At 32.2% G+C, this 72,089-nt stretch overlaps 2 protein-coding genes and 2 pseudogenes across 2 annotated transcripts; 1 reads left to right on the top strand and 3 right to left on the bottom strand.

Moving 5' to 3' along the window:
• Window positions 1-5,521: 5,521 nt before the first annotated feature.
• Window positions 5,522-20,602, bottom strand: LOC143084974 (receptor-type tyrosine-protein phosphatase S-like). Its single transcript, XM_076261081.1, has 17 exons — window positions 20,528-20,602; window positions 19,891-20,174; window positions 19,517-19,604; window positions 18,045-18,112; window positions 17,507-17,543; window positions 17,034-17,131; window positions 15,298-15,429; window positions 14,462-14,607; window positions 13,598-13,733; window positions 12,570-12,719; window positions 12,030-12,129; window positions 11,230-11,303; window positions 10,692-10,817; window positions 10,077-10,187; window positions 9,310-9,461; window positions 8,677-8,812; window positions 5,522-6,245 (listed from the first exon to the last, which is right to left on the bottom strand). Exons 6-17 carry the CDS (start codon window positions 17,094-17,096, stop codon window positions 6,165-6,167), a joined length of 1,407 nt encoding a protein of 468 aa, XP_076117196.1. The 5' UTR covers window positions 17,097-17,131; window positions 17,507-17,543; window positions 18,045-18,112; window positions 19,517-19,604; window positions 19,891-20,174; window positions 20,528-20,602; the 3' UTR covers window positions 5,522-6,164.
• A 979-nt stretch (window positions 20,603-21,581) lies between these two features.
• LOC143045433 (uncharacterized) lies at window positions 21,582-56,946 on the bottom strand. The gene is made up of 7 exons (XM_076218341.1): window positions 56,863-56,946; window positions 48,275-48,344; window positions 34,528-34,731; window positions 33,843-34,058; window positions 27,169-27,369; window positions 22,677-22,817; window positions 21,582-21,697 (listed from the first exon to the last, which is right to left on the bottom strand). Exons 1-7 carry the CDS (start codon window positions 56,866-56,868, stop codon window positions 21,582-21,584), a joined length of 954 nt encoding a protein of 317 aa, XP_076074456.1. The 5' UTR covers window positions 56,869-56,946.
• On the top strand, window positions 38,533-40,219 carry LOC143085002 (uncharacterized; annotated as a pseudogene).
• LOC143060214 (uncharacterized) lies at window positions 45,757-46,633 on the bottom strand (annotated as a pseudogene).
• Window positions 56,947-72,089: the final 15,143 nt, after the last annotated feature.

The following is a 72,089-nucleotide window of genomic DNA, read 5'->3' on the forward strand; positions in this document are numbered from 1 at the left end:
CAGTTCGGACAAAATAGAGATAGTACACTTTAATTTTTTTAATAACTTTTTCAAATCAACTTGGATTTTATTAAAACTATATAGCTACCTTGTTGATCTTACTAAATCACAGGTTGTTATGAAGTTTTAAAATATTTTTATCTCAAATTTAATGGCATGAAACTATACATGATTTAATTACATCAGTACACATGAGTTTTACAGGTAAAAAGAAAGCCCTTCTTTTCTTAAACTCGTGTATTACTTATCTAGTGAATTAAAAGCCCTGCGATTTAGATTTAACAGGATGTTGCAACTTTGAATAAATGTTATTTAGAATTTAAAACTCTCTGGTAGATGTGATCTTTTTAATAAGTTTGCCCCAAGCAGAAGGTATTGCTTTATAAATCACCACAAATCAGAAGAACTATTTTAATAATTTCTAAAGTTTCATCCCTTTTTGATATATTTATATAGTGTATATCAGAAGGAATAAAACATTAAAGGAATTATATTAATATTTTATATATACTTTTTCCCAAATTATGAGAAAAGATATATTTCTAATATCATAGCTTTTTGACCTAGGTTAATTAAATTCTTAAATTTGACAGAAATACACCAAACAAAATAACAACCTATGATTCAGTAAGATCAATATATTGCAAAGATATTTGTAGAGTTTGATGAAAATCTAAGTTGATTTGAAAAAGTTATGAAAAAAATTAAAGTGTACCATCTCTATTTTGTCAAAACTGCAAATCCTAGCTTTTTTTTACCTAGATTAAATTAATTCTTAAATTTGACAGCAATACAACAAACTTTATAACAACCTGGGATTCAGTAAGAAGAATACATCACCAAGATAGCTATATAGTTTCAATAAAATCCAAGTTGAATTTAAAAAGTTATAAAAAAAATTAAAGTGTACTATCTCTATTTTGTTCGTACTGCAAATTCTAGCTTTTTTTACCTAGATTAATTTAATTCTTAAATTTGACAGCAATACAACAACAAAAAAATGACCTGGGATTTAGTAAGCTTGATATATATGTAAGATAGCTGCATAGTTTGATGAAAATCCAAGTTGATTTGAAAAAGTTATTAAAAAAATTAAAGTGTACTATCTCTATTTTGTCCGAATTGCAAATCCTAGCCTTTTTTTTACCAAAATTACTTTAATTCTTAAATTTTACAGCAATACAACAAAAAACCAAATGAAATGGGATTCAGTAAGCTTGATATATATCTAAGATATCTGCATAGTTTGATGAAAATCCAAGTTGATTTGAAAAAGTTATAAAAAAAATTAAAGATGCCTATCTGAATTTTTATATAATAATTTTTTTTTTACATATTGTAAAATTAAATTCTTTCATTTCACAGCAATAAATCAAACTACCTAATAAGCTTGAATTTTGTAAGATCAATATTTAATTTAGTTAGATGGGCTGATTTACACCAGTCAAAACTAAATTTGAAGGTCAAGACTAGTCGAGACAGGTCGAGACTGGTTGAGACTGAGTCGAGACTAGTCGAGACAGGTCGAGACTAGTCAAGACAGGTCGAGACAGGTCGAGCCTTGGTCAAGACCATTTCAGACTACACAAAGATCATCAAGTACTGAATCAGACTAATTAAGTAAAGTCGAGACCTAGTCGAGTACACTTAAGTACAGTTAAGTACAGTCGAGACAATGTCGAGACTAGTCGAGTAAAATGTGTGCTCGATTTTACTGGTCGAGCACAAAAACTGGTCAATTCAGACTCTGAGGAGTTTGTAGTGTAGTGATTATGGTATGCTGGAGAAGACGACGTTTTGAAAGAATTAACATATTTATTCTATTTCTTAAATCATTATTTTCCTTTTTTTAAATTGTAAATAGTGATCCATTCAACTATATATTAAACACAAAATACTAAACGAATGCCTTCATAATTTTTTTTGAAACATAAATTGGATAGAGAAAAAATAAATTGCCTAGAGAAAAGTCATACTGGAATCCTTGATAAAGTTATCCCAAAAATAAAAGGCTAAAACAAATGTGTCGTTTTAAATTCTTAAAAAAAGAGTAAACACTAAACAGAACTTATATTGAAACTTGTCAAAAGAAAGGAACTCCTATCCTATTAATGACTGTATTCGTTTGACTATTAATTTTTCAGGTTAAAACCTCTAGATTTGAAGAAATATTTAGTGTTTAAAGGTACCTTTTAAAACTCTAAACTGCATAATGACTTAATTGCAGGATAAACGTGTGTGTTACGCTTCATAAGTTTAATTCACAAGCAAAAATGTAGAGTGAGGACCACTTTATTATGACTTTTGTAATATCAATAACAACGAATTACTTTTAAATACGTTGTGTAAATGTTTTGCTTGAATACTACAAATATGTACGATTTTGATATGGGTATCTTGATACAGCATTTAAATTTGACTCCTTCCAGTGGACATGTATAATTTAGATCGATTATATTGAACGAATATAAATGATCAATTTTATGCTACCAGACTCTATCGAATTAAGTTATTATAACAACCAGCAAACATAGCTATGTGGCGTGGTTAAGAATGGATAAGAGTCAAGGCGTTGTCATTTTATTTTCGACTTTTGTGAGTTTGGATGCCACTCTGGTATTTTTTCGCCATTCTTTTTAAAGATTTGATTCAAATATTTTAAAATTTTATTAACTTGGGAATGTAGAACCGATGATAAAACACGTTACAAAGTCATGCGTTTGCGAGAGACAAGGAGAGAATTAATGAAGAGGATATAAATACAAACACAGATCAGCGTTAACTACAAAAAAATATATAATAATCATATTTTGTTTTTATACAAAGTTTTATAGAATGCCACATGAGCAACAGATAGGTAGAAACTTAAGCCTCAATAGAAACAAAAGGTGTTCAAATTATTATTCCTCAGAAAAAGTGTTAATATAACTATTTTAATTATTTATTTTTGATTCAAGATACTTAGTCATGTTATTGGAGCCTTGTTACAAAAATATACTAATCTGAATATCATCTGGCATGGAACAAATTTAATCACTGTTGTTTATAATGTTTTAAAAAGACATCTATTTGAAAATTGTCCTACACAATAAGATTTAAAAGCTAAGCTCTCTTTTATCTAGGATAGGTTCAAATTTTTACGGAAGTGTGGAAGGTGGGGTTGTCTAATAACCATAGGAAATAACAAAACTTTGTAAAATAATGTATTTTTTTTTCAATATCTCCTCTGAACATTAACCTTAATTGATATTGTCCTTATCCCTTTCTGATATGTATTCGAGCATTGTGACGCATAATATAGAAGATGAAACTCTGAAATACTTTCAAAAACATCTGAGGTGGATATCTAAATTAAATTGTTTAGAAAACATGTAGTATCTGCAATTGTAATGTCATGAGATGGTGTATGCGTTGCTTGCCATTTGTTTTGTTCTCGGGAGTATCATTCGGGACATCTAACATCTGTGTTTATCGACCCTCATTCAGTGGCGATTAATTGTTTACAATTGAAAAATGTTTCATTTAAAACATCAAAAATACAGAGATGTGGCATGATTGCCAATGAGGCAATTTTCCAAAACATTCAGTTAAAAGTTAAAACACAAAAATACTGAACTCCGAGGAAAATTCAAAAAGGAAAGTCTAAAACCAAAAGGCAAAATCAAAAGTCCAAACACATCAAACGAATGGATAACAAGTGTCATATTCCTGACTTGGTACAGGCATTTTCTAATGTAGAAAATGGTGGATTGAACCTGGTTTTATAGCTAGCTAAACTTCTCACTTGTATGAAAGTGGTTTTTATGTATGAGAGCTAGTTCAAAACAAATTACAAAAAAACACATGAAGCTCAAGACTAAAATATCAATCAGTACAAACATCACATGTATTTAGTGTTAATACGTTATCAACAATTGGAGAAAAACATGATCGTGTGAGCAAACAAAAAAAAATCGAAACAAAAACTCTGCAGTTGAGATAAGACAAAATGAAACAGAGTCTTCTTAAAGTCGGCCCCACAGAAAAAATAAAAAGTGATTCCACCTTTTATATTACAACGTTGTACATCACGTTCTACAATTACACATTGTTCGTTTAAATCACAATGCTGCCTTCAACCGTGGCATGTGCATATAATAAATCTCAAAGTCAGAGTATATATCTCCCTGCTGGTGTACATACGTTTTATAATGTGACACAACCATATTTGTACTTTAAATGCTTTATGAAAATGAATAAAATATTTTTTCCAAACATGTAAAATGTATCATAAGCATGTAATTTCTGCTACGTGGGTGACTCAAGTGTATAAAACGAATAATAACAGTTTTTAGATGATGAAAACGCTAGTAATAAATAAATTTCCCAGTTCATACTATATAATCAAAGCAGATGTAGGTTAACTTTTAGTGTCAAGAGAGCAATCTGTTGATTAAATTATCTAAAGCACATGTTTATAGGGCATGCTTAGTCTTCAACAATATACAGATGCAAAAATATTTATTAGATATGACACATGCCAACCACTTAAAAAGTTATTGACTCGGGACAAACTAATTAAAGACATATCTATACCGTTTTTTCAAAAGTATTCAATATAGAAAAAACAGATTTCAAATACAAAATTTCAGTGGCTTTAAAATCTTATCGGTAAGATTAACTAGTAACATTGTATATGGTGTGCTAGTGACTTTATACGATATATCGGGTCAGTAAATCTAATTTGAGTGAGTGCAAAGCTCGCATCGCCACATATTATTTACCAACCAATATATATCGTATTAAGTCAATAGAACACTGTGTAACAAATTAATCTTACCGACTTTCTTAACATGTGGTATTTAGACTTATGGCCAAAAAAGTGATCAAGTCTTCAACATTTAGAACCTGCAACTTGTAAGCTTTCAATGTGTTTTATGACTTCATACTTATCGTTCATCATCAATGTATTGGTCTAATAAAATCTGTTGTATGTATAAAGGAATGTAATACCACTGCTAACTGTGTATCGGAATTATATATCTGCTTTGTGAATAAGACGTGATAATAGGTTCAAAGTAAAACCCAAATAGAGGAGGACACTAAGAAAAACAATCTATTTTAAGACTTCCGTTGTGATAAGTATACAGCAATCCTTTATTTGGTCTAAACAATTTGTCGTTTCCTTATTGAAATCCAATAATAGTAGGTCAAAATATCAGCGGTAATTTATTTACAACGCTAGTGTAATCACCAAATGACTTGCTTTTTACATACATTCAAATGCGAGGCAAATATAATTCAGAGCAAATGATTCAATCTGTGATTGTAGCATTTAAATACAGTTTGAACTTTTAGGTCGATAGAACAAATAACAAAACAGTGCACAAACTATATAAATAATAAATCAATCAATATAAAAGATAAGAAACAGAAAAACATAACAAAAGAGGTTGACATTTGAATATGGCATTTGTTTCTGTATAGACAAATGAAAGTAGAATTTTAATACTAAGTATTGAAGACTTAATCACTTGGATAGGCCGCTAGAAAAAAAAACATGTTCATTACTACAATTAAACGTAACAAATGTTTTAATCTAAGAGGAAAAACCAGAATTTTCCTTAATAAACGAAAACAATGTTCAATAAATTATCCAATTCCTTCTCAAGGTGTAATGCGTTTTGGGAGATCATGATTAACTTAGTAAAGTGTCGATATATTGCAGGTAACAGCAAGACAAAACAAGGAAATTTGTGCCCTTCTCTAATATCTCACAACATATATCACCTGCATTGTTGGTTCTTAACAATGAATTTATGTTATGTTCATATCTTATGGACACTCATTTTAAATTAAATGATTTTAATAAAATTTTAATAAAACTTCTTTACATTAACAACAACAAATTTTCTACATTGAGTTAAGTGATTGAAACAGAACGACAAATGATGGACGTTTTGATTCCTGTTTGTTGTTGTAATGTGAAATTATTGAGTATTTTGGATTTTTATAAATGAAAAATGAGTTGATCGTTTGAAACACTACGAATTGCATTTGTTGAAATTGTTGGTAGGGTTTTGCAATAAATGTTTTGAATATGAATGCTATTGTTAAAATTTTTACACAATACTGTGGTGACAATGACATGAAGTATTGACAACTATTTATACTGTTAGAATTGACTAAGTGTTAGCATACAGTGAATCGTTGGGATCTCCTTCCAGTAGCACTCTGACACACTTGTAACAAAATTCGTATTGATCCTAAAATTGACAAAGAAAAGTAAGGGTAAATATAGAACATTATACAAAATGGTGTGTATGTCTCATCTGCAAAATAAATAAATTTTCAAAAGAAGGAAGAATAGCACATTTGAAATATTAGATATTGGGGTTTTCTGGTTTCAAATAAATAAACTCATCATAGATAACAGGACTACATTTTGTATATACGCCAGACGCGCGTTTCGTCTACAAAAGACTCATCAGTGACGCTCGAATCCAAAAAAGTTAAAAAGGCCAAATGAATTACGAAGTTGAAGAGCATTGAGGATCCAAATTCCCAAAATTATTATGCCAAATCCAGCTAAGCTAATCTATGCCTGGAGTAGAAAACGCTTAGTATTTCAAAAAATTCGATATTTTGTAAACAGTTAATTAATAAATATAACCATATCAATGATAATTCATGTCAGCAAAAATGCACTGACTACTGGGATGGTGCTACCTTCGGGGAAATAAATCTCCACCAGCAGTGGCATCAACCCAGTGGTTGTCAAGGATTTAATAATTTAAAAGGAGTTATTATTTAATCCTTCAAAACGTTGAAAATAACAAACTTTACAGGTTGGTAACAACCGGGTTTTAAAGACTGAATAAATGTAGATATATATATATATACATGTGCTGCTATTTATAGGCACTTATATATATATCACCATCCTTCATGGCGATCCGATGGATCTGTTGTCACTGACTCAGACGTACTTATAAATATAATTATTTTCTGTGACTGTATATTGCATTCATTTGTAGGATCCTTTACTATAGATAATTTAGCTGATCTGTAACAATAACATCTTCATGCCTTATATAGCATGTACTGTAGTACGCCGCTAGATTAAAACTGACGAGGAAAGGTAACACACGGCCATCGAAAGCTCTTTTTTTGAGAGCCCAGGTGGTTGTGTGGTCTAGCGGGACGGCTGCAGTGCAGGCGATTTGGTGTCACGATATCACAGTAGCAAGGGTTCGAATCCCGGCGAGGGAAGAACCAAAAATTTGCGAAAGCAAATTTACAGATCTAACATTGTTGGGTTGATGTTTAGACGAGTTGTATATACATTATGTACACAGCCATGTATCACCATCCTTCATGGCGATCCGATGGATACATCTGTTGTAGAGTTGTCACTGACTCAGACGTACTTATAAACATAATTATTTTCTGTGACTGTATATTGCATTCATTTGTAGGATCCTTTACTATAGAAAATTTAGCTGATCTGTAACAATAACATCTTCATGCCTTATATATCATGTACTGTAGTACGCCGCTAGATTAAAACTGACGAGGAAAGGTAACACACGGCCATCGAAAGCTCTTTTTTGAGAGCCCAGGTGGTCGTGTGGTCTAGCGGGACGGCTGCAGTGCAGGCGATTTGGTGTCACGATATCACAGTAGCATGGGTTCGAATCCCGGCGAGGGAAGAACCAAAAATTTGCGAAAGCAAATTTACAGATCTAACATTGTTGGGTTGATGTTTAGACGAGTTATATATATATATACATGCATACATATTTTATGTGGCAATATGTTTAATTTAATGGAATGCAGTAACTGTTGTAGCATATATTTTATCTATTGGATGTAATCACTAATTATAACTGAGAATATAATCACTTAATGTTTATGCAATATTTCATTAAATGGAAGAATTACAATGTATTTCACAGAAAATCTTGCACAAGGAAAATATGTATACTAGTTCATTATATTTTAAAGAAAATTGCCATTTCCGTCAATCTTTGTTATAATCCAGAATGTCTTAAAACATCAATCATAGAGCACGGGGAATAATTCATATAAAGGAAGAGAACAAATAACAATACTAAAGACAAATAACAATACGAAGGACACATTTGAGTCAGTGGTTGATTGCTTATTTGGATAAATTTTTACTTTGATAAAGTAAGACTTACATATGGCACAATTTCGTAAATGTTATAAATTATAATGGGCAATTTTCATCTGAAGATGATGATTTTTTTTTTACAGTCATGAAATGTTATGTTGTACATGTTGTAGGAAGAGTCCATTAATTAATTGTATGTACTTGCTTAAACCATACGGTAAATTTGCAGTAATTTGGATTCTTGAAATCATTAATAAGTGATTTGATTCATTGTTGCTGGTTTTTTTTCATTGAAAGGGGGTAACTTGCATTCAGATTTACAACTATACGCAAATCTAACCTTCAGTATATATATATATATCTCCTTCGTAAATGTATGTTATTATTATGTCCAAGGTACAATAAAAAGCTATCAACAATTCTATGCAAAACTGTCTGATATCTCTTATTAGCATATTTTGTTGTCAAATGATGGGACAATGCCAATGTTTAATAATGTTATATCTAATGATTGAAAAATATAACATAGACTTAGTAATTTCCCGTCAAAACACACTTACAAATTCCACAAGGATTTCTGGTCTCCTCGTTTGCAGTTCTCTTACTACTTGGAAAATATCAATTTCCTCATCAATCTGCATTTTTTTCAAAATTAATTTCAATGCCACAAATAATCCGCTCTTACTACAACCATCACTGAAATATTGAGAATCGATTGCAAAATCAGTTATTATTTTGATTAATAAAAAAAGAAGTAACACGTTTTATCGTTTGGTGATAACCCTTTGTTATTACAAGAGTGACGATTAACACTATCAAATATTCCCATGCTTATATCCTGCTCTTCGGCAGCTGTCGACACTTGTAGAACAGGGACGCTTAGTACACGATGATTTACGTTAAGATTCGTGTTGAACTGTCGTTATCATGATTTCTACATATTATAGTAGTGCTGTATGTTTTATGCTTTACTGTTACCGTTTTTCCCTTGTGATAAACCCTTGGTATATGATGCCACTTTTTGATATTGACAATTTGACACGATAGTTTTTATTATTAGATTTTCAGACTAAAATGAATTAAAGAAATTTGAACGGTTTTCGAAAAGTAAGACTAGTACGTAGTCATGTGATAAAGTTCCATATCTAAATGTAAACCTTCTTTATTAATCTACACGTTTTTGATGGACATACCTACACACTACAGTGATAGGACCTTTGTGTGTTTCCCAGCAGGTTTGTACACGCTGCAGAAGATCTAAAATATATTCTGGTGAAGGTGGTGCATTACTGATTGTCCAATCCGTAGCAGTGAACACATTGATTGAGATTTGTTCTTTATTTTTCTGTAAAGGAATATAAAACTAAAAAATGTTTTGTAGATTTACTCCAAGAGGATTTTAAATTGAATTGGTTAAACATTTTTGGGAGAAATTTTAAACTAAAGCGATATTATTTAACTGATCTGAAAAATTGATTTGTTCAAAATTACTTAGTCTAGTTTAATTCAAGTTATGCATGTCTGAGACACGAACAGCATTATATTTAGAAATCGCGTGTTTGCACTCAATAACAAATTAAATAAAACACATTATATACATATTCAAGCGTGTGAATGTGAAGGAGGCGTGTTTATATTAATACGTTAATATAAGGATGAGTTCCTTGTTCATGAAATATGTCGCGAGTATTGAATTTGTTGCCGACGAATATAAATTATTTTTTTCTTTTCAACATCGGCTGAAGACCAAATATCGGTTTAGTATGTCGTAAGATATTCATATTCATTAAGTTTAACAATATTTTTTCTCGTTCTTTACGACAAATGAAACTCAAAAGGTATAAACATTGAGCTTGTGAGAAGTCAAGAAATGTGTTACGTTTGCCAAATTCTGTACAAATTCAAAATGGTGTAATTTACTGAATTGAGTAATTGTATAAACTTGTAGGATTGTATTTACTGTATGATGTAAAGTTAGCTGAAGCTCTTCTGGTGCATTTTCAGTTTCTTTTACAATACTGAAATCATCGAACTGAAGCATCTCTTTCTTGTCTAACCATAATGGAGAACCCTGGAAAGAAATAAAATGTAGCCGTAAATTCTAAAAAAAACAGGATACAAGCTTCTTTAGCACTGTGCAACAACTTTTTGTTTAGATATTCTGTGTCAGAGGAGCAATTCAATATCATTATAACGTTGTTGTTTTTATACAAATTACATGTATATCCCATTGAAACATATTTGCGACAATTTGTATTCACTTCCTATTCTTACTCTCGAAAGTTTCGGAAATCTTCGCTTTCAAAATGTATTTTCTAAATGTTTTTTTTCTTTATGAATATTTATAATTATATTATTAAAACCTCTCATAAGGAGAAGCAGGTCCAAAGTCAACACTTAAATATCGAAATAGTATGTCGATACCAGTTGTGATACCAGTGAATTGCTTAATTTCTTTTTCTTAGAAAGCAAGTCAACATTACAATGATGACATCAGCTAGACAAAGAGGTTTTTCGTAAGATCACTATTACTAGATACTCAATGATATCCGAAGTAACAAAACATTAATCTTACCTTATTTTCGGGATCTAACAAAACAATTATTCTGGAACTGTGATCATACATCATTATCCAAAAATCAATTACAGTTTCAACAAGTGGGCACTGTGTTACGAACATTTTACTATCAGCTGCATAGCCCTATAATAAAATAATTCAAATATATCATGTATATATCAAGATAAAAGGCTGAAATAAGATTTGAAGTCACAATAATTTTATTTGAATTTGTGATGATGAATAGTCTCTAACATTTATCAAGATTATGACCTATAGTAACTCATACTTTTACGGGAATCTATTTTAATTGTGTGTATTGTTTTTGCAAATACCTAACTAAATGGAATTTCATTTAAAGATACAATTGAATAGTCTTTGATCTCCTTATGTTTTTTGCAGATGATAATTTCTAAACCGCCAACCTATTAATCAAGTTTTATTTTAGTTTTCTGTACTTAATACTTCCGCGCGATGATCGGGTACTCGATTGGACGTTGAGATCCTCACTTATAATGTAGTAATGGAGAAGATTTTTTAAATAAATTAAACTCACTGGAATTATCACGGCGTTGATGTAGTCACTTCCGCTTTTACTATAAGACATTAAGTAAGGCCTGTAATTGTCATCTGCAACATATCATTAAAAAAAAAACTATACTATATTCTAGTGCATGTAATAACAACATTGCATCCAATAGCTATAGGATCCAACGACAATTAAAGAGTTAATTTTGTATATTTTGCAAAGTTTTTTTTTTTTTTTGATGTATTGCATAATACAAAAGTTTAATCTTAATCGTTGACACCATATATTTCAACGTAATTTTGTACATTCAGTTACATAAACCATGTAGTGGATATTTCCGTTCGTTGAATCCTATTTGAAAATTTGGTTTGTAGCTGCAAAATATTGTCATAGATATCTTTAATACATGTTTCTTTATTCTATTATTATCAATGATTGTGTATAACTGATCATTTCATTATAACTACTGGTTGTCTACATATGTTTAAAATAAAAATAAATGTCATTCTCGTTGCTTGTTTTGGTTTCTGTTTTTTAATCTATATATTACCAAAATATAATTTGTTGTATTCGTATACTTTAATTTAGTAGGGAAACTCATTAATATTTAGACGTTTTTATAGAAAGAAATTTACTTACTGCATGTACTGAGTCCTATAGTATGCAAACATAACTGCATTCTTCTAGATAAAATATTGTTGATAACATTGTTTTTATATGACTTTTACCTAAACAATATGTTCATCGTTATTAATATTGCTTTCAATTAACGATAACACACTCGTTTGGTAACAATCAGAAAATGTATTAGTACTAAAACTATTTACGTGCAAGAACAGCAGTCGAAGAATTCTTTGTTTTGTTTTCTTTAGAATTTGCAGCAGTAAAACTTTTCGCAGAATATGATGGTCTCAGCGTCTGCAATCTCTAAAATGTAAAAATGAGAAAATGAAATAATAAGAAGCATATATGCGATATATAGTCATATAACTCTCTTATCAAACAAAAGTATATACATGAATTTCATAACAATAGTAAGTTTTCATTCAAACAATAATGTATTGCATATTTTGTGTCTTCCAGTTTAACACAAGTACAGTCAAACTAGTCGCATCTTAGTATGTACAATTAAACTGCAAAGTAACATAAGAATAAACGATGTGTCAATACTTAAATATTATCCGACATCTTCTACAAATAGCCACACAATGCGTTAAAGATACGTTAATGTTACATGTAAGACAACTTTTGCATGTGTTATTTTTTATTTTTTATTTTTTTTTAATTTATAAAAAAATGTTTTGGGGACGCTTAAGATGTAAGCATGCTGGTTGTTTAGAATACGTCGTGATAACAATATATGTTACCTGAAACTCTTCACTGTAAATTGTTTGATTTTTTGGTAAAGTTTTATCATCTTGCTTTAGAAGTTGTCCACAGAAATCATTCTTTTGAATGGACGTATCTGGAACAGTAAATAACTCAAGCAGTGCTTCAAACACGATCTCATATTGTTCCTGCAAATTTAACATGACAATATTAAAGGATGAATCATATTAGAAATACGGAATTCAAATCTTGTCTACACGCTTAAGTTATCATTATCAACAATCTTTTTTTTACAATTTAAAAAGCTGACGCAAAAACATAAAAAAATATGGAGGGAATGACAACATGTTTAACTCCGCAACATGTTTTCATGTGACTGTCATGAGTCAAGAGCAATTATGTCATTGGTTGCCATTGGTTCATTATCGTCATATTTGTTTTTCGAATACCTTTTGTTATAAACTTAGTCGTTAGTTTTATTAACTAAGCGGTTGAGTTTTTCTCATTGATGAACATCGTACGGTTGCCTATCATTTCTTATATTTACATCATTTTCACTTTGGTAGATAGTTGTCTCATTGGCAATCATACCATATCTCCTCTTTTGTATAATTAACAAACTATTGAACTGTTAGTGATAAAACTTGCTTCTGTGATGAATCTTTTTTTACTCTTTCAAAGATTGCTTTATCAGCAGTACGTAGATGCAAACCTGCCTATTATCTAACCATGTTTATAGATATAAAAAAGGTCATGTTATACAAGTGTTTACTGCACTGAAATCGATAATATATTGTTGAACAAGATATCATCAGATATTTTACAATAATTAATGGTGGAATATTGTCAATTTACCTCTGAAGAGGGAATGTTTAACATACTTTATACAAACATAGTCAAACCAAGGTTTATTATCACAGACGTGCAAGTCCTTCATCTTGCAACAAACCACTAAGGGTCTAAGGAATAAAATGTGTACGTCGCACGAATCTATACCATTTTCAAATTGTGTTCTCAAATGCCATGACTTTTATTTAATATTTGTATTGTCAAAAATCATACATACATGTGTTTGAATCATATTCATGCGGTCTTTTCTCATCATTTGCACATATTCCATAATATCAATGAAACCAACATTCCTGCTGTTTTCATAAAGAGCATCCACAGCTATGAATGTGCCTGTCCTACCAACTCCAGCGCTAAAAAAACATGATACATATAAAAGCGGGACGAAAGATACCGAAGGGACAGTCAAACTCATAAATCAGAATTCTATCATACAACTGAAGAGAGGGATACATTTTAAGGCCCTAAAATTGCACAATGGAAACCTTCTAAAATTCTCTTTATTATTTGATAAATTAACAGATTAGTTTACTCTGAATGCTGGAGTGCAATATGTCACTTTTGAAGGCAATATTTATTAATTCGACATCAATTTATCGATAGTAGAATTCTGTTAAATGACTTACACGACAAATTACGATATCACATAAAACTTCGGAAGCCGCAAGCACTTCAAAGGAATAATGAGAAATTGACAAATATTAAGTTGAGCTTATCACGTTTGTCATAGATTTAGTTATAAGTCGGTCATTTGCGCCAATATCTAGTAAAATAGTAAGATTTGAACCCGACCTCCTACTTTAGTAGTGTCGTTAAATGGGATATATGATATGAAAACACTGATTGCAACGTCGTTTTTAAGGGAATAATCATACGCACTTTCTCCGTATGCGTACTTTACGAAATGGTTGTCTTTTAGTCGGAAAAAAATCCTGCAAACACATATACATGTATATCTGAATTAAGATATGAGATGTACTATAATTCATGACTATAATGACTGAAAAATATATCCACTCAAACGAAAATCAGATGTTGGGATAACTCTCATACTTTGGTATTATATCGTATATGTTTCTACCTGCAGTGGACAACCATTGGACCATTCGTATCACATGTAACGCTTTTCACTTTCCTGTAAAATGTGACCAGTTTAACGCTATCTGGAACACCATGATCTGGCCATTCAGTGAAATGAAATTGATGAACTTCCCTTTCTTGCTTGTTCTACAATTATAAGGAGTTAGAACATTAAATTTGAGCTTAGTATATTTTTTGTTCTTCAATACCGTGTATATATTTTTAAGCAGTAAACACTACATTATTGTTTATTAGCATATACAGAAATAGGAAAATACTCGTTTTTTGATACATGTATGGATACCTTCTCTTTCTGAATATTTCTAATTCAGGTGTGTTCTCTTCGTTTGTATTTCATAAACCGTAATGCATACAAATCCGGGAATCTGTTTATGTGAAAAGTAAAATCACAAAAATACTGAACTTAGAGGAAGATCAATTGGGAAAGTCCATAATCACATGGCAAAATCAAATAACAAAACGCATCAAAAAACGAATGGACAAAAACTGTCATATTCCTGACTTGGTACAGGCATTTTCAAATGTAGTAAATGGTGGATTAAACCTGGTTCTATAGCGCTAACCCTCTCACTTTAATGACAGTCTCATTCCGATATTTTTACATTGAGTTATTTGTGATATACGCTGAGTTTAAGGTGAGATTAAATTGAAAGTTTGCTTGTTTTCGAAACTCTTTTAAATCAGTAACATTTACTGACATAATGTTGCTGTCAAAGTGAAGCTACGTCTTGACCTCAAATGAATATCAATGTAAAACTTATTGCATGAACTTTACCAACGTTTTTATGTTAATTGAAATTATTGAATTAAAATTACCGTTTTATTGTAAACAACAAATATTCTGTACACAAAAACTGTATGATACTTCTCCTTGGTCATTGTAAGTCTAAAGTTGTCTACAATGGTTGCTTTATCGACAGATTCAGGCCAGTATTGCTCACATTTTTTCTGAAATACAAAAGTTCAAAAAGACATGTGACATGAAGATAATATTTACATATACAATTAAGATTTTTGACTAATGCTATGATATGCACTGTACACCGATGCATTAAAACTTAAATAAATCAGAGACTAGATACTTATGTTTTATTTTCACACACCTATTAACCCTTGCATTAGTCAGTTTTAAAAAGAATTGTTATTCAATTTGTAAGAAAAACATACTCAAACAAAGAAGACTCTGCACTGTACGATCGGTCGTCTTAATTTATATATTAAATTATTTCTTGATGATCTTCTTAATTAGGCAATTTCGTTTTTATCGGTGTAATGTCTTTATGAAACACAAGTTTACCACTGGTATAATTTTTGTTGTCAATAAAGAAGATACTTACAAACAAGAAATACCACAAGTAAAGCATCCTGTCATGCTGAACCCGATTTTTAAACGTGCTAATTCACAATGTAACAGTCCACATGAAACTTATCACTTTACTCGGACACATGATTCCGACTCCGAATTGACCAGTTTTGCATTCTACTCATTAATGGCATGTGCTTAGCGGAAAACAAACATAGCAATTCTCTTTTTATATGCCTCGGCCGGGGTTCAAACCCCCAACCAACTGCACTGGAGTTGAACACACTACTACGAGACAATAAAACTGGTAGGACATTTAGGATCTGTTCATACTAAATTCAGAATTTTCATTCAGTTGATATTTACATTTTATACGTTAACACATTCTGAATTATATAAAGTGCTACTGAACATTGATTTACTGCAAGCGCTATGTGTCAACAATACTTAATTTACCATAGTCTATTAGTCTTAGAACCGACTGAAAGACTGACAATGACATGTGCATCGATGTCTATGAATCTGTCTGTCCTGTCAATACAAGCACAAAAACCGACACGCCTCGCCTTGTATAATTGAATGTCATGAATATATCATACAGGTGGATGGAGGGATGATAAGAGCCATGGTCTTTATTCCCTGCGCCAAAATCACCGTGGTTAGTTGCTGCGTAATTATCGCATCAATACAATTAAACGAGGGCATGCATTCTCAGCGACGTCACAATAACTGCGGAGAAGTTATCAGCGACGTCACTATGTGAGGGGAGACGTTATTTCTATTGCTTGCATCAAGCGTAAAACTGTCTAAGGGAAGGAAAATCGATCAGTCATAGAACGATTATTTATACTAATTAGCCCCCACAAATTGGACATTTATGACTACTGAGGAAACCGTTTACATTGAGCTGCGTATGTGATTAATAATTACGTTAATAGATATAATCTGGACACTTTGGTACAAAAGGTCACATATGATGTTACTATGAATTAAGACAACAGAAGTATCCTAAAAAAATTAGGAAGGTAACAAACGTCCATGTTTACTAAGGGGTTGAAACCAACGCCATTATATACTGCGATCGGTTGCATCAGCATTAGATTAGGCTCCTACTTTGAATGTATATTTTTTTTCATTCAACTATCTGAGAACCTCAATACACATTGATGACTTTTAACTCAAAACATCTTATGCATGGGGCTTAAAATATAATGTGACTGAAATTAGTAATATTAATAGAAGAGCATACCCTTCTCCCCTCTTCTAGTTGCGTTACCATCACTATTTTGCAAACATTTTCCTGCCATATCATATGCCAGAAATCTCTGATGGTATTCGTTTTTGGACCTACGAACAAAACAAAAAGCGTTAAAGGAATTAAACAAAAGTAGAAAATGCATAGTATATCATTTGTTCAGTTTGAACCTGAATAATGCTACCGAACCCCTATCCGACATAAATATATAAGTCATAATGATAGAAGCTTCAATTTAAACTATATTCTATAGCATTTGCTACTAAGCAAAGAAAATATTTTATGAACCAACTAAAATTTGATAATGCCCTATTGGCTGTAAAAGGCACTTTTTTAATTTTAGTCAAAAACCGGCCAGTTTAACATGTTTTAAACAGACATTAAATATAAAAAAAATATTGACTTAAATTGAATGCAAATCTACCTTTTCTATTATAAAACTATTAATATAAACATGATAAACGAACCTTGTGTTGCTATGTATGCCTTTTCTTTGTTATAGCTCTGAAATCAAAAAGGCTGGATATTGTTAGAAGCAGAATGACAATAAAAACTTTTTTTTTATTAACTACACTGTCAATACTTTAATATAATTCATTCCACTTTCAGGCATGGTTGTAAATTCAACAATATTAATTAGCTTACCGATATTTAAATCTCATAATCAGTTAAGAAGATCAATTAAGAAAATAAAAAGAGGCAAGCGCATGAACTCCAAAAGGACGGAAATCGATTGCGTCAATAGAATAAGGTGTCTCCTCCAGTACTACCAGCTATGCAATTCTGCACTTAGTAAAAACAAACGATGTCAATGACATGTAATTCTTCAAGTATAATGTAATAATGTACAAATAAAGTATCAGGCGCCCTAATGTTTCAACTAAATGCCTTCATTGCATGAATAGATGTTATGGACTCTGAAATATGTATTATACTTTTATTTTTTTTAATTTATTTGACAATAAAAACGTTATAAAAAAGTTATATAAAGGGAACTTATCTTACATCAATGTAACTAGCGTTTATGTAATCATATTTGGTATCTCTAGTCAGCACAACCCTTGAGTGGTCATCTACAAGAAAAAAATTAAGGTTTTTACAATATTTACGTACACCAAAACGTACATGTAACACTAAATTTTTTTATACACATGACATAATTAAACACTTACATTGGAAATTTTACATTTCGAATAGTCAAATTGTATAGTCAGAACATTCAGGGATAGCTCTATTTATCAATTTATTAGTTTATTTGTGTTTTCATGTATTAATGTATTCATTGTCGCTATTATTCGTTTGTTTCTCTGTCCTATATTTTCTCCCATTTATTTATTGTAGTCCTGTCGTGTAATGTTGTCATTTTAATGTTATAATTAACACTGCCATTAAAGCGGAAGGTTTGACATGCCATAAAACCAGGTTCAACCCACCATATTTTCTTAAAAAATGTCCTGTAACAAGTCAGGCAAATGCCTATTGTTACATTATGGTTCGTTTCTGTATGTTTTACATTTCGGTGTAGTGTCTCTGTTGTGTCGAAGTTCTCTTATATTTGATACGTTTCCTTCCGTTTTAGTTTGTAACCCGGATTTGTTTTTCTCTATCGATTTATGAATTTTGAACAGGGTATACTACTGGTTTTTTTTTGTAATGTGTTTATTGGCAAAGAACTACATGTATATTAACAATAGTAAATAAGTTCAAAGTACATCAGCAAAATCGAGACAAGTACATAAAGTTGATATTTTGAATCCTTCTATAAACATATAATATTATTAATAATAGTTTGAAAAAAAAATAGAAAATCTTAATCTGAGGTAGCATGGATTGGGTAGATATTTTTATTACCTGAAAGTTAACTTATAAAATCATTCTAGTAGTTGGAGCCAGGGGTTCCAGCAGGTGTACGCTCTTTGCAGTGGTTTATTTTATAAAATATTATTTTTTCAATAAACAAAATTTTCTTTAAGCTAATTTTTTAAGGCTATACTATTTACTTGTCCACATTGCATTTTTGTTTTGTATATATAGTATTTAGTTAATAGTATTATAAGATACTACTGTTGCCTTTATTTATGTATTCATCATGATCGTTCAGTAAAATATAAATATATAAAAGATAAAATAATGAAGAAAAATAAGGAGTAGCAAACATATATGTCTTATAAATTGTAAAATGAATATGTTTATTTATAATAGTTAAGAGTAATTATATGCTTGTTTATTTATTTATCTAGGTATTCATTCATTAATTTATTCATTTATCAAAATATCAAAAATTATAAAACTGAATTATATAAAATAAAGTAAAAGTGGAGAACAAAATGAGAAAACATTTTTGTCTTGCAAACTTAGGAACATGAACAGTGAGCTTTTTAAAGACCCACTCTATAGAGATTCTATGTGTGCCTACATTTAAGACTATTGTTCGATACAGATTATAGGTATAAAAATAATGAAGAGACAATACGTACATGGCCATGTTGTAAGAAAGCGATTTTTAATTTTGTTTTCTTCTTTTGAACCTTCAGTATGAGCATGAACAAGTCCCTTAGGTAAGAGCTAAAAAAGTAAAATTTAATCATATTAATACATCCTGTTTATAGATTATTGAATCTATTTATTGTTAAAGTTCGTTGCGATGTCTGTATTTGTAACTGTTCTTGTTTTCTGTGGGAGTATAATTTTCCTTATTTCTTTTATGTTCAACAATGAACAAAGTTTTTCGAATTCTAAATTACACATTAGGAATTTATCTTTACATTGAAAAAATATAATTTCTGAAATTTGATATTCAATAGAAAACAGATCATCTCGAAATGGGTAACCCAGAAAATTGATTCCGTACCTCGTATTCATTCTTGAAACCTTCTTCTTTTCTTTTCTCGTTGATGACTTTTTTTAGGTCAGCTATAGGTATTTTATATAGAGTAATTTCTTGTTCAGAAGGTATATTATTATAAACGTTTCCTTCCTCTTCCTCGTCATACTCTTCTGGATATCCGTCTATTACTTCTATAACACTTGTTTTACTCTCTGTTTTACCAGCAAAGGGAGGCTTTTCCTTCGATGTATCTTGTACACTATCGAAATTAAGACATACGTCATCCGTCGTAAGTGCAATGTTATGATCTTAAAGTAAACAGAAAAAAACATAATTGTTGATAAAGATAAAATATTTTGTGGAGAATGTACTAGTATATATTAAATATGCTCTTTTTAGATAGATGATTAAAATTAATCGCCTTCTCTTTAAACAAAACCACAAGAACGATAAAACACTTCAACAAAGACAAACAAAATAAAAAAAATAAAAAAAAAAAAAAAACATTGTGTCATGTTTATTTTCAAAAAGTAATCTTACAGTTGTCGTGAACCAAATCTAATTTGTCAATTTAAACAAGAACAATATTCAAATGCGAATGATATTATGTTAATATTGTGTTAAATTTAACATATTCAGCTAAATATCAGTATATACTCACTGCAATACGTGTTTTCCTCGCCTCTACTTATTTCGTTTTGATCTCTTATATTCTTTTCTTTTCTTGGTTTAGATCGTCGCCTACAAATAAAATTAATGACACAACAGTAAATGTATGTAAGTATGATACGATTTGATGTGATGCTCATTTTAAGATTTACTTTTTAAGTATTTTGTAAAATATTGATTGTCGTAATTTAGCATTATGTATTGTGTAGTTCTACCTATTTCTATTTAAACATTATTATTTTTATTATTATTATTATTTGTTTGTGTGTGTTTGCACGCTTCTTTTAATCTTTATATATATACTATTATTGCAAAGTTTGAATTAGTTTTTTTAAACAGTTTTTGATTACTAAGTTAGTACCTTCATTTATTACTTTTTGTGTTAACTATTCGATGTACTTTATTATAGACAAAAACAAGTTATTCAAAATTATCTTGATTTCTACAATCTACTTATTACATGCTTATTGTAGTAAAAATTTCTTTATGATTACAGTGCATATACTAGAAATGATTAAGTTGCAAATGTAATCATAAATTACCTTTTGGATTATAGCTCTTCATCTTTTATATAAGCTTTGGATTTCAAATATTTTGGCCACGAGCATCACTGAAGAGACATGTATTGTCGAAATGCGCATCTGGTGCAAGAAAGTTGGTACCGTTAATTTTATTAGTGTTTGTCCTCTCAACGAGATTGATGATCTCGCTTGAGCCGGTACGTTGGAAGTGAGAAATGCAATCGAGTTGAGATGGCCAATGATAATCTGTTTATCGCTAATTTTACCTATGATGACGTTGTTAATTTCATTGACAACGGCAAATGCATTATCTATGGATAATTTTTCATATCACTCTATTGTGCTGAGAAAGAAATTTACCAGTAAGTAAGATTAAAAGAGTAATTACGCCTTTTATCAATTAAGTAAATAATAAAAAAAAAAAACTCGAAATAAATTTTACTTGATCGTCCGGAATGTTCAACAGCAGATGTCTAACTGTAAGCATATAACAACTTCAAATATCTAAACAATTGACAAGATACTTTACCTGTATACAATAATTAGTATTATTACAACAACAACGATAACACCCACAGCCCCTATGCCTCCTCCTATTGATGCACTGGTATTGTTTTCTCTTGTGGTCATCTCTCCATTCACTAAAATTGTATGATTACTGTTTTACATTTATGTAAACCTATATGTTTTATATACAAATGAGTCGATATTATGATATGATTCCCAATGACAATAAAACAGCAACCATAATTTAAATGCAATTGATATAAGCCATAATTTTAGAACACCGTTCGAATTTCAACAACCATATAGTCGGCTATAATAACTGTAATAACTGTAAAAATCAGATGCAATTGGCATATCTCAAACAGTTGGTACAAAAACTAAACATCTGACATCAAAAATAGATCCAAACTACTATTTTCGAAAAATTCTTCATAATTTTAACAACAATTTTAAACGGGTTTTGAGGTAGTTGCAGATACGAAATTTGGACAGAAGCAAGAACGGAAAATACCGACTCATTTCCTAATCCAATCTACCTCCCGCTTTTAAAGGTGTGGATATAATAGTAAAACTCAAATTTAGTACTCTATTGTTGTGTTTGTAAACACCAAAACGGTAAACTGTAAAATTTGTTTTGATGAATTATATGATTATATACATGTGCTTTAAGGTTTTGCATATTATGGTTAATATAAACAGTTTATGAAGTTTGGAAGACAAATAATAAAAGAGTACAACACTAAATAATTAGTTATTAAAAGTTACAACCGTCCAAAATCATCAACTTTTTTGGAAAAAAAGCTAGATTGTTTTAAAATCCATCAATAAAAAGATTCACTTGATAAAACATTAATATTATTATATTGAATAACAATAAAGAACATAATGTGTACGCTGCGCACCATATGGGAAAAGCCTTGCGTTATATCCTGTTTCTCACTCATTACAAATATATGTTCTATATTTTTTTTTAACTTTATTTATATTGTATAGTTATTTTGGATTAAGTTAATGTTAATCTAAATCACTAAACGAATTTCAATATATATATATTTCGAGACCTAGTATATAATGTATAAAACTCAATCAATTGCATTTATCACCTAAGCATACCTAAGGTTTGGCACCGCACTCCTTCGTATCTGCCATCAATACAGCCATATGAGCAATTTCCTTCAAATCTCTCACATGACATGTTGAAGCATGTTGCACATTGTGTTTTGCAATTAAAACCATAAAAACCATTGCCACATTCTAAAACAATTTACAATACAATATTAAAGTAATAAAGATGTCACTATGTCCAAGCTAATATTAAAAATGATGTTGATTGAAATGTTTTTTTTTTCACTAACAATCCTCTTTCCTCCAAGAAAAATCCGTGATTTAGTGATTTTTTGCTTGTGTGTTTCCTAATGACGCAATACTTTCATTTTATGATTACTGGATCATTTCAGAATATACAATGTAGCACTTTTTAAATTACTTTACAAAAATACGACAAAAGCAGTATTTCTATCATCACAAAAGTCGATAGTCTATAATCCATCAGAAAAAACAAGAATGTGTCCAAAGTACATGGATGCCCCACTCGCACTATCCTTTTCCATGTTCCATGGACCGTGAAATTGGGTAATTATCTAATTTGGCATTTAAATTAGAAAGATCATATAAGCAACACGTGTACTAAGTTTCAAGTTGATTGGACTTCAGCTTCATCAAAAACTACCTTGACCAAAAACTTTAACCTGAAACTCCCACTTTCATTTTCTATGTTCAGTGGAACGTGAAATTGGGGTCAAAAGTCTAATTTGGCTTAAAAATTAGAAAGATCATCTCATAAGCAACAAGTGTACTAAGTTTCAAGTTGATTGGACTTCAGCTTCATCAAAAACTACCTTGACCAAAAACTTTAACCTGGACGGACAAACGGAACCACAGACGGACGGACGGACGGACGAACGGAGCCACATACCAGAAAACATAATGCCCCTCTACTTTCGTAGGTCGGGCATAAAAATCATTAGATAGAGAAGGTATAATCCAAAATAGAAACACTGCGTTTTTTTCGTACAATACCAATCCAGACGAGAAAACTCGGAGAGTTGCCAAGCATATAGAATATCTAAAATTCAAATGACAAGGGTGTAGACGTTAAACATATTTTGCGCAATATTTGACTTTTTTTTAAATGACCTTCAAAAATATGTGTTCCTTCTAATTGATGTCATCAGGCAGGTCCTGACGACCGCTTTTTTTCATGACGACAATGCACTAAAAAAAAACCTCACATATCATAATTGAATACGACTAATACTGAAAGGTATGAATAGTAAAGGAATTCGAAAAAAACAGGATGCATACCCCTTTACAGCTGTTATACACTTGAATAATGTATTTTCAATTATGCAGATTCGATAATTTTACGATAATTTAAAATCTATAAAAAGGTCGCACATCAACTCTTTATTAATTGACATGTCAACAATAATTAAAAAGACGGACAAAAGCAACAACGTTGAAATGATAGATATCTAAAGCTAGTCGATTTGAATTTTAAGATCTCGGATCAAATACTACAACATAAAATTCTAGAACACTTCATACTTTGAAGCAACTATTCAGTAAGCAATTACAAAATGAAAATAAAGTTATAGTTCGGAAATTGTACAGAACATTCTTCACGGGTGTCATTCGGTTTATCGAGAGAAATGATCGTGAAAGAATATCTAACGGCGGTCAAGTATTGAGAGACAATCGTGAAAGTTCTGGTAACGGATCGTGAAAGACATTTAATCGAGAAGACATATGAAAGGTCAGTAAATATTCTAATTTATTTGATTACACAGACACATTTACAACAAAATAAAATTGTCTGTCAAAATGGTTCAACATTATGATCATTACGTCAGAATATCCAGTATCAAAAGTACATAGTTATTACAAAACGACAAAAGGCAGATTGCTTCTCGACATTTCAATGACATAAAAAATGTAAACAAACACGATTTTTTCACAAAATTCGACTAGATAAACTACGTTTATCAGAATAAGGGCATTGTATTTGAATTAATTAAACGGTTTTCATAGTTATTTTGTATAAATATAATCTAAAAATTGGTAAATAAAGAACTATTTACACAAAATTGATTTTTTGGATCGTGAAAGATCACGTACCGCATTTTTGAAGATCGTGAATAGGATCGTGAAAGATCTGATGCTACGTAGACGTTCAAATTATTCTTCCATTATATGATAATTGGTATTTGTTATTGGTATTGAGAAAGAATAGATAGGTCAACATCCTCGATAGGTTTAAGCATTTCAAAATATTGATATTTTCAGAAAATGAAAAGAAAAAGAAATAACAACTACGGCAATAAGAAAAGACAATGGGTGACAAAACGCCGAAAAAAACAATCCAGTGAAGGTGAGCCAGTGGAAGAGGTTGAAGATGCAGATAACGTTACAGAAGCAACACACGAATATTGTGAAAATGATATGGAAATGAATGAGATAGTTAAGTTATTACCAATTGTTATCAAAGAAATAGCAAGGTTTGGATTCCTACAGTATCTTTTAATGTTGTTCACTCTAATAGCAAATAAGAAAGTCGACTTTTCAAATATTTGCTTTTTATTGTTTTGTGACATTTTAAGGTTTTGGAGTACACCCACAACAATATTAATGCGGTATCCGTTTAAAGAAACCAAGCAGTTCTGGTACATTGGTAAAGTTCTATTTCATTGACGTTTTCAAAGGTTTATGACTAGATATAAAAACACTGGCCAATCATGTCATACAAGCAAAGGATTTTATGATCCCGACAACGCTCTCATCAATTTTGCCGTTCCCAGCCATATTCATATTGAGACTTTTAACACAGATCTGAATCTACCGCCAGACAGGATTCACCTGACCCTGAATTTGCCTCATTTCATGGATGAAGATTCATTTTAGTTGTCAAGTCCGTATCGAGGATTAGTTAAGCTTTAGGATAACTGTCTGTTGTTATGATTGTAAGGTGTATATATTCGACTTGTGCAAGGTTTCAACTAACATTCAACTCATTATCATGCGTCATTCGGCAATGTTTGTTTTATGTTGTTTGGCCTTTTCAATATATACCTGTATGCTTAGCGACCAGGTGTTTCGTGTATGGTGTACATGTCTGTCTGCATGTTTATTATATGACCATGATGACTTCAATTGTGTTTGATTTATTAAATGATAGTAAGATGTCTATGTCTGGCTGTCGGTCAGGATTCATAATTATACTTTTGACCTTATGTTCCGAATTAATTGGCCAAGCATAACTTTTACATTTGTCAGTTTCTAAGGCAATGTAAGGATCGGAACACATTTATTTGGTGTACGGGATATTTGTAGAGATCTGTATGGCATGCTTCATCTGACCTTGACCTTTTTTATGAAACAATGACAATCTTAAGCGCATTTGACACTTCTAGTAAACCCCTTGATATTATAGACGTCCAACAAATATACTATCATAAGTAAAGCAAACAAGACATTGCGCTTTGGTATTCTATAGTATGTACTATATAGTTAAATCAATCCTTATCTGCGTTGTTTATAGAACTTCAAAAGTTCTGTTGCACAAAATGTTGGTTATCGTTCATTCCAAAATAACACATGAAATGTGCTGTTTTTGCTATGATGTTTCGCTTGATGGATAACATTTTGGTTAAAACGTTGCATATCCATATTATTGGCTAACTAGTGTCGGTCTGCCTGAAGTGCACTAGACCGATTCACAAAGCTGAATCTTTCACACCTATTTAGACACGTTATTAGTTTGTTGTTTTTTAACTTTCGAGGTAAAGTGTTGAATAGAAAAAAAGATAATAGCTTTAATGTTCATCATTATCAAAATAGTTACAGGCTTCAACCACTTGCAGATTTATCAAATGGTAACAGAAATACTGATTTCTGATTACTAGTATTAAGTCTGGTCACGCATTTTCTTTCACGATCGAAATAATACGTTGCCTGATCTTTCACGATCAAGTTTGATAGAAATTCAACAAATTCAAGGTTTTCATAAACAAATTAACGCTTTTAATGGAAGAACACACTTAATTTTACTGTACTATCAGATACACCAAAGATTAAATTTCAAATATATCATGATATTCTGAAATATGACCATTATAGGTACAAAAAGCGTGTTATTTGTAATTGATTTCATAGACACGCATTGCGCCTTTGGGTTTTTCAAAAAGTACTTCATATTTTCTTTATCTTCTTTCACAGTTATGTTGAGGAAGTTAAACCATTTTGACAGATATATTTTTTTGTTCGGATTTGTTCCGCGTTTTGACAATTAAGCGATTTTTTCAAAGATTCTGAACTAGAATGTACATCAAATGTCTTTCACGATCCGTTACCAGAACTTTCACGATCGTCTCTCAATACTTGACCGCCGTTAGATATTCTTTCACGATCATTTCTCTCGATAAACCGAATGACACCCGTGTTCTTACATACCTTTGAATATACGCAAATTTATCTTCTTGTATTAAGATGCGTAATGGTGAGAGAAAAATGTTCTATATCTTTACTCACATTATTATAAAATACCTACGCTTGTTACAATACTGTCCGGTTTGGCCAATTTCACATCCATCAGTACAAACACCTGTTTTATTATCACATTGATTATTTAAACAATTCTGTGCATCACATCCCCAAACACATAATCCAGTTTCAGGATAACAGTTTTGATTAATGCAATTCGGTGGACATAATTCAGAACAATTTCTTCCACATGTACCTTTCCAGCATCCTAAAAATATATAATTTGTGGTGTTATTTTTCTTAAGTAAAATTGTGATATTTTTATTTATTAACTCAAGGTCCAGTTTCAAATCGACGTATCTTCGGAACTCAAATCAGAGTCCAATGTTATACATGTTATAACATAAGATTTGAAGTCAACAACAAAGTCTGGACACATTTTTAAAAAACTTTATCAAGTAGAATGAAATAAATTCCTAGATCATCTGTTCTATATCGTCGACATCATTTTTCTGGTTTATTCATGTACGGCATTTTTTGCGATATCATCAGGATACGCTATTCAAGGTACGATTACAAAGTGACCTGGGGTGGTGTTCTCGAAGCTATCTTAGGACTAGGACGTGTCCTAAGTCCATCTTATGACAGGTATTTATCCTAAGTCGTGTTCTCGAAGCTTTCTTAATTTACAATATATCTCAGTTTTCGTCCTAACTTTAGGACACCTAATTAGGTGTCTTAGGATCATCCTATCTTCATCCTAACATAATAAAGTTTGGATTTCGCTTTTTGTTCACTTTTTTACCTGAAGATTAACATGAAATGAAACGCACCATCGGTTTTGACTCGTATATAAAGAAATAATGCATGATTTTAAACTTTGAACTTCGTTTTTACGATTACACTACCAATTCAATTCTCATTTCAAAACAAGTTGTTTTCCAGTTTAAATTACAATCCTTTTTGGTAAAATTTTAGTATTACATTTAAAATCATGGATTTAATTCTTTAATTGTAATTATAAAATTCCTAAACAATTTTATTAATTGGTTTAGTCATTATTAAATGTTTTATAAAAAAATAAATTTGACGATTTAAAATTTCGACTTAGGATATGTTTATGACGTCCTAACATAAGATATGTCTGAGATAGCTTCGAGACACAACTTAAGAGTGTCCTAAATTGATCCTAAGTCCATCCTAAAATTGGTCTTATCTATGACTTAGAACGAATCTTAGGATACTTTCGAGAACACCACCCCAGAACTAATACCCTTTGATTCATCGCATGCTGAAACAAGTATAGCAAATTAAGTAGTTTTAATTGCAATATTTCTATAGTTTTTCCTAATAGTATAACATACAATATTCCGGGGCCTTTTATAGCTGACTATGCGGTAAGGGCTTTGCTCATTATTGAAGGCCGTACGGTGACCTATAGTTGTTGATATCTGTGTCATTTTGGTCTAATGTGGACAGTTGCTTTCCTAATTGGCAATCATACCACATCTTCTTTTTTATAATCAATATAAGTTCTGATATAATTACAGTATTTGTTATATATTTTTATAATTTACAAAACAGATGTATCGTAACTGTTATGATGTTAAACAAGACAAAAAAAACAGAGACAAAAGACCGAGAATTTTAACAACTAAATTTCATCGAACAATCATCAACAATGAGCTTACCCAATACCGTACGGTAAATTAATGTGAAATTAATTAAGACGGGAAACTAACTGCCCGATTTAACCTTATACTAAATACGTTTTTTTCTAAACATTACAAGTAAAAATTGAGCCCCATATTTATCCTGAAAAAGGTATTAATCTTTTCTTGTTTTGTCTCTTCGAAATAGAAATTAAATGTGATAATATGAAAAATGAATTAGTTGACAGGAATACAGTACAAATAAATGCAAAAACACACAGGACAAAGGTTCTGCGCATGTGCGTGAAGGAAGACGTTGTTGACTTTGGCTCTCCAAATTTTTTTCTGGAAACAAGTTTAAAACAGACCAAATTCGTGTATTTTTTGCACACAACATATTTTTCAGAGTTACACTACACATTGCAACTCATAAGTAGACCAAAGTACTTACAGAATAGATTTTTGAAATCAGTCAATCTGATAAACAAATATCCCGCCAGTTAGATCACATGATTCAATCAGCTGAAAGGTGACTTCCGGTGTAAACAAAGCACTCTCAGTAAAAGGCCATATATGTTTCATCATTACTAACATTGCTCATTTGTGTACATATTGTGACCCAGGGAAGCAACTGGGTACGAAGATAACCTCATCTATAGCTAATACTTGTATCATATTATTGTGTGTCCTCATAGGTCCTGTCCAACCACTACGCTAGTAAGTCACTTTTCAACATGTTTCATCGGCAGTGTAGTATTCACTCTCACTCGCTCTCTCTGTTCATATTTGTTTTACTGTTTCAGATCACATATCACGAAATTTATTCTAAAATTGAGTATGATGAACATGTGGCTAGCTCAGATATCACTCTTAGTACATGTCAACCTTTCGCATTGTCATCATTCATCTTACATGTAGATAGAAGTGAATTCTTAAGTCATGAAGTCATTGGAACAAGGGTTAGTCTTAAATCATACCCTTTTTCATCAGAATATAATGAAAGGATAACATGGCAATACCATGAGTACTATACCACCAAATGTATACCCCTATATGTCATACAAAAATTATTGTCAAAGAAACACCCCAGTGACCAACTAAAACCAAGCAAATTACTGTTGTTTTTTATACTACTCATTATAACACAATCAAATGACATTGAAAGCAACCCTGGCCCAAGCAATGACAGCACAATATACATGTGTGGCACATGTGATGATGTTGTGACTTGGGAACACAGAGGTATCGTTTGTGAAACTTGCGATCAATGGTATCATATTGATTGTCAGAACATACACAGTAATACATATGATCTACTAAATGATAGCATGATAAGTTGGAATTGTTTTATTTGCGAAAATCCAAACTATAGCACATGTCCTTTTGACTTACATGGTGCAAGTTCATCTAATCCATTTGAAAGTTTATATCATTATTCAAATGATGACTGTGGCATGAAAACACCAACAAACTCATTTAAACCATATCACCAGTCTACACCAATACGTACAAATAAAACAAAAACAAATTGTAAAAAACCCTTGCGAATATTTAACATCAATTTTCAGTCTATCAAACGTAAACAACACCTTATTCAAAATATAATTGATAGCACTAAACCGGATATTGTAATCGGAACAGAAACTTGGCTCGACTCTACAATAAAAGACATTGAAATCTTTCCTGAAGAGTACACACTATACAGAAAAGACAGAAAAAACAAGCAGGGTGGCGGTGTACTCATTGCAATAAAATCAGAATTTATAAGTGATGAAGTTGAAAACCTTACACCTGACGATAAATGTGAAATGGTATGGGCCAAAATTGAAATTAAGGGTAGCAGATCACTTTATATATCATCCTTTTACAACCCAAAAACATCTGATGATCAAAGCATGAAGTGGTTTGACACATCAGTTAGGAGAGCTACTCAAATAAAAAATGCAGCTATATTAATTGGAGGAGATTTTAATCTCCCAGGGTGGGATTGGAAAAACAAAATACTTAAACCAAAATCAACCCACCAAAATATACATTATGATTTTGGAAATACTTTGGATGACACGGGCTTGGTACAATTAATTGAAAATCCAACAAGAAAGGACAATATACTAGATCTCATGATCACAAATTTACCAAACCAGGTCCTACGAATTGAAATCATGCCGGGAATCTCAGATCATGACATTGTCTTTATAGAATTTAATTTAACACCATCTAAGCTAAAACAGACACCAAGAAATGTGCCGATTAACAACAAGGCAAACTGGGAAACAATGAAAAAAGAAGTAATCAACTTACAACATACCATACAGGAAAAGGTTGATACACATACTGTTGATGAACTGTGGCTAGAATTCAAAACAAAACTCAATGAACTAGTCAGTGAGCATATTCCACACAAAAAGCTAACTACAAAAAATAAAACCCCATGGGTAACATTTGAAACAAGAAAATTAATGAAAAAGAGAGACAGACTTTATAAAAAGATGAAAAAGTCTGGAAATGACAACATGAGAAACAAGTATAAGCAAATTAAACATCAGGTACAAAAACAACTCAGACAATCATACTGGCAATACATTGAAAATATTGTAACACCAAAACCAGATGAAAACAAATTTTTCAACATGAAAAAATTTTGGTCTTTTATTAAAAGTAAAAAAAAACTGACAGTGGAATAACATCACTTAAGCAGAATGGGAAACTTATAACTGACACCAAACAAAAATCTGATGCACTCAACAGGCAGTTTCAATCAGTTTTCTCAGAACCAAATAAAATCACTGCTACTGAATTTGAAAGCAATCAATACATGCAACAGAAAACAGCTTACCCTACCATGCCCGACATAAATATCACCATCCAAGGTATCTCAAAACTTCTTCTAAATTTAAACCCATCCAAGGCAAGTGGACCAGACAAACTTAAGCCACGTCTCCTTAAGTTAAGTTAATACTATGTCTAACTTATCAAAAATCATTAGACACTGGCGAAGTCCCTACTGACTGGCGTACTGCACATGTTTCACCCATTTACAAGAAAGGTTCCAAATATAATCCAGAGAATTATAGACCTATTTCGTTGACATGCATATGTTGTAAACTTATGGAACATGTTGTAGTTAGCGCAATCATGACACACGCAGACAAACATAACATCCTGTATCCCCTACAACACGGCTTTCGAAAAAACAGATCTTGTGAAACTCAACTTTTGGAATTTGTAGATGATGTCACTAAAAATATGGAAAACTCAAAACAAACAGATGTACTTATAATGGATTTCTCCAAAGCTTTTGATAAAGTCAGTCATAACTTGTTAACACACAAATTAAATTACTATGGGATACAGGGGAAAACAAATGCATGGATACAGGGCTTCTTATCATGTCGTACCCAAGCAGTTATCTTAGAGGGTGAGACTTCAGGCTATGTCCCTGTAAAGTCCGGAGTGCCTCAAGGATCTGTTTTGGGCCCAAGTCTGTTTTTATTTTACATAAACGACATACCAGTTGGGCTAAATTCCACCATACGCCTATTTGCAGACGACATTATTGCATATCTGGTAATAAAATCAAACAGTGATTGCGAAACCCTTCAAAAAGACCTCAACACACTAAGCACTTGGGAAAATACATGGAAAATGGCTTTCCATCCTGACAAGTGTAATGTCATGTCCATCAGCCGAAATAAAAATCCATTCAAATATAATTACACTTTACATGGCCACATTCTTGAACATGTCGATAAGGCAAAATACCTAGGTGTGACAATTCAATCAGACTTGAAATGGCACAGTCGCATAAACAACACCTGTAATAAAGCCAACAGCACACTAGGTTTTCTTCGAAGGAATCTTAACATCAGTTCCACCTCAGTAAAGGAACAGGCATATAAATCTTTAGTCAGACCATCGCTAGAATATGCCTGTTCAGTTTGGGACCCTTACTTTACTGAGGATATTAACAAGATAGAAAAAGTACAAAGAAGGGCTGCTAGATATGTCACTAACCGACACAGAAACACCTCAAGCGTTAGTGACATGCTAGATCATTTAAAATGGAGAGACCTGGCACACAGAAGAACCGATGCACGCCTGGTCATGTTCTATAAAATTTCATATCACCTCATTGCTATCACAAAAACAGACAGATTAATTCAACCGCTCAGACAGTCCAGGAACATGCACACACTCTCATACCAAATTCCATCCCGCCGAACACAAATAAGACAACAATCATTTTTCCCACGCACAATTAAAATCTGGAACAGCCTTCCCCCGAGTATTGTGATGAGCGACTCTATAGAGTCGTTCAAAGTAGCCGTCTCAAACTACACCTACAGCCCGTAAATTAATCATGTGTAAATAGTTTTATCTTAATATTTAAAAATAATAAATTAAAAATATGCACTACCACTAAGTAAAATTTTTTGTTTCGTTTTTTGTTTACTATCACAAATTTGTTATATTTCACTGTATATATATCTTCACAAAGCCATGCGCAGTACAAGTGACGTAAACTTCAATGTGTTGAAGGCGGTCATTATATAGTAGAAGTAGAAGTAGAGGTAGAAATACATAAATAAATAATATAATAGTACATTTTCGACTTGTTAACCAGAATATATTTTTTATTCTTTTAAACAGCTGATTATATTAATGTGTTTTTCTTTACTTTCATAGAAATATTGAACGATCGTTGTAATATAACACTGGATTCATAAACTGTAGGTTGCTAAAAGAAATACTTTAACGTTTATAGTTCATCTGATATTTCAACATCCGATTAATAATTAATCATCGAACTGTCGAAATACTAATTTAAAAGTTTATGTCCTTAAATTTTGAATCGACAATCAAATTTCCGTTTTCTATTTAACACTGATTAGATTTATAAGTCAAACAGTCCTACCTCAATTTTTAAATGAATCATTAAGTTACCTCTACTAAAACAAGTCTCATAAAATTTTGCATAATAAACATTTTAGAGATTTTTTCTCCTAGGTATTCCATCTCGATTTTAAACCATTGTCGCTTACATAAATACATTGTAATTGTGGTTTTTTTTAACATTTGAATACATTACCATAAATTTCTACGTAACACAACTCTACGTAGCACACTGCTGTGGTTCTTCTGTTGACAAAATACATATTTTTTGCCAGCATGTTACACGTTATGTTTTGAGTAATGGCAGGATACCCAGGTATTCCTTGGTCTGTGTAGCACAGACCGCTAAGGCTACTTTGGTCTGCAGTTCCATTTTCAAGATACAACCGAAACTCATCCATGCGATAAGAAGCTGGAAATACAATGCAATAAAAATAAGATGAGGCCGTACCGTGATATATATTTGCTAACATCTACATGTACGTCATTTGATCTCTGATGGATAGTTTATATTTTTACTGACCATTATACCACATCTTTTAAAATGAACCTTTCGTGAACTAATTTGAGAACAAAATAACTCTCTTTCTTTATTATTCCAGTACAATTCTAGTATGAACATATGAAATACTTAAGTGTTAAAATAAATATAAACTATATATTCATATACATGTATATACATGTAAATGTTCAAATAAAAAAAAAAATACTTGAAACATGAACGTGTATGATTCGCAGTCTGATCCAAATATATGTCCGCCTTCGAAAAAAAAAAGCATTGATCGTCAAAAAAGGTGATTTCCAACCCCTGGACCCCTATCCATAGATACACCACTGTCCTTTACATCAATATACTATGTTATGTTAACTTTATAACTTACTTTCTTTGCGGTAATAAATCAGAATGTTTGTCATATGGGCAACTGCTGGAAGTTGAAGGCCCCACCATGCGTATACTTGTCCTGCAGCTGTGGCAGAACATCCGTCGGTCCATTCATTATTTGCAGGTCCTTCTATTGCAAGATTTGCGTTACGATCAAGATAAGTTGTTCTTTGTATCGCTAATCCCTGTGGTACAAGATTTACTGGCAAAAAATGGTAGAATCATTTATAAATTGTTTGGAGAAAAATGGTAGTCTTTCCGAAATTGTGGGTTTCTATAGATAGAATCTGTTTACGTTTAACTCAAAGTTACTCATTTGCGTCCAATCAATTGAAATATCATTTAAAATGATTTGTTTCTTCGCACTTTTCTGAAATAAGATTGGCTACTTTTGCTAATAAAAAGTCACTTACGGTCTAAAAACGAACTTCTGATTAATTTAAGATCCTTTCTGGTCTAAAAAAAACCCCCAACAACACGTAAATTATAATTTTGATTACTGGTAAAATGAAATTTGTCTGTTAAACAGTTCATTTAATGATTAAATACAAGTATTTCCTTTTGGTAATGGGTGTGTTTTCCACACTTTACTAGTTTTAACTATAAAACAATAAACTGGATGATGTCATTATGTCAGCTTCTACTATAACCCTAGCAGATTTCTTTGATATCACCTTAGAACATACTCACCCCGTCTCGTCCAATGAAAAGTCAGTTTTCCCCCCTCTAATTTTCATAGTACATGGTTTTCCATGCACTATGAAATGCTATACATGAATGACTCTTCATTGTCAGTTAATTATGAAAGTGAACTCTTAATAACTGCACTAACAAATTGTACAATTCCCATAGGCATTTTCCTTGGAAAAAAGTCTAATGATTAAAGGTGAAATAGCAAAAATTAAAACAAAACATTTATATAATTTCAATCGTTTGAATTTATGAATTAGTATGCAATTATTTTCTTCTGAATTGTCTGCCCATAGGTGGCGTTTTGGGGTTATATGTTTCATCTGATTTGGCGGTTAAATCATTCGGCACGACAGGGTCCACTCGATCGGTCACGTTTATTGTTCTAGTTGTGTTTTGTCGATTTAAGTACATTCGAATTTAATCATGGATAGTGAAGGCGAGTCAGATATTTCGTTGAGAACTGTCTTAACAGCTGTAAACCAACAGAGTAAAGATATCGAGGCAATTATTGACGCCAAAGTTACGGAGAAAATTGGTGGATTAAGAGAAGAGTTGCAGGGGGCCAATCAGTTAATGAAATCCCAGGTCAAGAAACTTAAAACAGACGCTTCCTATAAATGGAAATACGAAGGTAATAAGATTCAATTTGACTTCAATACTGAAAATCTCGAGGATCTTGTTCAGACTTTGTGGGCTATAGACAATGGGAAGGTAGATTACGCACGAGATTTGTTATCAGCTACCGTAGATAAAATCAAGCATCGTAACAAGCTTATCAAAATTGCTGACACTTCCGAGGGAGGTTGGGATACCGCTAGGCAATATGATGCTAATCCTATTGCATCTGACTCCGAGGATGAAGCAAAGATTATCCGAGCTGACAATAGAGCTGTCCGCAAGAAGAAAGGGAAGTCCAAGCAGGTTAGAGGTAATGGTTCCAAAACTAAGGCCAGTAACCAGTCTCTATTAGGACAGGCTCCCAACTTCGTTCCGCAGCCCTTTCGTGGGCCTCAGCAACCTTGGTTCAATGGAATTCCCCTTCAGCAAGGTTTCAACGCTGGAAAGATGCAGAGGGGACAATGCTACTCTTGTGGGTCCTACGCACACTACAGGTCCAGCTGTCCATATGTCAACAGCAGTAAACCAGCAACCCAAACCAGGCCCCAGTGAATTTTTAAAAGATGAGTATTTTAATTATCTTGAACTTTCACATGACAATTTAGTAGATAATCATATTGATGGCAATTTGACCAATAATTATTTTGAATACGAACTAGGTCAATCTGATATAATTGTGAAAGGTAGACTTAGAAAAAACATTCAATTTTGGATAGATATTGGTGCTCCTAAATTTATCATAGATACTATTAGACATGGTTATATTTTACCTTTCTATTCCAATCCTATATCGACTTGTTTATCTAATAATTTATCAGCTTTGAATAATGCAGATTTTGTAAAATCGGCTATTAACGATTTATTAGCTAGAGGTTTAATTGTGGAGACATTAGATATTCCATTTGTTGTGAATCCTTTAACTGTTGCTGTTCAGTCAAACAACAAAAAACGGTTAATTTTAGATTTGAGAGAAATTAACAGACATTTATGGAAGCAGAGTGTAAAATTTGAAGATATGCGTATTGCAAAACATTATATTAATGCACATTCATATATTTTTAAGTATGATGTTCATTCTGCATATCATCACGTCGATATCTTCCCGCCTCACACTAAATATCTAGGTTTTGCATGGGAATTAAACGGTGTTAAAAAATATTTCAAATTTCTGGTATTACCGTTTGGTCTCAGTACGGCTTGTTACATATTTACCAAACTAACTAGACCACTTATTAAAAGTGGAGAGGAGAAGGCAAGCAGGTTATTATGTACTTGGACGATGGGCTTGGTGTACATGATGATAAGGAATTGTGTACTCAAATGTCTATATATACAGGTTAAAAAAGACATAATTAGTAGCGGTTTTGTACCGAAAGCCGAAAAGTCTATGTGGACACCTACTAAAAATCTAACTTTTTTAGGCACTCATATTGATACAGATAAAGGCATTTTTACTATCCCTGACAATCGTATTGATAAGATTATGAGTACCATTTCAGATATTGATTTGTGTTTATCCAAAAGTGGTAAAGTATTTGTAAGGAAGGTAGCTTCCTTGGTAGGACAGATTATATCTACGTCTCCCGTTATAGGCAATATAGTATATTTAATGACTAAACATGTGTCTATTGACATTAATAGTGTTCATTCATGGAACAGTTATATACATTTATCTGTAGACAGTATTGATCAAATTAATTTTTGGAGGTTTAATTTACATGAAGCCAATGTTAAACCTTTTAAGACTGATGTATCTTGGCAGACTATTGTATATAGTGATGCAAGTAATACGGGTTACGGTGGTTATATCTTGGAAAACCCATATAATATTGCTCATGGTACGTGGTTAGAATCTGAAGTTTCTACTAGTTCTACATGGAAGGAGTTGACTGCGGTGAAAAATGTATTTTTGTCGCTTATAAACTTTTTAAATGGCAAGAATGTAAAATGGTTTACTGACAATCAAAATGTTGTTAGCATTGTTAGTAAAGGGAGCACTAAATCAGTTCTGCAAAAGTTAGCTTTAGACATGTTTAGCACATGTATTAAACACAATGTTAATATAGATATGGTATGGATCCCACGTACTGAGAACGAGAGAGCTGATTATCTAAGTAGAATTATTGATTCAGATGATTGGGCTATATCTGAATTTGTATTTCAGATAGTTGAATCCCTTTGGGGACCTCACGAGGTTGATTGGTTTGCCTCTGACGACAATTTTAAATTGCACGTTTTTTATTCCAGATTTTGGAATGTGAATTCATCAGGTGTTGATGCGTTCACGGTTGATTGGCGAGGGATCAACGGGTTATTTGTTCCACCTGTTTCTTTGATCCCACGTGTATTATATGCGGCAGTGTAAAGCTGTTGGTACTTTAATTTTACCTTACTGGCCCTCTGCCAGTTTTTGGCCAATGCTTTGTCCTTTTGGTGATGGGTTTATTTCTGAGGTGATAAATTTTATAGATCTTCCTACTTACAAAAATGCTTATATAGCTGGTAAGAGTAAGAAGGCCATATTTGGCAATGTTGATTTAACTTTTCGCATGTTAGCATTACGGATGGATTTTTCATCCAGTTAGCTCATTTTGATGTGAGCATGTATTATAATAGATCTCTCTTGATCTTTTCTTATAGAATGTTATTTAACATGGATTTCTTGTGTGTTTCTGTTGACAGTGGCGAATATTACAGTGACATTTAGATTGTAGTATTAAGATGATTGTAATGATTTTAAATGATTTTCATTATTAATGTTTCCTTTCAATTACACATATATTTTTGCAGGCATTCGCTGGAGAATTGCAGAATCTACCTGTCTCTTTACTTAGTAAAGTGAATTTACTTTCAGAATTACTTTCGGAATCTCGAGCAGCATCTACAACAAAAGGGTATTATCAAAGTTTTTTACGATGGAAAAAATGGGCTATATTGAACGGAATTGAAAATTGTGATATTCTACCAGCTAAAGATTTTCACGTAGCTATATATTTAGCTTCTCTGACACAGTCGAGCAATACTGCTAGTCCAGTTGTTCAGGCGTTTTATTTTTTAAAGTGGATACATTCACTAATTGGATCTTTATGTTCACCGACTGATTCGACTTTAGTTATTAATGTGTTAGAAGGTGCGAAACGCAGTTTGGCTACTCCTACGAATAAAAAGGAACCTATTTCGGTGGAATTGCTGCATAAAATGTATGATGCCATGTTTTCTTTTGGTAACTTGTATAATCAACGTATAATTTGTGCGTGTTTCACTGCATTTGCTGGTTTTTTAAGAGTTTCTGAGATGCTTAATATCAGAAGAAGTGATATAGTTATTTTAGAGTGTTATATGTCAATTCTAATACAACATAGTAATACAGATGTATAAAGAGATGGAAATTCAGTATTAATCGCGCGTACACATTCAAATTAGTGTCCCGTTAAAAACATGGAATTATATTTGCAGTGGGCTGATATTTCATGTGATTCTGATGAGTTTATTTTTCGAAATCTAACAAAATGTAAAGATGCCTATGTTTTGCGTAAAGAAAATACCCCTTTGTCGTATTCAAGGGTGCGTGAGCTCTTTATTGAGGCTTTCAAGCCTTTTGTTCATAACATAAAGCGATATGGATTGCACAGTTTGAGGTCTGGGGGTGCTAGTGTTTGTGCTAATTTGGGTTTACCAGACCTCCTTTTTAAGAGGCACGGTAGATGGCGTTCTGAAACGGCCAAAGATGGTTATGTTAAGGACTCGTTAGAAGATTTGCTTAAAGTCTCCAAAAATTTAGGGTTATAGATTTATTGCTTGAATTTTGAATTCTTTAATTGCATGATATAAAACCTTCTTTAAAATTTTCCCGTTCTTTGTGTTTCGGCCATCGGCTCTGTCGTGTGGTATTGCACTTTACTATTTCCTGTTATTATTATTATGAGAATAATATGTGGTTTTGATATATGGGTATTAACGGAAGAAGAAATATAATTTCAATCGTTTGAATTTATGAATTAGTATGAAATTATTTTCTTCTGAATTGTCTGCCCATAGGTGGCGTTTTTTGGGTTATGTGTTTCATCTGATTTGGCGGTTAAATCATTCGGCACGACAGGGTCCACTCGATCGGTCACGTTTATTTTTTAATACTACGGTTTTCATAGATTTTGTATCATGCATTAAGAGATTATTTTGCTTTACATGTGTGTGTTCACTGAATGAACTATTTACATATTTATACGAGGACATTATAAAGATGTTTATATTATGTACATGAGATATATTATTATTAAATGGTAATTAAACCAGCCATCGGCTCTGTCGTGTGGTATTGCACTTTACTATTTCTTGTTATTATTATTATGAGAATAATATGTGGTTTTGATATATGGGTATTAACGGAAGAAGAACTAATGGTACACACACATGTATAGAATTATAAACAAAAATAATTGGGGTAACTTAAGGATATAATAGTAAAATAGTATTTATTTATTTCATATACCTGACATGTTGAGGGATTTTTTTTTTCTTTCAAGAAAACAAAGTCAGACTGCTGATATACAGCAAAGGATTTTTTCAGAGAAACATAATACATGTAAATTTATCTATAAAAAGTAAGCATTTAATGTTGAATGGTCTGAATTTAAATATTTATACGGAGAGTTTTATATTTATAAAAGAAAAAAAAAGAAAAAATGGGAATTTATTGTGTTGCTTTTAAAAAAAAATCTCAAGATAAATAAGTATTAAATTTTACCTGAAGCATAAGAAAAACAATTTATCCATTTGGTTCGGACAAACTATGTCAGAGCTATTTCATTCCATCCATTGAAATGATGATTACCTATGTTTTACATTTAGTTCATTATAAAAAGTGAACTCTTATTTAGGGTTGAATATTACAATGGAAAGGATCATTTTGTAAGGTCACTCAAAAGTGTGAATATGTTCTAAATTGGTCAGACAATACTTGGTCATGTTTTATGAAGATTTAAGCCCTCGTCTTCGCCTTGGGCTTAAAGGACGATAATTACACATGAAATACCGACTTTTCTGTAAGTGGGTGTTAAATAGTTGAGATCGACTCTGTCCCAAAGGGAGATTTTGTCCTAATTACATACCCGAGTAAGAACGAAAACTTCCGAGGTGTCATTAACTGAGCGGATATACAATTATTGACATGTTAAGATGATGTTTTGTGATATTTTTTATTTAGTAATTAAAAATTAAAATTTTATGTTAAAAGTAAACTTATTACCAATAGAAATTAAACGAATATCTGCCTCATTGCCGTCAGTGTAAATATCAACAGAAAGCACTTTAATTTACATTATTCCCGATAAATTTCTCGATGTTTCAATAGCAAATATTCCTTCCGGTCGTTACCGGTCACCGTAACTAAAGTTCTTTGCATATTCGTATATTTTCTATGATAAGTATCTGCAAATTCTCCATCAACAGAAATTGAAAGGTGAAGCGAAAATCTGTGTTTAAATCAATGTAGTGTTGCATAAAAATCGCACACTAAGGCCGTGTTCACATTGACCTAAATTTGGTGTTGTGTTAGTGTAACTCACACGTAAACTAAACACAATTGCGTTCCCATTGATAAAACTCAATGTTTACATGTAGTTTAAATCATGTTTTACCTACACACAGTCGATAGTCAATGTAGGCCTTGTGTAGGTTAAGTGTACACAAAACTAGGCATTTAGGACATTAGTTTTATCGTGAATATTTAAGGAGGAAACTATTTTTGAGTAAAATTGATATTTTTGATAATTATAAGTTGTCTAAATTTTTACAGATTTTTTTTGTTAAAAAAAATTAACGTACTTTATTAATCCCTAATCAAGACTCAAAGCAGCATCATTGCCGAACCCATAAGGCAGCAACCAATTGATTTTCGGGGGAGGGGGGGGGGGGGGGCTATTATAGTTGAGTATAAAACATAAAGGCAAGGGGGTGGGGGTGGTGAGCTATGGATTTTGTTTTGGAAACTAAAAAAGTTTCCAGTTTTTGGCCCTGAAAAAAAATTGTTTGTTTCACCCTCATCTGCCACTATATATAATGCTAAAATTGATTTCGACTTGTCACCAAAATTTGTCCTGAAAAAAATCAATAGCTCACGCCCCCCTCCCCCTCCACAAAAAATGAAGTAAATAATTGTTGCCTAATTCATTTGAAAAGGTCTTCCCGAATTGACTTGACGTACACAGAAATATTCGCCACTGGTCATTACTAAAAAAACGATTCACGAATAAATGCATGACTAAAACAAGTGTGAGGTAAATGATATGTTTGTCTAGTATCTCAGATCCATTAAATAACACGTAAAATAAATATAAAAAACGCTACCCTATTCCTTTACCAAATACTCCTTGGAGAAGAAATACCATTTGAAACGAACAGAAAAGATAAAAATGTAGTGATCCCTAATATCTCAATCCTTTTTTTTTTCGGCTGTAAGCACGCTGTTGCAGCTAACGTTTTCTAATGCGTTATCGAGACTTCTCTTGAATATTCAAACTACTGCAAATTATAACAAGAGTGCACACACTGAAATGTCTCGCCTTCTTTACTAATCATTGATATTATGTTGATAGTCCTAAGTATAAAGCTTTATTACAACTGTCACATAAACTTAACATTAACCAAGTAGCTAAACAAAGACCAATGAACCATGAAAATGAGGTCAAGGTCAGATGAACCATGCCAGGCAGACATGTACAGCTAACAAAGCTTCCATACAACAAATATAGTTGACCTATTACTTATTATAGTTTAAGAAAAATAGACCAAAACACAAAAACTTAACACTGTGCAATGAACCGTGCAATTGAGGTCATGGTCAAATAAATCTGCGGGACTGACATATAGATCATAATATATTTCCATACACCAAATATAGCTGACCTTTGGCATATAAAATTACATAAAAAGACCAAAACTTAAAAACTTAACTTTGACCACTGAACCATGAAAATGAGGTCAAGGTCAGATGACATCTGCCCGCTAGACATGTACACCTTACAATCATTCCATACAACAAATATAGTAGACCTATTGCATAAAGTATGAGAAAAACAGACTAAAACACAAAAACTTAACTATAACCACTGAACCATGAAAATGAGGTCAAGGTCAGATGACACCTGCCAGTTGGACATGTACACCTTCCAGTCCTTCCATACACCAAATATACTAGCCCTATTGCTTATAGTATCTGAGATATGGACTTGACCACCAAAACTTAACCTTGTTCACTGATCCATGAAATGAGGTCGAGGTCAAGTGAAAACTGTCTGACGGGCATGAGGACCTTGCAAGGTAAGCACATACCAAATATAGTTATCCTATTACTTATAATAAGAGAGAATTCAACATTACAAAAATTCTGAACTTTTTTTTCAAGTGGTCACTGAACCATGAAAATGAGGTCAAGGACATTGGACATGTGACTGACGGAAACTTCGTAACATGAGGCATCTATATACAAAGTATGAAGCATCCAGGTCTTTCACCATCTAAAATATAAACCTTTTAAGAAGTTAGCTAACGCCGCCGCCGTAGCCGCCGTAGCCGCCGCCGCCGCCGGATCACTATCCCTATGTCGAGCTTTCTGCAACAAAAGTTGCAGGCTCGACAAAAATGGCTTTCTTAAAGTAGCAACCACTTAACTTAAAAAAAGGGGGAGAGTTTTTTTTTTTTTTATCTGAGTCAGATTTTTTTTCGCGCGTACGTTTTTATTCCTTTTTTTTCGATGCTGGTTATCAAATACTTTTTTTTCAATATTTAACACTATAATGTATGGGGACACTCTTGATTCAGAACATTTTTTTTTTTTATCATCTGTATGACCATTTTTTTTTTTTTATCAAATTGGAGATCGGAATATTTCCATTCCCATCCTCCGGCCCCCTTTTGAAGTCAATTGGTTGTTCCCTTACCGCTAGAAAAAATTTCCCAAAATTTTGAATTCAGTTCTACGTAATGAACATTTAAATGACATATAGTTTACAAGTGGGAACAAATCTTATGTACAGGTAGCTAAACAAGGTGTATAGATGTGAACAAATGTAATGTGAAACCAGTGTACACTACACTATAAACTAATTGTAAACATGTTTACTCTACACGGCGTTTGGTGTGAACACGGCCTAACTTTCCTTTAAACCCGCATAACTTTGTCATTTCTTTAAAAAAATTTCACGGTAGACAGACGATTCAGTCGATTGATTTTGAAATTGCGTGTCCCATCTTTTTCCATATCATAAACACTACTCACGCATTATTACCAAAAATACACGTAACTTTAATGACCCAGTCACTGTAACAACCACGTGACATATGCGATTTATCTAATAGCCCAAACTGCTCGCGGTAACAGCCCGGTACATCAGAGGGCCATGTCAAGTGGGTGATAAACATGTCGGTTTCTTTATATATTTACCATTTTTTTCTGATCGAACTGCTATCCTGGGGATGCTAATTTTTGTATCAAGCAGAGTGTGGAAGTTCACTCTCCTTCTCATATAACCTCCTTGAAATATCACCTTCCCCATGCAGTTATCGCAACAATAATCAAACAATGGCAGAATATTAGTATTAAAATAGATAATACGTATACGCATACTAGGTAAATATTTTATTATCTTTTGTAATACATGTAATTGCTCTTCAACTTCGTACTTTATTTGGCCTTTTTAACTTTTTTGGATTCGAGTGTCACTGATGAGTCTATACTAAATTTAGTCCTGGTATCTATGATGAGTTTATTTGATTCTTTTAGATAAATTACTAAATGCACATGTCATTTTATCTATTTGCTCATTCCAATTTTAAGTTTTTGTCGGTATATAAACCAAAACTTTTTTCACAATTTACATTCTCTATTTCATTTTGTTCATCTGAAATATTGATATCTAATTAAACTGTTTCCAGTTAAACCAAATAATTATAAAATATTTTGACTGGACAATTTCAGGAAAGGTATCACAGGTCATAGGAACTTTTGAACTGGACAATTTATTTTATACCTCCCCCTGTTTTTGTTTTCTATCAATTTCTAAAAATTAACACTATATATAAATAATGTGTATTTGTGCCTCTTCCTTTAATCCACAACAGACGCTAAACTAAACCATCTCTTTAGAGTATAAGTAATTACGTCATAAAAGTAAAGTATAACAAACACAGAAATGATATTGTTAATTTTTACTTTTCAATGTGAATTTGTCGAAACAAAGTATTACGTAAAGTATTACATAACTTTAAACTATTTACAACATATAAAAGATAAGTGAAAAATGTTCTTAATTAACATAGGTAAATTACATAATAATAAAATTGCCACATACCATTAATTAACACAAACTCTTGGCCTAGAATGGGGTCACATATGCCACCACGAAAGAGAATATGCAATCACATCTATCCTATACCACCTAGGCCAAGAAATTGGCAACCATAAAAACAGAACTACCGGCTCAAGCAAGCAGTACTGAAATTTTTCATATGAAGTTACAGTTCACTGTAAATATGCTATATTGAGGCATGGATCATTCATACCAAAAGTGAAAACTATTTACTTCCAAAAATACATGTAATAAAAATAAAGATGTAACAACAAGGAAAACTAAAATGTATACATAAAAAACAAAAACCATTGTCACTATAGTTTAAAAACTTGAAACAAATTAAACAGATGTGTGGCATACTAAATGTTAAATGTAACTTAAAAATTACTTAACGGCCCAAGCAGTTAATTTTTACATAATAAGAAACCCAGCATACATCAAATTATACTTTTTATTGATAAGTACTTTCCAAATTGTTTCAATTGAAAAAATTCTGTTAATTTGACGCCTTACAGCAATGTTTATAAATGTGTCAAAACATGTAGTTGCATGTTAAAAGGTTAAAGGCATTAATACCAGCCCAAGCAAGTATCAATAACATTCTGTTTATTGGTATGGGGTCGTATGTACTTTTGGAAGGCATTTGATTTCCAAAGGCCCATTGTGCGAATTTGTGAATCAGACATGCCTCGTTCAGCAGCATATATGTAGCTGCTCCTATTCTAAAACTATGGCCTTTATATCTAGTGTTGTCTAAACCACATGATTGTAAACATTTGTGTAACATTTTATCAAAATGTAAATGTTGTAAAGGGATGCTGGTCATAGAACAAAAAAACTTGAGTGTCTAATGTTGTACGTGGTCTAACTTGTGGATAATTTACTATACCTCCTACTGCTGATTCAATTGCGGGTCCATTTGGAAATTTGATGATTTTAGATAGGCCTTTAATAATACGTTTAAATTTACGAAAACACACTTCCACCTCTGTAGCTTTGCTTTCAACATAAAATAACGATAGATCCCGTAATTGCAAAACATGCTCTTCTGTCACATTTTTTGTCAAAATTAATTATCCTATTCTAGCAAAGACTAAGAAGGCTAATAAAAAAATGCTTTAAATAATATCCGTTCATATGAATTCATTAGCACACTTGAAATATTCTGAAGTAATTTATTCAGTACTGAAACTTTTATTGGAAGCCGACTATCAACTGTTCTAGATAATCTAATTTAAAATCATATGTTCCTGTTATCAGCTTATCAACCAAGAAAGATTGAGTATTGTCTTGTAGGGCTAACATTTTATGTACATATACTATTGCTGAAAGATATATTGATATCGTTGATGGGACAAACGATTTTTTAAACATATATGCAATGAATAATGATATAGTAGCCACAGATAATGGGAGACGAATTGATAAGTTCATTTCTGTTTCCATGCCCGTTTGTAGTTGGCCTGAGTTGATGGTGGTAACGCTGCTTGTGTTAAAATGTTAATGTATTACAGACATTCGCTACACATACTTAAAATAATGGGTCAAACATCATCTAAACCAGCTGCCTTAGACTTGTCAAGATTTTGTAAATATATTTTTACAGCCATCTAAAATTCTCATTTCTGGTATAATATTTTTTTCACTACCCCTTTGTAACTTTGAGTTCACAAGTTTGTTGAGTACATCGAAACTTGCACCTTCATCATTAGAATATAATTTGTTATCAACTATACAAAATTGTGTATAATACCTAACTATATTTATTGAATTAAAGCACGTAACTTTACAATAAAAAACAAACAAACAAGTTTTGCAAACAGACACAAACAATTTTATTCACATTTTAGCTTACTATAATTATCTCTATATTGAATGTGAGCTCGAATAACTACACCGGCTGTAAATATTCTAGTTTATTTAATTCTGTGTTCAAAACTATATTATGATTGAAGTGTTGTATACATAACTTTCGTTATTAGATACAGGTTTCTAGTTCAAAGTCTGGGGCCGTGTCAATGAAAGTGTCAATGAAAGTATCCTAGGATATGTTCTAAGATATGGTCTTAGGACGTGTCTGAGACATGTGAGACATGTCTTACGATGTAAAACAAAGCTGCCATAGGACAGTCCTCACTACCATGGTCCTAAGTAGGACCATCCTACCACATTTATCTAGTTGAAAAATGTGTAGAGCTTTCTATGTCATAGATTTAATGGTATTTTAGTATCTACTCTTATATGGAAACAATTAACGCAAAATAAAAGTTAAAGTTTTAACGTAATACTAATACATACGTTATTGAATATGACAACAGATATAAATGAATTTAATACGAAAACAAAAGTAAATAGTCACAAAACTTTGTTAAATGCGATATTCGTGCTGCAATTTTAGTACATAAAACCAGTTTTGTACTTAGGTCCACTCGATTTCATTACATATCTCGAATCAGGATCAGTTAAAAAAAGAAGTCAACTTTTTCTCATATTCAAATTAATATTGCAACTTTAAGACCAAATTTAGGACATATCTTATTTTAGGAGATTTTCATTAACTTGACTTAGGACTAAGACGTGTCCTAAGACCATACCAAGACATGTCTTAGTCCTAGGACAGCTTCGTTGATACGGTTTCTGTATATTTCCGGAATTCGAATGGGTCATTCCGTATCCGGTTTGATAATTACGCTCTGATCTCTGTCTTATTTTTTGTCAACGCGGGAAGTTGGCAGAGTGGGTAGTAGACGTTATTTTCACTGAGAAAATTATTACAATACAACTATTTTATTCGTGAGTTTGTGTCCTTAACATATAAAAGTCCACAAAAGGTATAGAAGAAGGAGCATTTATACCGACAAAGCGAGAAAGACACCATATCAAGTTTGGTGGGGTTCGTGTTGCATAGTCTTTAGTTTTCTATGTTGTGTCTTCTGTACTATTATTTGTTTGTCTGTCTTTTTATTATTTTACCCATGGCGTTGTCAGATTATTTTCAATCTATGCGTTTGACTGTCACTCTGGTATCTTTTCCTCTTTTGATTGATGGATACATTTTAAAATGTAATAGTGCATATTGTTACTTACTTTGCGCTGATACTGTCACAATGCTGGTCTCAATTATTAAAATTAAAAGTAGTCCTAGCTGAAAACGAATCTGAAATACAATTTCAATTTGATAATAGAATCATGTTTGAAAATAATTGAAATAGCTGAATATCTTTTCACCATCGCATCAAGTTTGAATTGTTGTTGTTCCTCGTTATGCTTGTTTTTTGTTTAACTAATTGCTGCTGATTTTTTTTTTTACAGTTTGTTTCTATGTCGTTCGACTACACCACTGTTCCGGGTGAGGGGAGGGCTAAGCGCTCATAAACATATTTAACCCCGCAGGTCCTGAAGTTACAAAGTGTATGTGGGTGCTGATAATTCATGTCTCACATTTTATTTTCGGAAAATGGTTTGTAATAAACTAGATCGGTAGTTTTCTCGTTTGCATTTAATCCCATTTTCATGTTGGAGTCTTTTTAGCTCACCTGGCCTAAAAGGCCAAGTGAGCTTTTCTCATCACTTGGCGTCCGTCGTCCGTCGTCGTCCGTCGTCTGTCGTCGTTGTCGTCGTTAACTTTTACAAAAATCTTCTCCTCTGAAACTACTTGGCCAAATTAAACCAAACTTGGCCACAATCATCATTGGGGTATCTAGTTTAAAAAATGTGTCCGGTGACCCGGCCAACCATCCATGGCTAAAAATAGAACATAGGGGGTAAAATGCAGTTTTTGGCTTATAACTCAAAAACCAAAGCATTTAGAGCAAATATGACAGGGGGTATTATTGTATTAGTTCAAGATCTATCTGCCCTGAAATTGTCAGATGAATCGGACAACCCGTTGTTGGGTTGCTTGCCCTGAATTAGTAATTTTAAGGAAATTTTGCTCTTTTTAGTTATTATCTTGAATATTATTATAGATAGAGATAAACTATAAACAGCAATAATGTTCACCAAAGTAAGATTTACAAATAAGTCAACATGACTGAAATGGTCAGTTGACCTCTTTAGGTTGCATTTCTGTAAATATTGACAATGCAATTTCCCATAGGAACTCCTTCTACGGCTAAAACTGTACCACTTTTACTATGAAGTTTTGAAAAAAATCTTATCCTAGAATTGAAAGTTCATATGCACCACAATTTTTTTCAAAGGTCAAAATATAGGGCTGTGCGGCATATTTTCAACGTTTATATGCCCTGAACTTCTCAGAGTTTAAACTTACACTAATTTTCTTAACTACCCCTACCTCGAATGAAAGGTTACCACAGATTTCAATGTAAACAATATGCACGTGTTTATTTACTGGTAACATTCCCAAGTTCTGTCTCTGCGATATGGAACACAGAGAGCATAACTGGGAACCAGTATGTAAGCAAAATGAATTTTCTATGAATATTCAATTACTCCCCAAAAGAGGCGTGTTTTGAGAAACAGCTGTATTTACAAAGTGCAACCTATACAGACATTTATTCAAATAGAAAACTCTCTAAAATCAGTTTTTCTCACATTAATACTCATTTATCAGAATTAAAGTCTTAAAGGAACGAAGATCTAATTTGTCATCAACTACTAACTGTCTTATTAAACATGTTATGAATGTGTATGAGAGTCACCATCCTTCTCTTCACTGATTATATTTTTATGACACTTAGACTCTGTCAAAATGTTTAAACATAGCTTAGTCGTTATTTGCTCAACATTTTTTTATTTTTCTGAGCACCGTCAATGAGTTTAATATACAAAATAATATACTAGACTCCAACAAATATGAGGGTATCATTATCAGCCTTCAATGTGACACAACAATTGAGGTATCTACTCAGATTTATTACTGGCACTTACATGTGTCCAATTTTAAAAGTAAATGTGTTTTTGGCAAATCAGATCGCCACATTCATCTTTAGATCAGAATTCTTTTAAGCAACCAGGTTGAAACCAACCCTGGCCCATCAAACTTGAATGACTCCAGTTACCCATGCTCTATTTGCTCGCATGAGTGTACCTGGGACAGTGATGCCATTGTTTGTGATAATTGCGATAAATGGTGTCATATTGGATGTGTAAATATAAGTCCATCAATGTATGAAAAGTTTGGAAATTCATCAGCACTTTGGATATGCCCGATATGTGATACTCCTAATCACTCTAGAACCATTTTTCAATCATACCTCTCATCAGGTAATTCTATTTTGAACCCTAACTCATATTCAGTACTTTCAGATAGTTCAGCTTTTTCCTTAAGCTTTACTATAAATGATAGTCATGAAAACTTTGGAGACCCAGTTGCTACATCATCACCTAAACCACCAGTGACGAAGCAATTAAGAAATAAGAATATTAATAGACAAAACTCATTAAGAGTTCTTCAGATTAATTTTAGAAGTTGTAAAAATAAAGTTCCTCAAATTGAAAATTTATTAACATCATCTAAACCAGATATTATTATTGGTAATGAAACTTGGCTAAACAAAGATGTATTATCTTCTGAAATTTTTCCAAACACACTGTTTGAAGATGTATTCCGAAACGACAGGGTCGGAAAAGAAGGTGGAGGTGTATTAATCGCCATTAAAACAGGTATTATTTGCCAAGAAGTATATAAAAGCAAAAATTTAGAACTTATTGCTGCCCAAATTAATATAACTGATACTAAATCCTTAGTTATTATTTCTGCATATAGACCACCAAATAAAAATGATATAGACTATCTCAAACAAATGATCATTGAAATTAATGAACTTAAGTTAAAATTTAAAAATTCCACCTTCTGGCTTGGTGGTGACTTTAACCTTCCAGACATAAAATGGCCTGAGCAAAATATATCTGGCTCAATGTATTCTAAGGAGCTGAATGAAGCATTTATAGATATGCTGAACAACTTAGGCATTGAACAAATGGTTGATTTTCCAACTAGGAAAGATAATATACTTGACCTTTTCTGCACAAACCAACCTGCATTAATAACAAAAATAAAATCTATACCAGGTATATCTGACCATGATATTGTTTTAGTGGATGCAATCTGCAAGCCCCAAAGATCTAAACAATCACAACATAAAATTTATTTATGGAAAAAGGTAGATATTAAAAAGATAAAAGACGTAACATCTCATTTTATATCTGAACTTATATCTCAGACTAATGAAAATTTAAATATTGACCAATTATGGAATAAATTCAAAGAAGGTAGTAATAAAATAATAGATGATAATGTACCAAGCAAAATCACTAAATCTAAGTACACCAACCCTTGGGCAAATAGGGATATAGACCATTTATGTAAAAAACAACGTAAAGCTTACAACAAAGCTAAAAAAACTGGTAAACAAGAACATAAAGATAAATATAAAAAGTTAAAAGCTACTGCTCAAAGAGAAATAAGAAGAGCCCAGAGCACATATATGCAAGAAATAATTAGCCCCCAGTTAGAAGAAAAACCTAAATCTTTCTGGCAATTTATTAAAAGCAAAAAAACAGAAACATCTGGAGTGTCACCATTAAGAGGAAAGGATGGCTTATTGTATAGTGAGCCGAATACACAAGCTAACATCCTAAACGAACAATTTAAAAAGGCTTTTACCACCGAAGATACATCCTCTATGCCAAATAAAGGTACAAGTCCCCACCCCACTATGCCAGACATATTTATTAGTAATAATGGCTTATTAAAGTTACTTAAAAACTTAAATCCACATAAAGCCACTGGCCCTGATAATCTGCCAGCATATTTTTTACATAATTTTGCAGAAGAATTGTCTCCATTTTTGACATTCTTTTTCCAAAAATCTATTGATACTGGTAAAATCCCAAATGATTGGAAGCAGGCTAATGTTGTACCTATATTTAAAAAAGGTGACAAGCATAACGCTATTAATTATAGACCAGTTTCATTAACTGCAATATGTTGCAAAATTTTAGAACATATTTTAACAAGCAACATAAGGAAACACCTTACAACTAATAACATATTAAATGATAGTCAGCATGGGTTTAGAAGCAAAAGGTCTTGTGAGACCCAACTTATCATCAGCATACAAGATCTTGCTAAATCATTGGGATATGGTAACCAAATAGATGTCATACTTTTAGATTTTTCCAAAGCTTTCGATAAAGTCCCCCATAAAAGATTAGCCCAGAAATTAGAATTTTATGGTATTAGAAATCAAAATTTAAATTGGATAAATGACTTTTTAGCTGACAGGCAACAGCAAGTACTACTAAACGGTGTAAAATCTTCAAAATTAGCAGTTGATTCTGGTGTCCCTCAGGGAACAGTTTTAGGCCCAACATTATTTTTACTCTTTATAAATGACCTACCCGAACATGTAACTTGCAATGCAAGACTTTTTGCAGATGACTGTTTATTATATAGAAATGTAAATAATAGTTCTGATGCACAATTACTTCAAAAAGATTTGTCTAGTTTAGTAAAATGGGAAGAGGATTGGCAAATGAATTTTAATCCTGAGAAGTGTTATGTAATTCATATTTCTAAAAAAAGTAAACCTTCCACTTTTGATTATATATTACATAATCATATTTTAGAAGCAGTAAAAGACAGTAAATATTTAGGCGTAACTATAAGCCATGATCTTGATTGGGGAACGCATATTAACAATATTACTTGTAAGGCAAATAAAACCTTAGGTTTTCTTCGTAGGAACTTAAAAAACTGCACACGTAAGGTTAAAAACCTTACGTACACATCACTTGTCCGTCCGGTCGTCGAATACTCTTCCCCTGTCTGGGATCCGTACAAAAAACAACACATCACTCAGGTTGAGCAGGTACAGCGTAAGGCAGCCAGGTTTGTCTTCAATGATTATAAAGACAGATCACCTGGAGCAGTTTCAAATTTAATAAAATCATTGGAATGGGAAAATTTAGAATTAAGAAGGAAAAAGGCTAGATTAACTATGCTGTATAAAATAAATTGGGGGTTAGTAGAAGTTCCTAAGGACAACTTAACAATTTCTGATAGACGCACTAGGGGGAAACATAAATTTAGGCAAATATCCACAAATATAGATTTCTATAAATTTTCATTTTATCCTCGCACTATTTCGGACTGGAACTCACTACCTGAAGCAATAGGTATGTCTGACACCCTGGAATCCTTCAAAAGTGGCATATCCACTCTAACACTTGAAGGATCCACAGCAACTTATTAAACTTTAAAGCCACTGTACATAATGTATATATGTTATTGATAACGATTTTTCTTTGTCATATTATTTTTAAATTAAGTCCATATGTACATAGCACACAAGTTCCGGGAAGTTTTACACTCCTACCTAGGAGTCTACTCCCGTATTCGGAAGAAGAAGAAGAAGAAGAAAGAAATCACTGTGTATACTCTAAGTTTTTCTTTACTATACATTTTATACCCCCTCCCCTGTTTCAATTTTTTAAAGAATTTGAAAACAAGACTTTAATTATTGCCAGCTTACCCTATTTGCATATTTTCTGATAAAAAATGCCTAGAACCTGTTAAAAACTGTTTTGATAACATATTGAAAGCATATCAGAATATCATAAATGTAATGTTTAGCAGTCAATCATTACAACATTCAAGATTATATAAAGTATCCAATCCAGCCTCTATCTCCAGTCCACATCTTACTGTATGCCTATTTGTCAATTAAAGAACACATTGTCTGCCTCAAATGGTCAATTTAGAATTCTTGTCACAACAGTATCATCTTTAACCATATATCTGACACAATTTAGCTACTATATATACTAGAAGTGTTCAAACAAAGCCATATTTGCAATAGTTGTATGTATGCAGATACCAGTCTGAGATATAAATTCACTTAAAATGTTGTAGAGATGACTGCTAACATTTGATTTTTTGCATAACTTCCAAGCATAGTTATTGTTTTCTATATCAAGAACTTTAATATCATAAAATCATAGCATTTACAAGTTAAATTATTTGTTTTATGACCCAGGGGGTAGGCAATTTTCTATGTTTCTTGCCCCTGGGGCCTCAAATTTCCTAAATAATTCTGTTGTTTCTAGCAATTTGGAATATTTAGTACATATTCAGGATAGAACACACTATTGTAAGTTTTCTTGAGATATTTTTGTTTTTCTAGCTTGTATTTATTATGCCGTGGTGACAAAAAAGCAGATTTAGGTGTTGCGGCTTACTTTTGGGTTATCGAAAGGACACAAATACCCCATAAATAATATTCAGGAAGGATCTATGAGTTTCAATGACTGCGAAGAGTGAATAAATGCACTGCTTAACAATTTAACTTACAAATATGCAAATATTATGATTTAATTTTGTATCCAGGACTTTAAGTAAACTATGCATACTGTAAACTGTGAATTTATGCTGAGTCATCATATTTAAGGCCCAGGATTCTATCAATCTTCATTAAATATTTATAAAACTTCTTATTTGAGTTAATTTCTTTAAAATCTGTGAAATAAAGCAAATTTGGTAAAATTCTGAATGTTCCCCTTTTTCACCCTATATAGGTTGCATTTCTGTAAATATTGACAATGCAATTTCCCATAGGAACTCCTTCTACGGCTAAAACTGTACCACTTTTACTATGAAGTTTTGAAAAAAATCTTATCCTAGAATTGAAAGTTCATATGCACCACAATTTTTTTCAAAGGTCAAAATATAGGGCTGTGCGGCATATTTTCAACGTTTATATGCCCTGAACTTCTCAGAGTTTAAACTTACACTAATTTTCTTAACTACCCCTACCTCGAATGAAAGGTTACCACAGATTTCAATGTAAACAATATGCACGTGTTTATTTACTGGTAACATTCCCAAGTTCTGTCTCTGCGATATGGAACACAGAGAGCATAACTGGGAACCAGTATGTAAGCAAAATGAATTTTCTATGAATATTCAATTACTCCCCAAAAGAGGCGTGTTTTGAGAAACAGCTGTATTTACAAAGTGCAACCTTTAGGAGTTATTGCCCTTTATAGTCAATTTTTAACCATTTTTCGTAAATCTTAGTTATCTTTTACAAAAATCTTCTCCTCTGAAACTAATTGGCCAAATTAATCCAAACTTGGCCACAATCATCTTTTGGGTTAGTAGTTTGAAAAATGTGTCCGGTGACCCGGCCATCCAACCAAGATGGCGGCCATGGCTAAAAATAGAACATGGGGTAAATTGCAGTTTTTGGCTTATAACTCAAAACCCAAAGCATTTAGAGCAAATCTGACATGGGGTAAAATTGTTAATCAGGTCAACATTTATCTGCACTGAAATTTTTAGATGAATCGGACATCCCGTTGTTGGGTTGCTGACCCTGAATTGTTAGTTTTAAGGAAATTTTGCTGTTTTTGGTAATTATCTTGAATATTATTATTGATAGAGATAAACTGTAAACAACAATAATGTTCAGCAAAGTAAGATTTACAAAAAAATCAACATGACCGAAATGGTCAATTGACCCCCTTAGGAGTTATTGTTCTTTATAGTAAATTTTTAACAATTTTCATAAAATTTGTAAATTTTTACTAACATTTTCCACTGAAACTAATGGGCCAAGTTCATTATAGATAGAGATAATTTTAAGCAGCAAGAATGTTCAGTAAAGTAAGATGTACAAACACATCACCATCACCAAAACACAATTTTGTCATGAATCCATCTGCTTCCTTTAATATTCACATAGACCAAGGTGAGCGACACAGGCTCTTTAGAGCCTCTAGTTTTAAATTGAGAAGGAAACTATTATGATCATATTGTTTTTATATATGGATTTTAATAGTTGGTTTTGTCATAATATAGCTTTTCAACGGTTTCGTTTTGGTACTTATACATTTTCGGATTTCAAATGTTTGGCACTGAGCGTTCCTGGTGAAGTTAAATCCAGAAAAGCAATTCGGACGCATGAAATAATTAAACATGTTTTGTTTTCAATGTTTATCAATATCACAAATAGGTCTACAACGCACCGTGAAAATCCCGAACCAAGCGGCTAGATTATTCTGGCCTCTTAACAATAAGGTTTAATCGTTGAGCGAAATAGTTGCCATACTAGTTCCGAAACATATGCGTAACGTCACAAATGAACCAAAATATAAAAAAACCACAAGACTTTCAAAGGTGCAGCGGGGTTAAGCATGATTTGTGATATCTCAACCTTATTCTTGTTGTTCTAGCCACATAAACTCAATATACAAGTTTAAAAGTTTACAGTATCTATCTTGACCATTAAAACACGAAAGATACTACGACAGGAACTCAGTACTAGATTTACATTGTTGTATACTTATCGTGGATTAACACAACACATGTAACTTATTCAAATATAAAATTCATATATAGCAAAATTGAATGTATATCGAATGACTGTTTAGTCTTAGTTATTTCATACATGTAAATAGTGATGGTCAAAACGTGACTTTTTTGGTGACGTTTATTTGAATGGCAATTACCAAAATTTCTATGCAGATTAAATGTAAACATACAAAAACCACAATTAATTTTCATTAAAAATCATTAGACATTGATAAAAATAATTATGTATTTGTTTTAAACATGCAGTTGTCACCACTTCATGCATTAATTGTGAATTCTGTTTTCTAGCTCTGATTTCTAAAAGTATAACTTGTTATTTAAAAAAAATACGTACCTTCATCGTAGACAGATCAACATCGTCTTGTGTTTATTGCTAATCGGGAAGTACAGCTAGGACATACCGTTTGTGTATACTTCCGTTTTACATTGGTAAGAATATTAAGCTGGATCAGTCATGCATACAATTTTAATAATGTATCGATAAATACAAACTTTATAGTTTTAAAGGTAAAGAAAAGTGATAATATATTATTCTTAACTAAACTGTTGTTGATGATCAACATAGCAAACGAACCCCCCCCCCCCCCCCCCCCCCACCCCTTCTTAAAAAAAAGAACGGCTTTTATATATAAATCTGCATATCACAATTTGGTTTCTACAGAAATTGTGTTATTGATATACATTAAGCCTCCGAATTTGAAAAGATATAATTTTTAAAGATGTTTTAAAGTAGAAAATTATCCTCGCTAAGATGTATGTCCACTCTCAAAGCAGCTGTGTTTATAAGCTGCAGCAGTTATGTTGCTCATTTCATGAAATGTTTGTTATTTGAATCAAAGAATCAGTTTGAGTGTATTACGAAATTAAATTTAAATTCCTTAGGGCACGAACAGGCTTCATTGTTTTATTGACTTGTTATCTTCTTTAATCACTCGGGGTACAACTATGATTTGTATTAACGGTCAGTCAAATATGACAAATAAAATAAACTGATTTCATAAAGCTCGAACAAAAACCTCAAAATATTAACTTCTTCTAGTCTTTCAATTAATATGTATTTCCAGGCGCGGATCCAGAGGGGGGGGGGGGGGGTTCCGGTGGTTGGAACCCCCCCTTTTTTTTGGCCGATCAATGCATTTGAATGAGAGCATATAGCTGGAACCCCCCCTTTACTCTGGGTTGGGAACCCCCCCCTTTTTAAAATGGCTGGATCCGCCCATGATTTCGCTATACAATATAAAACACATCAACATATTCAGCATGACACTAAATCTCGTTAAAGCCTTGTACTCTATATTTATCTTATTGAACATGAACTTAATTGTACAGCAAATCTTAACACAATTGTATCGTGTTGGCAAGTAAAAAAAATACACTGGTTAAAATATAAACCTAGTTTTATTTCATCTTAACAAGAATGTCCAACTAGAAACACTTCCGTGTGCACAATCGAAGATACCTAAGTCTCGTGTTATACTAAGTAACATGATTGTATTGTTTTATAAAGAATATACCACTTTAAAGTATACTTTTGTAAAGTTACAATATTTGTAAGAGTATCCTAATTGTCTTGATAGAAGATACAAACAAATATTTATCACTGGCTCCAATGTCTAAGGAGGTGTAATTTGCAAGATTTGTAGAAGAAATAACTTTTAGACTAGACCAGTTAGAATCTTAGCATGAGTTAAACAGCCGTTTAGTAAGTTTTTAAAACGTTTATAAGGTTATTTTCTGAAGTTGTTTTTCTAATCATAACAGTACATGTGTCAAATAACAATGAAAAAAGTGAACATCATATTAGAATGTTATATTTATTTAACTTATAAAATGAAATTGAGAATTGAAATGGGGAATGTGTCAAAGCGACAACAACCCGACCATAGAGCAGACAACTGCCGAAGGTCACCAATGGGTCTTCAATGTAGCGAGAAACTCCTGCACCCGGAGACGTCCTTCAGCTGGCCCCTAAACAAATATGTATCCAAGTTCAGTAATAATGGACGTCATACTAAACTCCGAATTATACCGACACAAGAAATTAAAATTAAAAATCATACAAGACTAACAAAGGCTAGAGGCTCCTGACTTTGGACACGCGCAAAATTGCGGCGGGGTTATACATGGTTTTTGAAATCTCAACCCTCCCCCTATCCCTCTTGCCAATGTAGTCGACAATAAAGATGTCATTACTGTAACATGACTCTGTATATGTTTCCGCTATCTACGATACGGTAGTATCAAACGAATAGCTATGAGCTATATTTATAGATTATCGCTGGTTATCTCAACGAGAAAGGCAATCGAGTTGAGATGACCGATGATAATCTGTTTATCGCTATTTTAACTATGATGACGTTGTCAATTTTATGTCAATTTCGCAAGCAACGCCTCGTGGCTCCTTAAATTCTAGCGATAATTTTCAATCTCTTGAAAGCGAGTAGCATGATATGAAAAATTATCACAAAGAAAGATCAAAGGAAAAATTCACAAAATAGCAATAATGCACTTTACTATCTATTTTTTCGTGAATAAGAATAAGAATAAGAATATTTTATTTCCAATTAAAGGGCCCTATAAAGAGCTTTCATGACAGTACATACAAGTACGTAAGATTTAGACATAAATTTGAGACATAAAATATAGGAAAACAACATTGTTTAATACTATTAAAAATGCTATAAAAGGCCAGGACAGAACAAGATAATACAATTTACATCTTTAAATAAAGGCAACCGTAGTATACCGCTGTTCAAAACTCATAAATCCAGGGACAAAAAACAAAATCGGGGTAACAAACTAAAACCGAGGGAAACGCATTAAATATAAGAGGAGAACAACGACATAACACCGAAACGTAACACACACAGAAACGGACCAAGCATCAGACAAAACACCACGAGAATAACAAATATAACAAGAAACCCAAATACATGAATTTGGGATAGACAAGTACCGTGCCACGTCTGATCTCAATATCTCAAAAATAAGAGAAAACACAAACGACTCAACGTTAAAATGCAACACACACAGAAACGAACAATAATATAACAATGGCCATTATACCATTTAAAATTATATACAACTCAAAATATGTATATTTGTGGCTAATTTGCAATTATTATTTAAGACAGACAGCTAGATACCAGAAACATACTATGTATACACATGCCAGAGTCTGAGCTTGATTTGCTATATGATATAAAAACTAAACTGACGAAAAAATGTCATTTATTCAAAATCATAAAATGCAAAAAATACATTTTGCAAATAAAACATTTGACATAAAAGTTCATATTTAATATGAAATAATAATACATAATTAATACGAAATTACATCAACTAATATCATATCAATTGAATAAATGACAAAGAATAGCAAAGGTGGGGAGAAAAATCTGCCCCATAAATAAACATATATACATATCTGCTTCAAAAGATAACATAAGGGAGGTATGAGGGTGGGAATTTTGAACAAATTGTTTGATAAGAATCACAAGTTAACACATCAAATGCTGATGATAAAAGGAAGTGACCATAATGCACTTACACGTGAACTCGTGCTGACCCGCAAGATCATTGACCAATAAGAAAGATGAAATCCAATCATGCATTGGTCATAAGTGAAATTTCTCTGCACGTGGAAACAGGTTATCTAATTTCTACAATTTATAGTTTAATTAAGTAGGACACTCTGACCCTTTGACCAGACTAGAGACGTCATACATTCAGAGTATTAATAGCTCACTCTTTTATTTAAGTCGGTTAGTAATAACATAGATGTAATACATCTATGTTAGTAAACCAATTAAAACAGAATTATCTTCTCTGCTGTCTTAAATTATTTTATTCCGCTTAATTTTCAATTAGCAAATAAAATTGGTTTTTTGAACTTCTCCTTATCTCTAGATTTTGAGATAAATACTTTCCTAATCATTTATACACATTTAAATTTTCTTGTGTAAATAGCCATAAAAACTTTGAAAAATTGTCTAAAGATTGAAAATTATTACAATTTAGAGAAATTTCAGTAAAAAAACTCATTTCTGTTATCAATATATAGTAGACATTCAGTTACAAAGTGTATCTCATCTTCAACTTTATTTAAAGTACAGTATAAACATTTTCTCAGTGTCCTATTCACATAAAGTTTAGCATATCTATCAGTCTCAATCCTTAATAGATGAGCGCTTATTCTAATTTTACAGATTGATTGTCTTAATCTAAAATCTTTTAGATCCAAATATTTTTCAAAACAAAATAGAGTTTTAAAGGAAAAATAGGTAGTAAGTTTACCTTGATCTGATTGTTTAAAAAATGTGTCCGGTGACCCGGTCAACCAACCAACATGGCCGTCATGGCTAAAAAAAGAACATAGGGGTAAAATGCAGTTTTTTGGCTTATAACTCAAAAACCAAAGCATTTAGCGCAAATCTGACAGGGGGTAAAATAATCTAATAAGTCAAGATCTATCTGCCCTGAAATTTTCAGATGAATCGTACAACCCGTTGTTGGGTTGCTGTCCCTGAATTGGTAATTTTATGGAAATTTTACTGTTTTTGGTTATTATCTTGAATTCTTGAATATTATTATAGATAGAGATAAACTGTAAATAGCAAAAATGTTCAGCAAAGTAAGATTTACAAATAAGTTAACATGACCGAAATGGTCAGTTGACCCCTTTAGGAGTTATTGCCCTTTATAGTCAATTTTGAACCATTTTTAGTAAATCTTAGTAATCTTTTACAAAAATCTTCTCCTCTGAAACTACTGGGCCAAGGGGTAAAATCCAGTTTTTGGCTTATAGCTCAAAAACTAAAGCATTTAGAGCAAATCTGAAGAAGGGTAAAATTAATTATTAGGTCAAGATCTATCTGGCCTTTAATTTTCAAATTTTGCTGTTTTTGGTTATTATCTTGAATACTATTATAGATAGAGATAACCTGTAAAAAGCAATAAAGTTCAACAAAGTAAGATTTACAAATAAGTCTACATGACTGAAATGGTCAATTGACCCCCTGGGGCCAAGTTCATTATAGATAGAGATAATTGTAAGCAGCAAGAATGTTCAGTAAAGTAAGATGTACAAACACATCACCATCACCAAAACACAATTTTGTCATGAATCTATCTGTTTCTTTTGTTTAATATTCACATATACCAAGGTGAGCGACACAGGCTCTTTAGAGCCTCTAGTTTTTTATTTATAAAGAACCAAACTGCTAGATCACACTTTTCTTTATCTTTTATTAGCCTATATATTTATCGATTTGTGTTTCCATATGTGTTTTCAGTTTCAACAGAATCATCAGCAATAATTAGATTTGGGTTCTTTGTTGGCGGTTTAGCAAGCATGTGTGTTGTTCTGTTTATAATTTGGATGGTCAAAAATGCGAGAAGACGATTATTAAAAACGAAAGGTATCTAAAACTTTAAAAATAAAAACAAGGATAAAGCAATTTCATTAGGTGTAACACAGACATGGTAGAGAAGAGATAAAACATAGCTTTATTTTGTAATTATCCGTCGATGAATTTGAAAATAAGAAGGAATTTACAAAAATATAAAGTCCACACTCGCCCTTTAGTGAATTCAGCTTATCTTTTAAAGTGTTGCTTTTGTCCTATAGCTTCTTGCATAATCCATTTTATACACATTATTTGCTTCAAACTGTAAAGATTGATCGAGCGAACAAGACTATACAATCCATAATGGTTGGATAAAATTGATATACAAAGTACATTTACTGTTGTTGAAAATGATTGTCTGCGTATGTCTGTTTGTTAGATGTATATATAGTTTCTTAATTATATTTGACAATAGTCCTGGCACTCTCACCGTTGTTCATTTATTTTTTTGTTATGTTTTTGTTCTATTCTTAAAACATTTTGCGATGGCTCTATTTTCCGTCCAGAAATGGAGATAGTTTTTATATTGCCCGCGTCACACTGTCCCGATTTTTACGCCGATGGCAACACGATAATGGAAATTTTCAAAATCGGGACTGATCGTATCCAGATCGGGCTATTCGTAGTGACATCTTTAACCATCGTAGAACCATCGGTCACTTTTTCTAGCCTTCGGGGACAACTTCGGGAAGGGTTCTAAATTTTTTAACATGTTAAAAAATCCCCGAAGGTGCGTCCGATGTTGAGGGTTCGTATTGAGTTCGTATCACCATCCTCACTATCGTAATGTCACCGGGAATGCATCTTTGCACATCGTATTGCATTCGTGTTTCCATCGTTTCCATTGGCAGTTTTGACATTACGATGTCTACACGAATGAATCACGAAGATACCCGAAGGTCTTACGATGGCAACACGACTTCGTGATGACCTCGTAATCCCGTCGTGTTGCCATCGAATAAGAGTACGAAGGCGACAAGATGGAACTACGACGGCAATAAATCCAGCTAAATGTAAGTTAATTTTCGCGTTAAAATACATTTAAAGTGCCATGCGCGATATGCACTGGTCAGTCTTATATGACAGTTAAGAAAGACGTTCACAAAACATGGAGCTCATATCATATGATTCTATGAGAACAAGAAAGGCGACAGCGTTGTTTCTATTAATTCAAATGGAACAAGAAGAGCAGGTATTACAGGCTCAGGATTTACTTTTACAAATAAAATATTATTTTTTGTCAATTTTCCATATCAAGTAACATAATGAAAATCATAAACGCGCCTCGTACACCAACACTGCAGGTACACGTATATAAGGAAACCAACTTTTTCTTCATTATTCTGATTTTTTTATGTATCGTCTGAGTTGTTGCCACACGAATGTTTACTCCATAACCATTTTGTTTTCTATATGTCATATTTTGCCGCATTTGTTGCTTTCCCCACATCCTTCCTTTTGTCTATATTATTATGATATTCTCCTGGAAAGAGCTCTTTTTGAATAAAAGGGATCAACGAACCCATTACCTTACCTTTAAGATAGATCAGTAAACATGGGCATAATTATGGGTGATTATTCAGACTAGTGCACACATTTTACAGTTCAAACAAGGCAATGCCGAGCGTGGCATCCCCTCGTATGTAACATATTGGGGACAAATATGGACACTATATTTGTATATACACATGCAGAAAATGGTAAATTGAATATGCATATTTGATACATAAACTATTTTTCTAGAAATCAACCAAAACATTCAGTAACTGGAAATACCTTTAATATTGTCTTTAGAACCAGCAGGTAAAAAAAATGAGCAACCAATTCCTGTGTATTATGCTATTTCAAGGAGAAAAAAACAAGTCCATCTGCATGACCTTGACCTTTGGCCTTGAACGTAAAAAATGTCAGATCATTACAAGGAGGAATAATATACCAAATGTGGTTAAAATCTTTTGAAGCATATTGGTTTTAGAGTGTCCACAAGGGTGATATTGCCTTGTATTACAACTGCCACTGTGACCTCGACCTTTGAACTTTAAAGTCAATAGCGCTTAAGATATTCTTAACGAGTAACACCATACCAAGTTGTGAGCATTTTGGGTCTAGAATGTCAATAACAATTTTATATACACGCAACTTACATGTAGTAGGCGAGGGGATAATGAACTAAGTTTTATAAGAATTAGACAAAAAGATCGATTTCCCGCCATGCATGGCAGACTTGTACAGAAACGATATGTTGTCGAAATTCTGTTCGTATCTTTTAGACATCGTATGGCCCTCGCGCCATCATCGTAATCCATCATGTAGCCTTCGTAATCCATCGTGTAGCCTTCGTGATCCATCGTGTAGGCTTAGGCTGAGATAAGAAGCTTAAATACCCGTCTTCGGTTAACCTTCGTATGTCCATCTTTTGCTATCATATATAATTTCGGCACCATCGTATAGACTTCGTTATTCATCGTACTTTCTTCGGTCACTTTTTGGTATTTTAACGAGATCGGGACCAACTTCGTACGAACTTACAATTTTCGCATTCGGGTGTCCATCGTATATAAAAATCGGGACAGTGTGACGCGGGCATATAGCTTATCTTTGATAAATTTTATGAAAGAGTAGATACTGGTTTTTAATTACATGTTTGTATGCCCAGCTTTTTAAAATACAGTCTATACTTGAAAACCATGTATTCACTTTATTATTGTGAAGTTCTTTACTACATAAATATGCATCATATAATAACATGTTCTTAGAATTATCGAGTCGATGATAATATTTCAACATTGCTAATATAATATAAAAATACATTGGGTATCTCCCTAGTTCAGAAGTCACAGCAAGATTACTGGATTTCTTATTTACACCTAGAACATATTTCATAAATTTGATATGATTTTTCAGATGTATCATTTGAAAACACCTTTTCTAAAATATATTGATCATTTTTCTTACATGCAGCTGAGTTTACAGAAAACATACCCCATACTTCACATCCATAGGTTAAAATTGGTTTTACAGTATGGTCATATAAATGAAGTAAAGTTGAAACACTAAGGTTTGACGATGACATACATTGTTGTAATTTAAAACATGCTTTCATAGACTTTTTGTACAGTTCATCTTTACATTGAAAAAAATTTCCAATGGGTATAAAAGTAATGCCCAAATATTTATAATTATATGTACAACCAATAGCTTTTTCACCTAGGTAAAAAGGGAGATTAAAATGTCTCCCTGTTTTTATTAAAAATCATAACTTTTGTCTTGTTCTTATTTACATTTAAACACCATTTAGAACAGTAACTGTTAAGCAGGGTTAACCTCTCTTGCAATCCCTCTGGTGAATCTGAGAGAATAACAATGTCATCAGCATACATTAAACAATCAACCCTTTGGTTATTAACATTGACATGGTTAGCACAAGAAGAAAATACACCAGGGAGATCATTAATAAAAAGTTTAAATAAATTGGGGCTTAAAATATCCCCTTGTATCACTCCAATAAATGATCTAAATAAAGGAGTTGATTGGTTGTCAATTTTGACACATAGCTTACTTTTATTATACATATCTTTAACTATAGCATAAAACTGTCCTGCTATGTTGTGTTGGAGTAGTTTAAGTTGTATACCTGTATGAATAACGGAGTCGAATGCTTTTCTGAGATCTACAAAGCATGCAAAAAGTTTACCATTTTTGCTATTAATACACTTGTCAATTAAAGTCTTAAGAACAAATATATGATCGGATGTTCTTGATTTTTTTGTAAATCCAATTTGGCATTTACTTATGATATCATGTTCTTCAAGAAAGTGGTCTAGTCTGTTATTTAAAACACAATTAAATAATTTACCTATATAGGTGTTAATAGCAATACCTCTATAATTTTCTGGTTTGCATGGATCACCAGACTTAAAAACCGGGGTTATATATGCTGATGACCATTGTAGAGGATAAAATCCTGTTGAGAATACAATATTATATAATTTTTGTAACAATGGAACTAAAACTGATGAACCTGCCTTTAACATTTCTGCAGGAATACCATCTAAACCTGATGCTTTTCCATTTTTAAGTTTTCTCACAGAGTTTGCAATTTCTGTTTTTGAAAATCTAATTTACAAAATTGTTTTACTTTCTCCAATTTTTCTACCTCAGACTTTATTTCATGTATTCTATTACTTTGTAAATTTGATGGCTTATTGAGCTCTGAAAAATATTCATGCCCATCATCTGGCTTGGCTGAATCCAGAGTGTTATCATTTTTACGTTCTTTAAGTGAATTTATGAGTTTCCAATATTTCTTGGGATCATGATCCCTTAACTGATCAAGCTGATCTAAAACTTGTTGCTTAAAATGTCTTTTTTTATACCTTCGCAATTTGGTATATTCTCTGTAACATTTGAAATATGATCCTCTTATAATTGGATTAAAAGGATATTTAGAAAGTAATGCTCCTTTATCCATCAAAAATGTTCTTTTCCTCTTTAAATCTGAATCAAAATATTTACATTTTTTTGTCTTTTTTTTTATTTTTCATACTTTTTTTAAAAATACAAACTTTTGAAGCAACTTATTTTAGTATATCAGCAAACAGGGTAGCTGCTTTTTCTGAATCAAAATCTTGCTTTAGAAAATCATCTATTTTAGCCTTGCAAAGTGGGTGGCATAGAGCATCTCTAAATTTTATTGGCGAGGAGTTACTCCAAATGTATCCTCCTGTTAAATCAGTCATATTTATATTACATTTTGATGAATTCTTAATATAAGTTGCCATAATATTGAAAGAAAGCTTACAATGACAATCAGAAAAAGTTGGTAAAAAATCTGAAACCTCAAAACTAAGTATATTTGACATTAAACCTTCTGATACTACTACATAATCAACTACACTAGATCCTACTGGCTTATGGCAAGTAAATTTACCAAACAAGTCACCAAACACTCTTCCATTCAAAATTCTCATATTAGTGGAAATACAAAATTCTGTTAATTGTTTACCTCTGGTATCTACTTTCTTATCATAACTATTTCTAATATCTTGTACAATGTCATATTCATAGTTATTACATAATGGTGTGTGACTATCATATACATCATTTTCTATAAAATCTGGTTCTGCACCTGACCTGGCATTTAAATCACCACAGAGTATAATGTTTCCTTTCATTTTGTATTTATTAATAATATCTCTTTCAATTAAATCTAATATGTCATCATCAGTTTGATGTAAATAACAAGAGGTGCTTGGTATTATATATGCTAAACAGAGGTAAATATCTTTGGCAAAGTTAAAAAAATCTTTATGCAATATAATCCATTGATAGTCCTTGCAAGTGTTTTCTAAAATTTTCACCCCTTTTCGAATATTGTTATTGATAAGTATGCCAAGTCCCCCATTAAATCTCTGATTTGATGACTGAGGTCTACATACAGGAAAAAAATTAAAACCTTCTATATCAATAGATGTATTGTAGCCAATGTGAGTTTCACATAAAAGTATTATATCATAACTGTTCACTTGATTGATAAAGTTTTGATCTTGAAGCTTATTATATGTTTTTGAATTAAGCCCTCCAACATTCCAAACACAAAAAGTCAGGTTATGAATACTTAAATCATTTCTTCTAGGCATTGTATCAAAATATATTTTGTTAAACTGAGTCTAAGTATGATATTATTGAATAAATATTTAAAAAATACACCAATTTTGCTCCAAAAAGGGCCCTTCACTCAGAATAAATAGAGTATGTAATTAACTTGAAAATAAAATATGGAACACGAAAACAATAAAAAAAAAAAACAACAACAACAATTTGGATTATATTCTACTTCGCCAGCTCAAACGAATATAAATTATTTAATAATAAATAAAACAACACATAAATAGGATAAGTGTGCCTACAGTGATAAATTAAGATACGATTCCATTTGAGGTGGACAAATATTTAATTTTGATTTGAACATGCCTAAAATACGTCACTTCCGAAAAGTATAAAATTAAAAACTCGGTAAAATTTGACAGACCCAAATCTCCGAAATTTTGGTCCATTAGATTTTACCGAATTTAATATTTTATATTCACAGGAAGTGACGTTCCTGGGTGTTCTGGGATATCATGGTGAACGAAAAATAAATACGTGTCCACCTCAAATGGAATCGTATCTTAATTTATCATTTCTTTTGGATATTTCTGGAAATATTTTGTAGCAATAGGGACAAAAAAGGTAGGACTTTGTAACTACGTAAAAACTAGTTGGCAATAATATTTTCATATCAAAATTAGGTCGCAAAGTCCCCCCCCTAAAAAAAATTGCCATCCAAGTCCAGACGTAAAAAATGGCTTCGACGTTATGACGTCGTAGGAAGGCGTCCCAGAAAAAAAAATAGCCTTGCCAGACTTCTTAATTATTTGAACTAGTGCAAATGTACATAGTTTTTTTTAACGTTATACAACCTTTTTTCATTAATATCCCATAATTCATCCACTGTACAATTTTCGTTTGAACATTTGTCAAAACAGATTCTAAAATCATGAATGTAAATCAAAGGAAAACAAAGCAAATTACGATTAAAATTCCATGAATTAAATGCAGAGTTATTTTTAGGAAGAGACTGTTAAAAATGGGGAACGAAGAAACGTAAACAATGATGTTGATATGCAATCTTATATAAAACTATTTCTCCGATGAGTTGGATTACCTTTCTATCCACTTCGACATTTGTACATGTAACGTTTGATCATTAAAAAATATAGAAAATCTGCTATGTATAGTAAAGTAAATGGAACTGATTTTTTCTTCTAAATTCTGAAGTGCCCTTACTGCAGTGACGTCATTTAGGACTGTTCTACAGTCCGGACTGATTTAGTCAGTTTTGCTGACAGTTCTACGGTTAGATCTGATTTGGACAGTTCTATCCTACAAATGATCCTGATAGTTTTAAACAGTTCTACCCTAGAACTGATTTAGTCAGTACTACCTAGAATTGATTCTGACAGTTGTAGCTAGGACAGGTTAGAACAGTTCTATGACAGATTATTCTGACAGTTCTAATGAGAGGTTAGAAGTGAACTCCACTGTAAGAACAAACTATAAAATCAGTGGGAAAAGGCCTAACTCATCAGATGGATACAATTAGACATCAATAGACAAAATTTGGACAAACATAACATCACAGAGTGGACGTGGACGGGTACTTATACATCCCGACAACATATTATTATTTGAATGCATTAATTTGAATGTACTACATTTGTACATGTATGTATTATATTGGATATAAGCAGTTGATTGGTACATGTATAATGGCAATAGATGCTATCAAATCATATCCCATCATTAAGTGTGTGTACAACATATAAAACAAATGTCCTCATTGTCAGTATTTGCAAATAGGCACTACTGTATGTACATGCATTATAATATATTAGAACACACCCGCGAAATCGCGGGCATATCCAGCTTGTGAACGGTTGTAGGATTTTGTTTGTAAAAGATAATTATGTATCCTGGAGAATTTCAGAAAAGCCGGTATCAAAAGCCCTCTAATTCCTTTTTCCAAAGTCCGATATTTATTTCCTTTCTGTTCAATTCAATTATTTTCGTGTTTCTGGCCTCAGACCACAATTATTCTTCTCCTTTGCTACAATGCCTCTTTTGGTAAAAGTCAAATCAAATTAAAAATATGCAACGTTTCAAACATGAAATAAATGTAACTGCTTATATATAGACCATTATTAGTCTAATAAAATATGCTTCTAGGACAATCTATCAGTGCCTTTTCTTTTAAGAGCCTTATCAACATACCAATGGTAGGATATGAATCATGTATAAATGACTAAGACCGACTTAGGCTAATTTTAGGGGTGGTCGGAGGGGTCCTGATCCCGAAATCCCAGGCTTAAAATCATGAAATCCCGAGATGCAGAATTTAAAGAAATTCATATCCCGAAATCCCGAAATCGAAAAATATATTCCCGGATTCATGCAGAATTTAAAGAAATTCATATCCCGAAATCCCGAAATCGAAAAATATATTCCCGGATTCCGTAACTAAGGGTAAATCCCCAAATCCCGAGCTTAAAAACACCCGATCCCGACGCCCCGAAAAAGGTCCTGCCTCCCTCTAATCTCTACCTTACTTTCATTTTTGCCAAATCACTATTTTTCCTTTCAACCATAAATTTTTATGCCCCATTTATGGGCATTATGTTTACTAGTCTGTACATCCGTGTGTTCGTTCGTCTGTTCGGTCGTCTGTTTGATCGTCCGTCCGTCCGTCTGTCCTGCTTCAGGTTAAAGTTTTTGGTCGAGGTAGTTTTAGATGAAGTTGAGCATGTTTTACTTATTAATATATATGCAAGTGGTATGACCCCTTATATAGTAAACATTTCAAAGAAAACAGTAGACAGAATCGGGGACTTTCTATACTAACATAGAAAGTCCCTGACAGAATACAGAGAGTCTCTATATATTAAAGTAGAATAATCGTAGTTTACATGTAGATGAGAAACGCCGAAAATAATTGTCCTCTCTAAGAGGGTAATATAATAATTGTGGTTCTTGTGATCTAAACACCATGATATGAAACGCGAAAAATAATTGTCCTCTCTAAGGAGGTATAATAGTTGTGACTCTTGCGATCTAAACACCATGATATGGAGAATGCTCTGAATGGCTTATTTATTTTTCATGTTTGTTATCTATCACACGATTGGTTGTACTTGTGTCACATGTTTTACTTATTTTAATATATATACAACTGGTATGACCCCTTAGATAGTAAACGTTAACATTTAAAAAAAAAAAAAAAACAGTAGACAGAATACAGAGAGTCTCTATAGGGAAAACGGTAGTATTTAATTTTCCCGGAATTAGGTTGGCCTTTTGTGTACCCAAGACAGGTGAAGCATGGCCAACTATTGTCCTCAGTGTAAGCCAGTACGAGTTATCGCGCATGATTTTGATTTCTTATCCGTCTGATTAGTCTTTTCTGTGTGTGATATCTTATCAAGACAACATGCTGAGTTTGTAAAGACAATGTTGACACTCGTAAATAATTTGACTACCCTTAGTAAAACAATATTATAAATATATGACACTGTAGCATGCTAGGTTCCGCGGCATGAATACGAGTTAAAGATTATAAACTGACTTTATTTCCCGAAAGATATACAATTCGATTTTACCGAATATCAAACCATGCATACAAAATAAAAAGTCGAAAAAGGACAAATATGAGATCATGATTACCAAACATATATATATATCTTTCGACTGAACCCGAATGTGAGACAGCGTAGAATTTGAGTATACAATAACATACACAAACACAAACTCATTGCAACATTTTGCTAAAAGATTTTAAAAGCTTTATTAAAAGAATAAATTCAGTCTCTGATTTTACTCTTATTTTCAGTTACCTCCCAGAATTGTTTGTTTATCAATATTTGCTCTGACTTTTCAGCCATGATTTCTGAGAGAAAAATTGGCCTTCAACACTAAATGCTTAATAGTACGTTTGCCCGCGACGATGCAGTTTAATCGTACTTTTGCCCACGACGATGCAGTTTGTTTATCAATCACAATGGAAAACACGCTACAGTACATCAACGTTTTGTCCTTTAAATAGCTTTAATTTTGCTATGTGAAAAAAAAAAAGACAAATGTCGTATTAATAATAAATAAGTATAAATGTACAGCTAAATTTTCAAATTTCTCTAAAAATGTCTTCAGTTAAGACAAACTGTTTAACGATTTGAAAAACAGCGTCTTCTATGTAAAATAAGATTGCAGATTTTGGCACTTCTATCACATTCACTGGCTACCTTTAAAACAATAGACAATTTTTCAAAGATTGTTTTTTTTAAAGTTTGGATGTTCCGAAGTGACAAAGTTTTTCTATAAAAGATCAGTTTGCAGGTGATCTTAGAATGGACACTATATCAATACATATTTCTCAGTTTCAACAATATTTATACACGCTTCACATGTTCGTTGATGGATGGAAAGGTCTCTCACTTACAATAATGATATATAGTCTTAGATTACTTTTTTTTTTTTATATATGTAGATATAAGCCAATCGAAGCACATACTAATGAATTTATATACTGATATTCTCAAATTTTCCTAAAACCGTAAAGAAA

Source organism: Mytilus galloprovincialis, chromosome 1 (assembly GCF_965363235.1).
Source record: "Mytilus galloprovincialis chromosome 1, xbMytGall1.hap1.1, whole genome shotgun sequence".
Lineage (NCBI taxonomy): Eukaryota > Metazoa > Mollusca > Bivalvia > Mytilida > Mytilidae > Mytilus > Mytilus galloprovincialis.

What these genes read in the sequence shown, in the direction of transcription:
- LOC143084974 (XM_076261081.1), bottom strand. Translation starts at nt 17,096, where the DNA reads ATGATATGGCAGGAAAATGTTTGCAAAATAGTGATGGTAACGCAACTA. An exon ending in TTGTTGTTTACAATAAAACG is followed by an intron (nt 14,608 to 15,297) that starts GTAATTTTAATT and finishes TTATAATTGTAG; the next exon opens with AACAAGCAAGAAAGGGAAGT. An exon ending in CCTATCACTGTAGTGTGTAG is followed by an intron (nt 8,813 to 9,309) that starts GTATGTCCATCA and finishes TCAATATTTCAG; the next exon opens with TGATGGTTGTAGTAAGAGCG.
- LOC143045433 (XM_076218341.1), bottom strand. An exon ending in TGTGACAGTATCAGCGCAAA is followed by an intron (nt 34,732 to 48,274) that starts GTAAGTAACAAT and finishes ATTTTTTGCCAG; the next exon opens with TAAATCTTGTACCACAGGGA. An exon ending in GATTTATTACCGCAAAGAAA is followed by an intron (nt 34,059 to 34,527) that starts GTAAGTTATAAA and finishes TTGTATTTCCAG; the next exon opens with CTTCTTATCGCATGGATGAG.